The 72,089-nt window shown below is 35.5% G+C and overlaps 1 protein-coding gene across 1 annotated transcript; it reads right to left on the bottom strand.

The window, feature by feature from the left end:
* Window positions 1-20,507: 20,507 nt before the first annotated feature.
* Window positions 20,508-60,703, bottom strand: LOC140824109 (uncharacterized). The gene is made up of 6 exons (XM_073185708.1): window positions 60,617-60,703; window positions 60,373-60,535; window positions 37,751-39,316; window positions 36,076-36,211; window positions 35,269-35,463; window positions 20,508-20,640 (listed from the first exon to the last, which is right to left on the bottom strand). The coding sequence occupies exons 1-6, from the start codon at window positions 60,701-60,703 to the stop codon at window positions 20,508-20,510; spliced, it is 2,280 nt and encodes a 759-aa protein (XP_073041809.1).
* Between the last annotated feature and the right edge of the window lie 11,386 nt (window positions 60,704-72,089).

Below are 72,089 nucleotides of genomic sequence, written 5' to 3'. Positions count from 1 at the left end.
CGAGGTGTCACATTTAGTGGTATCAGAGCTCCGTTCTTCGGACCAATGCATATGACTTCGTCTACTTTCAACTGTCCGGGTATGTTTTCTTTTGCATCTATTCATTTTTATTTATTGATATGTCTTTTGTGAGCACATTGTAGAGTATGCCTCCTAAGCGTAAGGCGTCAGAGGGTGAGGATAGTTTTTCCTCGAGAGTTGTCGACGAGTTCGGCAAGTTGTTTGAAAGAGCAGGCCAAAGTTCATAGTGAGCAGATTCAGCAGCTGCTTCGATTGCAAGGAGCAGGTCAGGGCAGAGGTCAAGGTAGAGGGCAAGTTGCTCAGGTTGTTGCTACTGATGCCATATTTTCTGCTTTCAAGAGGATGGATCCGCCAGAGTATGCAGGGAGCACCGATCCTTTAGTTGCTGTAGAGTGGATCAAGGCTCTTGAAGCTATCTTTGATCATCTCCACTACGAATCAGCTGTGCAGTATTCATGTTGGTTAAAGCTGCTCGCATATGGTGGAACGCAACGAAGGTTGGTGTTGATGTTTCGACATTGAAGTGGTCAGAGTTTACAGATTTGTTCTAAGACAAGTACTTTCCCGACGCACTTCGAGCTAGGAAGGTGACTGAGTTTCTGGAGCTTTGACAGGGAGGCATGAACGTTGATGAGTACATTCTCAAGTTCGAGGAGTGTTGTCTATTTGCTCCGTATATTGCTTCAAACGACAAGGACAAAGGCGCTCATTTCATTCGAGGCCTTCGTGCAGAGATCAGGAGAGATATCAACATGTACAAAGCTGTGACTTTTAAAGAGATCGTGTCGAAGGCGTTGTTGGCCGAACAAGACGAGAAGGATATCGCCAGGGAGAGGCAGGAGAGGCATCAAGCTAGTGTTCAGAGAGGCCAGGGCTCGGATCAGAGAGGCAAGGATCGTTTCAAAGGGAAGGGCAAGGTGGAATCGAGTCCTAGACCACCGTCAGTTCCAGTTGATCTCGAGAAGCCGCTGTGACCTAAGTGCAGCAGACATCATCGAGGAGAGTGCAGATTTGTCACTCATACTTGTTACCGTTGTGGCACGGCTGGCCACATTGCTAAAGATTGTCCAAGGGGTGCGAGCAGGGATAAAGTGCAGGGTCGTATCTTTACGATGACCAAGGAAGGTATAAACCATGATTCTTCTGTGATCTCTAGCACTATTTTAATTTCAGGCAGAGTAGCTACGACTTTGATTGATACAGGTGCTACTCATTCTTTTATGTCTGAATTGTTTTTGAGATCTTTGGGTATAGTTCCTTCTGTTCTTCCCCTCCAGTTCAATGTTGTTTTGCCTTCGGGGGATGTGTTGTGCCCGATGTCGATTGTGTATGCGTGCTCTGTTCGTATTGATGAGCGAGTGGTCTTTGCTGATTTGATTGTTATCCCTATGGTTGCATTTGATGTTATTCTTGGCATGGATTGGCTTTCGACTTATCGTGCAGTGATTGATTGCGTTGCTAAGACGGTGTCATTTACAGATGATAGCAATAGGGAAGGTATGCTCGCCAGTGCAGGTACTTCGCTGGTCCTTCCTTTTATTTCTTGTCTTGAGGCTGAGAATTTGATGTGTAGAGGTTGTGATGTATTTCTGGCTTCTATTGTGGATGTGGATAGAATTATTAAGTTGAATGTTGATGATATTGATGTGGTGAGAGAGTTTGCTGATGTGTTTGAGGATGATGTGCCGGGTTTGCCGCCGGATAGTGATGTTGAGTTTGTGATTGATCTAGCTCCAGGTACGGTTCCTATTTCTAAGGCTCCGTATAGGATGGCCCCTACCGAGATGAAGGAGTTGAAGACGCAGTTGCAGGATCTTTTGGACAAGGGTTTTATTCGACCGAGTTCTTTGCCTTGGGGAGCTCCGGTTCTGTTTGTCAAGAAGAAAGATGGGTCATTGCGGCTGTGTATCGACTATAGGGAGCTCAACAAAGTGACGGTCAAGAACAAGTATCCGTTGCCACGGATTGACGATCTATTTGACCAACTGCAGGGTGCCACTGTATTTTCGAAGATTGATCTTTGGTCTGGCTATTATCAGTTGAAGGCTAGGGAGTCTTATATCCCTAAGACAGCGTTCCGGACCAGGTATGGTCACTATGAGTTTCTTGTGATGTCTTTTGGTCTGACCAATGCTCCTTCAGTTTTCATGGACTTGATGAACCGTGTGTTCAAGCCGTTTTTGGATAGCTTCGTCATTGTTTTCATCGACGATACTTTGATCTATTCCAAGACCAGAGAGCTTCATTCAGAGCATCTCAGAGTTGTTCTTCAGTTGTTGAGAGAGAGGAGGTTGTTTGCTAAGCTGAAGAAGTGTGAGTTCTGGTTGGAGCAGATTTCTTTTCTAGGCCATGTTGTTTCGAAAGATGGTATAGCTGTTGATCCTACGAAGATTGAGGCGGTTCAGAAGTGGCCTATTCCTACCACTGTATCTGAGGTACGCAGTTTCCTTGGGTTGGCGGGTTATTATCGTCGTTTCATTTCAGATTTTTCCAAGATTGCCCTGCCATTAACCAATCTGACGAGGAAGACTGTGAAGTTTGAGTGGTCCAATGATTGTCATAGTTCATTCCAAGAGTTGAAGGAGAAGTTGACGACAGCTCCTGTTCTTTCACTGCCCAGTTGTTCAGAGGATTTCGTTGTGTATACCGACGCGTCGAAGAAGGGTCTTGGAGCAGTGCTGATGCAGCGAAGTAAGGTTATCGCCTATGCTTCTCGCCAGTTGAAAGACTACGAGAAGAATTATCCTACGCACGATTTGGAGCTGGCAGCTGTGGTTTTCGCCCTGAAGATTTGGAGACATTATTTGTATGGCGAAAAGTGTGAAATTTTCACAGACCACAAGAGTTTGAAGTATTTGTTCTCTCAGAAAGAGCTCAACATGCTACAGAGACGGTGGTTAGAGCTTGTCAAGGATTATGATGTGACGATCAGTTACCACCCAGGGAAGGCGAATGTTGTGGCTGATGCTTTGAGCCGTAAGTCGAGTTCTTCTTTGAGTTCTTTGATTCAGAGACCATTGTTGAAGGACTTGCAGCGAGAGGAGATTTCTTTGGTAGTCCCTGGAACCATTGCTCGCTTTTCAGCGTTGGTCATTCGGGCTACATTGACGGACAGGATCCGTAGAGAGCAGACTGATGATGTTCAGTTGACAGAGTTGAGGGCTAGAGCAGAGGAGAGAGGTAATTCAGAGTTTGGATCGAATAGAGATGGTTTGGTGACTTTTAGAGGCCGTATTTGTGTTCCCGTTGGTGATGATATTCGGCGAGACATTTTGACAGAGGCTCATACCGCGCCATATTCGATACATTCAGGCAGTACTAAGATGTATCAGGATCTCCGTAGACTCTATTGGTGGCCAGGTATGAAGAAAGATATTGCTATGTTTATTTATCAGTGCCTAACTTGTCAGCAGGTGAAGATTGAGCACCAGAGACCTGCTGGGACATTGCTATCTTTGCCGATTCCTCAGTGGAAATGGGAACATATTACGATGGACTTCGTGACTGTTCTTCCCAGTACGCAGAAAGGTTTTAACTCTATTTGGGTTATTGTTGATCGATTGACCAAGTCAGCGCACTTTCTTCCAGTCAAGACGACGTACTCTATGAACCAATATGCCGAGGAGTACGTAGAGGAGATTGTTAGACTTCACGGTATCCCTGTGTCGATTGTGTCTGATCGTGACCCTAGATTTACCTCAGAGTTTTGGAAGAGTTTGCACAGAGCTATGGGTTCACGGTTAGCGTTCAGTACATCATATCACCCTCAGAGCGACGGTCAATCAGAGAGAGTCATTCAGATTCTAGAGGATATGCTCAGAGCTTGTACTATTGATTATTCTGGTAGCTGGGATTCTAAATTGCCTCTTGTGGAGTTCACGTACAATAACAGTTACCAGGCGACGATTGGAATGGCACCGTACGAAGCACTTTATGGCAGGAAGTGTAGATCTCCCTTGTATTGGGATGAGGTCGGTGAGAGGAAGATGTTGGATCCAGAGTTCGTCCAACAGACTGCCGATGTTGTTGCTATTATCCGTGAGAGGATGAAGACTGCGCAGTCGAGACAGAAGAGCTATGCAGATGTTCGTCGTAGACCTTTTCAGTTTGAGGTTGGCGATCACGTGTTTCTGAAAATAGCACCTCTCAAGGGTGTGATGCGGTTTGGAAAGAAGGGCAAGTTGAGTCCGAGATTTATTGGTCCCTTTGAGATCTTAGACAGAGTCGGTGATCGAGCCTACAAGTTAGCCCTACCGCCAGATCTTGACAGAGTCCGTAATGTTTTTCACGTATCGATGCTCAGGAAGTATATTCCGAATCCTTCCCATGTTCTTCGCCACGAGCCATTGGACTTGACGCCGAATTTGACGTACCAAGAGATTCTGGTTCAGATTCTGGACCGCAAAGTCAGAGTTTTGAGGAACAAAGAGATCGGCATCGTTAAAGTCCTTTGGAGGAATCATTTGATCGAAGAGGTCACGTGGGAACCAGAGGATGAGATGAGAGAGAAGTATCCTGAGTTGTTTGTGCAGTGACGTCAATTTCGAGGACGAAATTCCTCTAAGGAGGGTAGATTGTAATAGCCGAGCCTGGTGAACGGTACGGTTTAAGTTTTCGTATGTTATGGATTTATTGATTAAGTTTAAGTTTAGTTGTGATGTTAAGAGTTGTGATTATGGCCCATAGTATTGTTGGTTATTATTGTCTTGAGGTGTGGTTGATATTGTTAGTTGATGGTAGTTGCGTCGTTTCAGCATTTTGGTTCGATTTTAGTTGCCTTAGATTTTGTCTTGGCCGTGACCAGACCGCACCCGCGCTCATTGCAAGGACCGCACCCGCGGTCGTAATTCATGAATTTTATTGGTTTTGCCGTGGATACACCGCACCCGCGGTAGAGTTGGCACCGCACCCGCGGTGTAGCACCGCACCTGCGGTGATTGCAGGACCGCACCCGCGGTCGTCGATTTCAGAATTTTTGGTGGATTGCCGTGAGCTTACCGCACCCGCGGTACAATAGTAGCGCACCCGCGGTCGCGCATTTCGGGTTACTGTTCGAGATTTTAAGTGGGTAGTTGGCTTACTTTTCCTCATTCTTTCCTCCCCATCTTCGATATTTCTCTCCTTAGGCTAGGGTTTCTCTCATTTCTTTGACTTCCTATCTTCGATTCAAGTTTCTAGTTGGTGATTTGAGTTGAGATCGAAGTTCTTCTTGGTGCTAGGAAGCTAAGGTAAGCTTTTGGTTGTATTATTTCTTGGTTTTGGAGGAGAGATGATATGTGTTTGTTGTATTTGTTGGATTTATGGATTAATTAGCATGGGTTCTTGATTATTGAGTTGATGATGGTTCTATTTATGGAATATTGTTGTAGGTGGTGTACCAAGGAGTTAGATTCAAGGTTTCTAGAGGTTGTAAGTGGAATTTCATTCTTTGTGCTCACATGATAATATATGTATGGTATTCCAAAGGTTTTATTATGTTATTCCCTTCATTTGATCCTTGAGTATGTATTGATTTCATTGTTATGTATATTGGAGACCATTTAATGTCTCAATTATGAGAAGGGAATACAAAAGAGAAAGAATAACAAAGTGTTTGATGAAATGTCCCAAAGAAAGAGTTTAAATGTTTTATGGATTGATAGATACATAGTCAGAGATTGCATGCAATTAGTTGATCAACGACCATAGGCTTATATCCCTCAGAGTTGTCGATTTATATCGATGGGATACGAGCACCACAGACAGAGTTACTATTGATATCAATCCAACCAGAGTAAAGAGAAATATCATCTTATTGCTATGCTATTGCTATGATATTTATTTCAGAGTTGATGGTATTTATGTTTTTAAAGCTATGATTTTCAGAGTATGATATGTTAATTGCTATGTAAGAGTTCCACTTGCTGAGTTTTATACTCATTTCAGTTATTTCATGTGATGCAGCTAAGAGCGACGGACCATGACAGTGATTGTGGACCGAGGTCATATGCATATAGATTTGGAAAGAAGGAAGAAGATGTTATTTTGTCAACATTTTGGGACATGATCATAGGAATGATATGTTATTTTTGTTGTTATATCATTTGAATGATCATGTATTTATTTTGGTTGCAAATATTTTGTAAATGATTTTATGTTATTAAATTGTAATCCTTCCATCCTTTAATTGAAAATTTTAAATTCCGCTGTATTTTAATTAAATTGGGTCGAGGTGTCACACATCATTCCCTAGGTCAAAGTGCAATGGTCCAACCACATAGAGCGAGAAGCAACTTGGAAAATTGAAGAGAAGATACGAAAGGAATATCCCTACCTGTTTAGAGACCAAGCCAACCCAAGTTTCGAGGACGAAACTTCCCATAAAAGGGAGGGATGTAAGAACCGATTTTTTTGTCATGCAATTAATAACTATAAGGAAACTTGTAAGATTTGATTATTGTATTAAATAAGATATACATATGGGAAAATAATTAATTGTTGGAATCTTTGTTGCCAAGTCAAAAATACCTACAATAAGGCATGCATATTTTCGAAAATATGGAAGGGGATATACAAGATTGGTAAGGACCATCCAAGGCTAGAGGAATCAATGCATGGACTTAGCAATTTTCAAAAATCCACTTATTATTGTTCATAAAGATTGTGGTGCCTAAAGATACAATCATATGCAAGAATAAACCACAAGGGATTTGGAAGCAAATCCCTACACGTAGCCACCATAATTTCGAAATTTATGAAAGGTAATGGGATCAAGAAATAAATCTCTTAACTTAGGTAGCTGAATTTTCAAGAATGGCAAGGATATTTGGAGTCAAACATTGTAAGATTTGAGGGAATTTTGGCATGATTTAACCACCATATTTAACTACATCATCTTCCCCCATAAATACTGCATCAACCCTAGCCATGCCCACACCATAAATTCGAGACCCCCTAGCTGCAATACTTCAAAAATTCCAGCAACTTGTCCTAGCCGAAACTCTGCCCGAATGTCGCCCCAAAGTTAGCCTACAAATCAAGCCGAAGCACTGTCCGAGCAAGCACAAGGAACGATGCACTTCCCGAAGCCGAGCATCTACGTTTTTTCAGCATTCAAACACTGTAAGTGGGCTTGCTTGTAAAATTAAAAATCTCGGTTTTATGCATAAGAAATTTTCTGTTTTGGTTTTAAAATTTGGTCGAGCACCGTCTCCCGTCTATACGATTTTATGAAGTTTTGGTACGTTATGTTTGGCACTGTTTAAGATTCCCTGAAAATGGGTGAAATTCCAATATATGGCCCTTAACGGTGGGATAGAACCGTTTTATGACCTTGCTCCCTTAGAGGATTAAAACTTAGGGACTGACGTCAGTAAACCGTTAAAGGTGAAAAATCGCAATGTTGTTATGATATGAATATGATGTTACGATTATGAAAAACATGTTGTATTTATGTGTTATTTTTGAAAATGTTGTAAAAAATTTTATGTTGTGTTTGATATCCCCCACTTGCTGAGTATTTCTCAAAATACTCACCCCCCTTACAACCTGTCCCAGAGAAATCCGAGGAGGAAATCGAGGAGGAAGAATCAGACCAGTTTTGGGGCTGGTGAACGCGAGACTTCACGATTTTAGATTAAGTTGAACTTTTAATTTAGTTTTACGTTTCCGCAATTAAACTATGTCGTTTTTGAGATTTGGGTATTGTAAAAACAATCGTTATTTGATTTGAATTATGATTTATAAACTGGTTTCTGTTTACATTGTACTACAAAAAATCTTGTTGTTTCGATTGTGTGATTGTTAAAAAACGCCGGTGTCAATCCCGAGTCTCGAGGCGTGATATGACCAATCTATTTATTTAAATTCAATTTGTGTTACAAACTTTAATTTACGTTGCATGTTGTCTTAAATGTTGTAATAGTTAACACAACACTTAATTCTGATAAAATACAAATTTACAATCTTACACTACTGGTATTACATAAACTCATATATGTCAAGTAATATCCCTTACAAATTAGTTTAAACTTGAGATGAATATGTTGAAGTAAGAGGTTGGTGGCACAAACAGGATTGTGTCTTCTTCAACGAAGTTTAAAGTCCATGTTCCAAAGATATTTGTTAAAAAAATGTAGTGCCAAAGAGATGGAGAAATTCATGGGGGATATGAAAAATTATTTTCAGGTGGCCAAAGTTCCTGAAGAAAAAAAAGTATTCATCATAAGCATGTATTTAATCGAGGATGAGAAGTTATGGTGTCAGGCTCATTTTTCTAATAATAAACGTGAAAACCGTGATAAGATTGAAACATGGGAGATCCTGAAACGTGAATTGAAAGAGTGGTTTCTGCCTAGGAATATTTCGTGGCTTCCCAGGTAGCCCCTCCGAAATTTGAAACATACTTGAACTTCTCATGACTATGTGAAGGATTTTTAGACCGTTGGTGTTGAATACCAGTTATATGTCAGAAAAATATATTCTCTTGTCAATTTCCTTGCATGATTGCAACCTTAGGCCCAAGAATAATTGAGACGGCAATGGGTGAAGGATTTGCTATTCTCCATTGTAGTTGCATATTGGTTGATCTATTTTAAAACCATTGGTTTTGTTCATAAGAGAAAAGGTTAAAATTATAAAGAAATGCTAAGTTTTCAAATCTGAAAATTTTTGGAAGAAAACAAATAAGAAATTTTGTGAAAGCATTACAAAAGAGACCAACAAAAATTTCACCTTTTATAAGGTGAAGCGTGGGTGGTTCATATATAGTGGTGATCATCAAATAAGAGACTATCCAAATAAGGGAAAATTGCCTTTGTTGGTGGTTGAGGAGGAAACTAATCAGAACAGTGAAGGACCTCTGAATGGTGAATCTTTTCCCATGGTTGGGTGCCGCCTTATTAGTCAATCTAAAGGTTTGATGTATGTGAAAGCATCAATGGTAGGGTGATTATGAACATGGTGGACACTAGTGCAAAAAAATTTCCCTGAAAGGGAAGTCTTGAATTTGGGATTGAAATTAATCTAGCACTCAAGTCAAATCAAGGTCGTGAATTCACAAGCAAGTTTATCAAAGGCTTTACCAATGTGGATTTGAGGGTTGGAAGTTGGTTGGGATAGTGCAGTTTGATGGTTGTCCCGCTTGATAATTTTGAGGTCATTCATGGCAATGAATTTTTTGTAGGAGTTCTGATAGGATCGGTTCTCGTAATAAGAGTGTTTAGAAGGGGGGGTTGAATAAACACTCACACTTAAAAATATACTTTAACAATATTTAAGTTCAGTTTGGTGACAAACTGAATCTCGGAATCTTGTTGGTCAATGACAATCAGTTAAACTAGAATAGTTGCGGAAAGTAACTAATTGAAAGATAGAATACGAAACTGAAAGAAATATGCAAGAGTTGTTTCTGGATGTTCGGAGAATTTAATTACTCCTACGTCACCCATTCTATCACAAGGATATGATATTCACTAAAAGACTTTGATCAAGGACAACACTTGTACAGACTCACTTCAGTTTGGACTTACAACTGCCGAAACTGAAACTCTTAGTTCTACACAATATTTTCAGTATGTAACTGATATTAGCACAATTGATTCTAACAACTTTTAGAGAGTGCTAATAAGCTCAGATTGTAGCCTTGATTGCTATGAATAATTCAAATGAGAGTGAGCTGAGATTTTGACAGAGTAACAGCAAGCTTTAAGATTGAATGAACGTATCTGTTTTATCTGCTGTTCTTCAGTTATATTTATACTTCCTTTTCAACGGTAACTTTGATATGTATTATCCGTTGATTGCCACTTCATCATTCCTTGGGCAATGTTCTCTTCATTGATTGTGATACGGCGTCTTAATTGCAATAGCCGAAACACATTGTTCTATGCTGTAATGATTGAAGTGTGAAGTTCTTGTAATCTGTTATGTCTCCTTTGTTCTTTCCCGAGACGTCTTCAGTTGAGAGACTGATCAGTTGATCAGTTTGCCTTATATCATTGTATCAACTTACTTCAGTTGCCGAATTTGCTTGTGCGTATCAGATGATTCATATTTTGTTAATCGATTGATTTGTGTTTTGTCAAACTCCAGAATTTAGTTTCCAACAATTTCCACCTTTATGGTGTTTGACAAAACCAAGTGATTTAAGATCGAATAACTGAGCTCTTTGTAGATTACGCAACTGAATTATAAAATAACTGGGTTCCTTGTAGATAACATAACATCTGAGAATATAATATCTGGAATCCTTGTAGATAATATAAAATCTGATCATATAAATATTCTGATAAAATCTTCTTCAGCTGCTTTTTACTTCCCCCTTTTTGTCAAACATCTCCATTTTGTCTGACAGCTTTCGAACGTCAATGGATAGAAGTTTTACATCTGATGAGAGATTTTAGGCGACAGTTGTGAAGGAAGTTTGAAGTGATGCTATTCGATTAGAAACAGAGGTTTCCAGTCGCTCAACTCTCTGACTGATTACATTCTGAGTTGTACAGAATGAGCTAACTAGCCCATTCTTCATTTCTTGTACAGTCCTGCTAAGAGAGTCCATGTTGGCTTGAAGATTGTTTAGTTTTGCTGAGTCAAATTCAATCGAAGAATCCAATTTGACAGTATGCGACAACTGTTCGAGTTGAATTTTCTTGATTTCAGCTAGCATCTGCTGCATACTGTACTGTATGTTCTGAATTTCTTCAAGAACAGTATCCATTTCTGTGGATTGAATTGGAGATTGCTGGCTGGGCGTTTCTGAATGCTTCGATGATTGTCCAAAAAGAACTAATGCTTGATTAGTTTCCATTGTTCCAACCGTAGGCTGACCTGGAATGTTTTCTTTAATTTGAGATGATGATGGTTGATTTTGATCAAATAATTGTCTGTCTGGCTGAATGATGGAGATGGGTTGTTCATGCATAGATGCTGCCTGTGGAGGAATAACTGAACTTTGTTCTTGCTCTTTTGAGTGAGTGAGCAACTGACTTTCTTCATGTTCAGCAGTTTCTTGATCTGCTGGTTTTGCTTGTTCGTCAGTTTGAACAACTTGTTCAGCAGAACTTTCTGACTGAACAGGTGCATCAGTTTGAGCTTTTTCTGCTGCAGTTATTTCTTTTTCTGATTTTTGGGTTGGTACTTCAGTTTGGTCTTCAGTTGGAGCAGATATAAATGTTTCATCAACGAGTGATTCAGTTGGTGCTTCAGAAGATATCTTAATATCTTGTTGTGGTTGTTCAGCTGAATGAACAACTGAGTCATACTGAGCTTCTAAGGCAACAGCTTGAATGATTTCATCGATGTTTGCCAAGGATAGTTCTTCTTCAGAATATAACTGATGTTCTGTCTGAGAGGATTTAGGTATTTCCTGAACTGGCTTTTCAGTTGAACGTTGTGGAGATGGTTCTTTTTGTGTAGAGAAGGATAAATCTTTTTCAGTATTTGATTTGAAGGGTTTTTCATGAATAACTAGTTCCTGATCTTCTTCCCAAAATCTTATTTCCCTTTGTAGGCTACTAAGATCAGCGTCCAGTTGAGTGAACACAGCTCTATCATTGTATGCAGTTGGACTTGTTGGATGGTAGTTGGACTTCAGCTGTGCTACCATTTTTGCTAGCTTTTTGACGCGAATCTGATCGAAGAAGTATTTTTGCCTTTCTAATGCTTGTGAAATTGTAGCAGCTTTGACTACTTTCATCACGATTGCTTCTAGTTTGATGAACTTTTTCAGTTGAGATCTATGCTTCAGTTCTTTGGCAAAGATTTCTATTCTGAAGCTTTTCCAACAGTCAAAAGATTTTAATTGTGACTGCTTAGGGTTTGCTTGAAATCTGGCACACATACAGACAGCAAAAACAATATCAGGGCGACTGGCTGTTAGGTATAGCAGTGAACCTATTAACCCTCTGTATAATGTCGCCTCTACTGATATTTCCCCTTCGTCAGTGTCTAATTTAACTGATGATCTCATGGGAGTTGTTGCAGCTGAACATGATTCCATACCAAATTTCTTTAGCAGCTCCTTTGTATATTTTGTTTGAGTAATGAATATGCCAGTTTCCAGTTGCTTCACTTGCAGTCCAAGAAAGAATGTCAGTTCACCCATCATACTCATTTCAAACTTATCCTGCATTAACTTAGCAAACTTTTCACACAATTTGGGGTTAGTTGACCCAAAAATTATATCATCAACATAAATCTGAACTAATAAGATATGATTATTTTTAGTAAATTTGAACAAGGTCTTATCAACTGATCCAACTGAAAAGTCATGATCAGTTAGGAATTTTGAAAGGGTTTCGTACCAAGCCCTGGGAGCTTGTTTAAGGCCATATAATGCTTTGTTCAAATAGTACACATGATCAGGAAATTTGTGGTTTACAAATCCTGGAGGTTGTTCGACATATAATTCTTCTTGTAACTGACCGTTTAGAAATGCACTTTTCATATCCATCTGATAAACTTTGAAGTTTTTGTGAGATGCATAAGCAAGAAATATTCTGATTGCTTCCAATCGTGCAACTGGAGCATACGTCTCATCGTAGTCAATTCCTTCTTCTTGCCTATATCCTTGTGCTACTAGTCTAGCTTTGTTGCGTATAACTGAGCCATCCTCATTTAGCTTATTCATGTACACCTATTTTGTTCCTATAATGGTTTTTGAAGTTGGTCTTGGAACTAAGTTCTAGACGTTATTGTGAGTGAACTGATTCAGCTCTTCTTGCATAGCATTTACCCAGTTAGGATCAGCAAGAGCTTCATCAGTTTTCTTTGGTTCCAGTTGTGAGACGAAGACTGAGTGAATAAATAAATTTAACATTTGATTGCGAGTTCTTAAAGGATCAGATGGATTTCCTATTACTAGATGAGGTGGATGTGACTTTTTCCATCTGTATTTTGTATTTGTTGCATCAACAACTTCTTCTGTTGGAATCTGAGTGCAATTTTCAGCTTCAGTTAATGTCTCAACAGCTGGTATTTGAATGTTATCAGTTTCCTTTGATAACTGATTGTTGTCATTGACTTCCTGCTCATTTAATTGATCTAAAATCTCTGGTTCTGGCGTTTGGAAGATGTCTTGATTGTTGTGACTTTCATCTTTATCATCATCATCCAAACTTATATCTGTCAAACGATCAGCTAGCTCAACTTGATCAGTTGGCTTATCAGTTAGTACAGTTTCATCAAAATTAACATGCGCAGATTCTTCGACATTTAAAGTTTTCTTATTAAAGACTCTATAAGCTATACTAACTGATGAATATCCAAGGAAAATTTCTTCTGCAGATTTGGCATCAAATGCCTTTAAGTAATTTTTACTATTATCATGAATAAAGCATCTACAGCCGAATATTTTGAAATAGATGATTATACTTTTTCTACCATGCCAGATCTCATATGGTGTTTTCATATGATTCTTATTAATCATCGATCTGTTCTGAGTATAACACGTAGTGTTTACTGCCTCTGCCCAAAATCTTTGAGAAATCCCAGAATCAGCAAGCATTGTTCTAGCAGCTTCTTTTAGGGTCCTATTTCTTCTCTCAGCTACACCGTTTTGCTGAGGAGTTCTTGCTGCTGAGAGCTCATGCTTGATTCCAGCATTTTCTAGAAAATTTGAAAGTGTTTGATTGATGAATTCAGTTCCTCGATCAGATCTGATTCGATCAATCCCAACTGATTTTTCATTTAAAAGTCTTTTGAAGAGTTTAATTAGTTGTGCAGCCATATGGTCTTTGGATTTTAGAAATATAACCCAAGTAAATCTTGAAAAATCATCTACGACCACCAGGGTGTATTTCATTCCCCCTAAGCTCATGACTGGAATTGGACCGAAGAGATCCATGTGCAATAGTTCTAAGCATCGGGATGAAGATTTACAGCCCTTGTTTTCGAAAGAAGATCGTACTTGTTTTCCATACTGACATGCTGAGCAAAGTTTTTCTTTTGAAAAGTTTATTTTGGGCAAACCAGTTACAAGTTCATGTTTACTCAGATAAGCAATGGATTTAAAGTTTAAATGATTTAATCTTTTATGCCATAACCAGTTTTGAGATGAATTTCATCATACTGACATACTGAAGCAATGAAGCAAACTGGTGCATGAGGCTATTCATTCCAACTGACTTTATATGTGTTTCCACATCGTTTTCCAGTTAGTATGATTTCATCAGTTGATGTTTTAACTGAACATGAGTTTTTATCAAATTGTACAAAAAATCCATTGTCGCATAACTGACTTATACTAATCAAGTTATACTTTAGATTTTCAACCAATAAAACATCTTTAATAGTAAAGTTACCATGGATAATTTTACCCTTACCCACGGTTTTACCTGTGGAATTATCTCCGAAACTGATGTTTGGACCAATATATTTGGTCAGTTGAGATAGCATACTTGCATCTCCTGTCATATGTCGTGAGCAACCGCTGTCCAAATACCATATTGAATTTTTATCTGTACCTGTTACCTGCAAGCACATACATAATATGATTTGGTACCCATATCTATTTGGGTCCACGACTTATTAGTCCCTTTGGAATCCATACTTGGATTAGTCTAACTGTCTTTCCAGTAGCTGTGTTCCAAATTGTTTTTCTCGGCTTCTGTGTGTTAGGTGTGTGTTTTACAGATGACACAGTATGCATTTTGACTTAGTTCGACTGATTGTTTAGTCTGTATCTTTTCTGGACTGGTTTGCAGTTGTGATAATTCGAATAGTTATTTGAACGATTCCTTCCAAACCTTTTTGATGACTGACTTACTGAGTCAGTAGAGATTTTTGGACTGTAACCAACTCCATGTCTTTTGGCCTTATACATATTCTCAATGGATTGTTCATTCATTTTGCTAGGCTCAAATTTTTCTTGATCTACTGTTGATCTGACAAATTGAATGTACTTTCCTTTGTTTATTGTCAACTGTGGTTGTGTATCTTTTGAAGATGTTTCTCCTTGATTACTGAACCCTAAACCAGTTATGTCAGAAACTAATTTTTGAGAATTATGCATCTCATTCAATGCAGTAGACGACTTATTCCAAGATTGAATGAGTTCAGTCTGTTTTGAATTTTCAAGGATCAATTTCTGGATCAGTGACTGATCTTTCTTTCTCTCCGCTTTTAGCTCAACAATTTCCCTTCTTAGACTCAACTCATCAACTGATTCATCAGTTTTGGTTTTTTTGTCTATGTGATCATTTTGCTTTGATTTCATTTCCTCAAATGATGATGCAAGTTTCTGGTACTCATTTACCATATCATGCAATGTCAAAATGAGCTCTTCTCTTGTAAAATCAATTGAACTAAAATCAAATACCTGTTGACTTGTAGATTCTGCTTCAGCATCATTTGCCATTAGACATTTGACTTCCTCTTCATCACTTGAGCTATATGAGCTTTCTGGTTCTGATTCATCACTATCAGTTTCTGCCCATTTGGATTTGTTCTCTTCAGCTAATAGAACTTCGTATTTCTTTCTGTTGGTTTTCTTATCATCTCTGGGCCTTCTCTTATGCTCATATGGTTTCTTTCTTCTGTCAGTTGATCCTTGACTGTCCTTTTTAGGTTTAGGACAGTCTGCAATGTAATGACCTGTTTTGCCACAATTGTAGCAAGCATTTGTTTCTTCTTTTGAATTATTTTTCTGGTATTGCTTCTGAAAGTTTCCTTGGTTCTTTCTCATGAACCTCCCGAACTTTTTGATGAATAATGACATTGCATCATTGCTTAACTGATCAGCAGATTTCTCAGCTGAACTGCTTGATTCAGTTCTGACAGCTGCTAAGGCAGTTGTAGTTGTAGCAGTAGATGGTTCTCCTTCTCTGTTCTGCATTTCAAGTTCATAAGCTTTTAAATCAGCAAACAGTTCATGAATTTCGATCTGGTTCAAGTCTTTTGATTCTCTCATGGCCATAGTTTTGACGTCCCATTCCTTTGGAAGACCTCTCATTACTTTTAATGCAACCACTTTGTTAGTATGCACTTTTCCGAGTGCATTTAATTCATTTACAATACTGCTCACCCTTTCATCATACTCATTCATTGACTCTCCAATCTTCATTTTGATATTGTCAAATTTCTGGACAGCAACAGATAGTTTATTTTCTTTTGTTTGGTCATTTCATTCATATAACTGAATCAACTTCTCCCAAATTTCTTTAGCTGTTTTGCACATCTTTATTTTGTTGAAGGTTGCTTTATCCAGTGTTTTGTATAGAGTATCTTTGGCCACATTGTCAAGATTAGCTTTTCTCTTGTCCTCAGTTTTCCACTCTTCTCTGGGCTTCTGAATTCTCTGTGGTGCCCCTTCAGTTATGGCTATTGCTGTGTTTTCTTTCAGAATCTTCATGGGTCCGTCTGTTATGACAAACCACATATCATCATCTTGTGCAGCTAAGTGAGCCTGCATTCTGATTTTCCAGTCATCAAAATCTTCTCTTGAGAACATAGGAATTTTATTGAAAGAAGTCATGCTAACAGATTTATAGATCAGAAGTATTCAAAAACAAGATTCAACTACTCTGATACCACTTGATAGGATCGGTTCTCGTAATAAGAGTGTTTAGAAGGGAGGGTTGAATAAACACTCACACTTAAAAATATTCTTTAACAATATTTGAGTTCAGTTTGGTGACAAACTGAATCTCGGAATCTTGTTGGTCAATGACAATCAGTTAAACTAGAATAGTTGCGGAAAGTAACTAATTGAAAGATAGAATACGAAACTAAAAGAAATATGCAAGAGTTGTTTCTGGATGTTCGGAGAATTTAATTACTCCTACGTCACCCCTTCTATTACAAGGATATGATATTCACTAAAAGACTTTGATCAAGTACAACACTTGTACAGACCCACTTCAGTTTGGACTTACAACTGCCAAAACTGAAACTCTTAGTTCTACATAATATTTTCAGTATGTAACTGATATTAGCACAATTGATTTTAACAACTTTTAGAGAGTGCTAATAAGCTCAGATTGTAGCCTTGATTGCTACGAATAATTCAAATGAGAATGAACTGAGATTTTGACAGAGTAACAGCAAGCTTTAAGATTGAATGAACGTATCTGTTTTATCTGTTGTTCTTCAGTTATATTTATAATTCCTTTTCAACGGTAACTTTGATATGTATTATCCGTTGATTGCCACTTCATCATTCCTTGGGCAATGTTCTCTTCATTGATTGTGATACGGCGTCTTAATTGCAATAGCCGAAACACATTATTCTATGCTGTAATGATTGAAGTGCGAAGTTCTTGTAATCTGTTATGTCTCCTTTGTTCTTTCCCGAGACGTCTTCAGTTGAGAGACCGATCAGTTTGCCTTATATCATTGTATCAACTTACTTCAGTTGTCGAATTTGCTTGTGCGTATCAGTCGATTCATATTTTGTTAATCGATTGATTTGTGTTTTGTCAAACTCCAGAATTTAGTTTCCAACAAGTTCAAATTGTTGTGAGTCTACACTTGTGTGGATTATTGATTTTGGAAGTCAATAGTTCTTCTTTCATGAAAGGATCATATGTTGTGGTTCAAGCCTCCAAAAATAAGTTCAGTTTAGTCTCGGCTAATGTAGAGTCCTTACCTGGGCCGCCTACATTTAACTAACATGTATACATAATAAAGATTAATAAACATCTTCAAAAACTTAAACAACGGAAACATAACATGTAGAGCCCAAATTCAGTACACGTAAAACCCATGCATTTAATTAAATTGTTAAATCATTTCTTTAAATTTAAAATGATTTTAGAGATGCATGATTTATTCAAATGCATGATTTTAAATTAATTATGATTTTGTGATGCACGTTAAAATGTTTTCTTGAGTTTCATGTTTCAGACGATTATTCGATGCAGGATCGAGGAAGAGAGACCAGCAATGATTTTGGCGATTTTTAAAATGTGGTATTTTAATTTTAAGTTAAGATTGGGGCATTTCAAATGATTTATTTAGTTTTAATCATTTTAAAACCTAATTTATTTATTTAATGATTTTTAGATTTTAAAATTTTTAAGGTTTATCAATTGCATATTTTAATTTTTAAATACGAGATTGTTAGTAAAGTGATTAATGGGTTAGCATATTATTAGCATTCTAATAGCATGTAATTGGTTATTATTTATTTAATTAACATAATTAGCCTTAATTACCCCTATTTAACACTCACACACACGTTACCATTTTTATACCAAAACTCACACACACATACACGCATATGCGCACACACACACGCTTCATTTTCACTTCCACTTCATTTCTTTGAGTCAGAAGCTTAGGGTTCTAGTGTACCAGCAGCCGTCTCCTTCTATTCAAATTTTTCAGCAATTCTCGTTGAGTTTTCTTCAAGAAAAATCATGCCATGTTCGCCCCGGATCAACCCTCGCATCATTCCCGCTTTGGTGTCGTCGTTTCGGTAACGTTAAATATCAAAAGGCATATATACTCTTTCCTTTTTCGCATCGATCTTGTCATAGTAATTATTTTGATTGTAGTGTACGGAAAGCATGTGCATGTTATGCAAAAGTTTGAGCAAAAAAATATGTGGATCGCTTTTGAAACGATTTTTGGATCTCAAAACACGAATTTGCTGTCATTTTAAATACTGCAACTTTTCGGTAAATATTTTAGAAAAAATTTCAACATATAAAACGTAGTAATTTTTGATACCTTCAATTTGACAGTAAATTCATAATTTTTACATAAGAAATGAGTGAGTTATGATCGTTTTTGTGGGACTGCTCAAACTGCACTTTTCTGAAAATGCGTTTTTTTAATGTGTTCTTGAAGCTTTGGTTGCAAGCTTCGTTGGGATCTCCTGAATCCTTGCTGCTGTTGTTATGGCAGCATGTCCAGAATGTTCCAACGAAGCCCTCGACGTTTTTAAGTATGTTCGACGTGCAAAAGAAAATATTTTAAATTTTTGAGGTATGCTAAATGTCTTGTGACCAAATTATGAACGGGTTTGGAAGTCGGTGAACGTGGCAGAGGACCTCTCCACTCCGGTAAAGCATGACCGGTTTTAGATCAGGATTGGAAAGCGGTAAAGCATGAGCAGGGATCAATCCACCCGGTAAAGCATGACCGGGTTTAGATCAGGATTGGAAAGCGGACCAGGGACCAATCCACCCTGTAAAGCATGACCGGGGATCTCATGTATGTGGCAGTGGATTTTCCCTATCATCCCAGTACTGTGGTTTAGTCTGATCAGGCACATTTATGTATGGGTCACTTGTTTTGAAATATATCTCTACGCAAAATTATGTTATGTATGCTCAAGTACGTATGATGCAAGTATGTTTAAGAAAAGTTTTATGATGATGTCACGTCTACTTTTATGCTACTACGTTCAAGTTTCAAGTATGTTTATGCTATTACGTTCAAGTTTCAAGTATGTATGTTCTATTTTTAAGATGCATGTGTCTTTATTACATATTACTTGTTACTTCCAGTTTATACATGTTGAGTCTTTAGACTCACTAGACTTGATCGATGCAGGTGATGACGACTTTCAGGACGAGGGGTGGGGACCAATGAGCCGGCTTGGACTGAGCAGGAGGATAAACCCAAGGACCGCCCATGTTTTTAAGAAATTATGCAACGTTTAAAATACTCTAATTTCACGTTATTATTTACGATATTTAAACAAGTGTTTTTATCAAACTTTATTTGTGATCTTTTCGTTGCAAATATTTTTAATGATCAGTTTATTGTTATCGCAATTTGAAGGTTTCTGTTTAATTAAGAAAATTTTTATTTTTCCGCAAATTTTAAAATAGTTTAAAATAACGGTACGTTACATAACATAACTTAAACGATTTATAAACCCCGTCAGAACTAAAATAAAAATCTCAAATTTTATACAACCATATCAAAATTTTTCAACATAATCCATAAAGCCAAATAACAACTAAAATAAACCTCATGATGAACCTTGGTCTCTCCTAGCCATTGCCCTGATTGCCTCGACCTTCCAACCTGAGACTTGCTCCATGAAATAGGGCATCCAAGATGAAAAAAAAAATTATGTAAGAAACAAATCACCCAGATATATGAGTATACAAAATTATATGCAATGCATGAAACATGTACTGGTATTTGGGATCAATTTGAAACATCATGTTCGGTCTAGAGGCGTCTGAGTGTGTAGTCTATGATCAACTCTAGGTAAGGGTCCCTTGGCTCACATAATCAATATAAGACGTGGATTTCAAATTTCTTGGGTCACCAGAGCCCGCTCGACCCTTCGGCCGTTGTGACTCTCGATGCCCATTCTCCACGAAGGAAAATGAATTATCGACACCATACAACAAGACTATCTTAAAGGATACCGGCAAAATGTGATGATGCAATGCATCCGAATATCATGACAGGAACATGCATCATAAAGACAAATAAATTGCAACACATAAAAATGCATATTCAGCGGGTAATCTCAGTCCGAACTTAAGTACCTCTAAATATTGGTCTAACAATCCTAAGCTTTGGTTCTAGACAAGAGAATGCAATCATAAAATGCTTGTTCCCGCATCTATAGTTATCCCTTTGGAAATTATTATTTCACTGATCACTCCAAATGATGCCGCCATTCCTGGATATGTTTTGTAACTTGTATGGCTAGATATATGTTGCTCGGAATCACTAAATATAAATTGGAAACAAGATAAAAAAATCATGAAACTCATGTCAAATTTTGAATTTCGAATGGCCTATTTAAAGGTGGAGTTCGGAAGGTCTGAACTGCTTATACTTCGGCGTATCAAACTCGTTTTGATATCTAACTGGACGTGTGGGTTCGGATGGTCCTGTTTCGGATTCAGAAGATCTGAATTACTACGCGTCGTTGCACTTTTGACACATAAGTTGTCCTATTGGCAATGCAGGTTTGGATGGCTCGAACTTTTCGGAAGTTCCAAACACACTTATGTGGTTCCAATCCTATTGATGCTTAAATACCTCTCAATCATGTTTAACTCATATTTTATTCAAAATATAAATTGGGACATTGCAACCATACAAATTGAGAAAGGCTTGAGCATGGTGATGTTACTTTTTTTGTTGTTGTGGTCGAAACTAAGCTTAATTTTTACCAAGAAATGACTGATGCATTTGCTGATTTGCTTCAGAAATTTCGTGACATAATGCTCGTGTAATTGCCTTAGTATTTTCCTCTTAGATCGAGTTGGAACAGGGTGCAGTGTAGCTGAAAAGGCATCTTATCGGATGAGTCCTGCTGAACTTATTAAATTGAAAAAACAATTAACATATATGTTTGATTGTAGAACGGTTCAGCACTCTAAGGCTCCATTTTGTTCGTCATTGTTCTTATGATGGATCGTTAAGGATGTGCATTGATCACTTGGCTTTGAATAAGGTTACTATAAAAAATAGGTACTCTATTCCTCACGTCAAGAGAGAAATATTTCACCAAGATCGATCTGCCATCAGGTTATTGGCAGGTGCGGATTGCTGAAGGAGATGAGGCAAAGACGACTTGTGCTATAAGAGGTATGATTTTTATGAATTCCTTGTGATGCTTTTCGAATTAAAAAATGCTCATGAAAGATCACTTGAGAAATTTGAACGGTGTATTCTCGCGTCTTCGAGAATATGAATTGTATGTGAAAAATGATAAGTGTGAAATCCGTTCGGATTTGATTACTTTCTTGAGAATGTTTTAAGCTATGGAAAGGTTTACATGGATATAATCAAGGTGCAAGCAATTGTTGATTGGTATGCTCCAAAGAAAGGATATGACCCCTAAAGTTTTGCATAAACGAAAAAGCATCTTTAAGTTATTTATTGGGATTGAAAAATTACTATCGGTGTTTCATTATGGGTATTCTCGGATTGTTGCACTTTGACTGACTTGTTGAAGAAAGGCATTAAATAGCATTGTGCTCAAGAATTTGAGACTCTCAAGAAGGAACTTGTGTTGGAACCAGTGTTGAAGTTTCCTGAGTTTGATAAGACATTTGTGGTATATACAGATGCGTCATATTGTTAATCGAGTGGGGTTCTTATGCAAAAAGACACCCCATTTTCTTTGCATTTCGGAAACTGAATAATGCTGAAGTGAGATACTCGAATGAGAAAGAAGTGATGGAAGTGGTTAATTGTTTAGAATTTTGGAGACACTACTTGCTTGGCAGGAAGTTTGTGTTGATCACAGATACTGTGGGTAATTGGACAGATTTGCTTGATGTGCCTTGAATTGTTTGAAATTTTCTACTGCCAATCATCCTCTAATGGATATCAAACAGAGAAAATAAATCAGTTTTTGGATAAATATACAAGACATTATGTGACTTCGAGTCAGCGGAATTGGACAGATTTGCTTGATGTGGCTCAATCCTCATATAATTTTCATAATTCATCGGCTACTGGTTTGAGTCCCTTTGACTTGCTATACATTTTTCATCCAACAATGCTTCTTGAAGTACCTTTGCAGAAAATTTGCATTGATTGTCTGGATGCATATCGGTTTGCTAGAGAAAAACAAGATTCGTTGGATGAAGCAATGTATAGCTTGAATAAATCTCAAAGCATAACAAAAAAATATGCGAATAAGGGAAGAAGAGATGTTGAGTTCCAAGTTGGTGAACGAGCTCGGCTCAAACTAACTTCTCAAATTTGGAAGAAATTTAGTGCCAAGACATTGCATCTTGGGTTGATTCCTCGAAATGATGGCCCCTTTGAAAATATGACTAAAGTTGGGAAGGTTGCATATAGGTTGAAGTTGTCTGATAAGTTGAAGATTCATCCAACTTTTCATATTAGTTATCTGAAGAAGTTTTAGGAAGATCATACACGAGTGCAAATGAGTCGTTCCCCACCGGTTGTTCGGTATGAGCTTGATAGAAAACTTGAACGAATTTTGAATGACAAAGTTTTGGGTCAAAGCAAGAAAAATCGGTGAGACTTATTCCGGTGGGTAGATGATTCTGAGACAGATGTTACTTGGATCCGAAATGTTAATCGGTGGAAATTTGAAGATGAAATAGCTATGTATGAAAAAATTCAGGCTCGCTAGAGGCTTCAACAAGAACATCGAGCTATTCTAGTGGGGGTGGTTTGCTAGACCCTTAAAGTTTGGCTCGATTTAATGGCGTGAATGCGGAGTAACATGAAGTGAGTGTTGGTGCCTAAAACTTAGTTATATTCTATACAACGTAGTCATATTTTGGTCGGCTAAGTATATGAATTAGTTAGCACATTGGGAGGATCTATTTGATGCAGAAAAATGTTGGTAGCATTGAGCTTGGTTGGAAAAATCAAGGCAATTTGAGTTAGGCATATCACAGACACATTTTGGGGCGTGTTCAGATAGGCTTGGATGATTACAATGTGCTGAAAGACACTTGGCAACGTCCCAAGACAAGCGACAATGATACATTGTGCATACATGTTGCAATTACACTTGTCCTTATCCAGACATAACTGTTATGGATGACAATTACTCGAGTTGTTCCTTAGTTTTTACATGTATTTATGTTTATATGCTTTGTTCATGAGTTGAAAAAGGTATTTAAAAGTGTGAGTACCTTTTATATATGTTGGTACGATTATAAACCATTTCAGAAGACCAAATAAGTTCTCAAAATCACAAAGATTTCATTCACTTGATGATGCTCAAGCTTATTAGAAACTCTAGCAGATCCTTAGTTTCTTGGTTATATAAAACCTACAAGTGACTAGTTCTGTTCATGAACAATCAAGTATAAAAGACAAAAGCTCTGGAAAGTTATTCATCATCAGACTAAGGAATTTTTGCACTCGTTAGACCCTAAATAGCACGCCAATCGGATTTCTAACGCACATTAGTTAAATGTATGTTGTACTGTTTTGGCAGAGAATTTAAGACGATAACAGTAAAAGATAGAAAACATGTACTCTCTAGCACACACTTACAAATTACAAATCACAAGAAAATAAACACAGACAAATGTTTACGACAAATCTGAATGGGCCCGAATCTTCAATATTTTAAACCATTTGATATTTTCTATATAAATATCAGATAAGGACCTAATTTGTGGCCACCGTAACTCTGCAAGAATTTTCATCCACCGTTAAAGCTCGTGGGTAAAGGTTTCGATCTAATTATGTAGTGCCCAAATTCAGTACACGTAAAATCCATACATTTATTTAATTATTAAAGCATTTATTTAATTTTAAAACGAGTCTTAGCAGTGCATGACTTATTATGTGATGCACGTTCAAATTTTATCCAAGTTTCGTGTTTCAGCCGATTATTCGAGGCGGCATCGAAGAAAAGACCGGGAACGATTCTTGGCAATTTAAAATATGGTATTTTATTTTAAGTTGAGGTTGAGGCATTTCCTTTAAATAATTTATTAAGTGTAGCATTTTAAATCCTAATTCATTTATTTAGTGGATTTAAGAGTTTAAAACTTTTAAAATTAGTGTGTAATTATTTTAATTGAAGAGTCTGATTAGATTAGTGTGTGTTAACCTTTAATTATTTAATTTAGCTATAATTTCTCCTAATTAAAACACACACACGTTTTATACACTCACACACACTTACACTTTTTTACACACACTAAAAACTGATTAACACACACACACTTCATTATTCAGATTTTATTATTTTTTAGAGTAGAAAACCTAGGTTTCTAAGAACCTTGCAGCCGCCTCTTCCCTCTCCATCGTCCAGCAAACTTTCATGTGTATTCTTCAAAGATTTTAGCGTCACGTTCGTCTCGGATCAATCCTCGCTCCATCTCCGCTTCGGTATCGTCGTTACGGTATTTTAAATATCAAGGCACATATATTTTGTTATTTCTGCATCGATCTCGTCATATTATGTGTTGTGTCATTTTTATGCGTAAAAATTCATGTGTGACGTTCGTCGTTTGAGCGGAAATCGGTTTGGATCAGTTTTGAAATAATTTTAGATCTGAAAACTCGTTTTTACTGTCTTTTTAAATACTGCGATTTTTCGGTCATGATTCTGAGAAAACTTTCAACGTGAAAATTGTATAACTTTTTGATACCTTCGATTTGACAGTAAATTCGAAATATTTGGATAATGAGTTATGACGTTTTTCATGGGACTGCTCAAACTGTGTTTTTCATGAAATTATGTATTGATGTGTTCTTGAGATTTTATTTGTTGCAGGCTTCGTTGAGAATCGACGGGTGATCGTTGCTGCGTCGAGATATGCTTAGTATGATGTTGGGATGTTATTTGATATGTCGTGTAGTGTCGATAGGCACTTGAATATATTAGAAGTCGTAAGAAACGAGTTGGTGTCAAAATTTGAGTTTACGGATTTGTTGCTAGTTTGGAGTGCGTTGACGTTTGAGACATTTTATGGAGTCGAGTATGGATCATAGTGTCCTAGGATGAGTCTCGAGGCGTTGATCACTGTATGTGTAATCGAAATTGGAGAGTATCAGTTTATGAGTCGCGGAGTCCAGTTTGCTCGGCGCCCGAGCGGTAATTTTTTGCCGCCCGAGCGCCATTCTTTCTGTCCGAGTATTCTTCCTAGTAACTTAAGCGTTCGAGCGGAAATTTGTTACCGCCCGAGCGCGGACCCTGCCGCTCGAGCGGTCAAGTTTTACCGTCCGAGCGCCACCCCTTCTGTCCAAATATTTTGTTCTTTCTTCTTTTCAAGTTTTAATAGTAAGTGCATGTCTTTTATTTTTGGGAAAGGTTCACACATCATTTTAGAGATTGTTCGGGGTTCGATTTCATGGATTAGTACGATGATTTATTGAGGTCAAGTTGTGAGAGATCTAGAATGTCATAAGATATTTAATTACTTCGGTGGTGAGCACGAGTACCTACGTCTAAGCTATGAATGTAAGTGCATGTAATTACGTTAGTATGTGCAGCAGCGGAACCCAAATGAAATCCAACGAATCTCTCAACTACAAGTAAGTATGTTGACGTGCAAGAAAATATTTTAAGTTTTTGAGGTATGCTAAATGTCTTGTGACCAAATTATGTTTAGGATTTGAAAGCGTTAAATTATGAACAGGGACCAATCCGTCCGTTAAATTATGAACGGGTTTAGATCGAGATTAGAAAGCATTAAATTATGAACGTGGACTAATCAGCCCGTTAAATTATGAACGGGGATCTCATGTATGTGGCAGTGGATACGTCCCTGTCATCCCAGTACTGTGGTTTAGTCTGATCAGGCAATTATGTTATGGGTCACTTGCTTTGAAACATGCCTCTACGCAAAATGATGAAGCTATGTATGTTTAAGTATGTTCAAGTATGCAAGCATGTTTAAGAAAAGTTTATGGCACGTCTAAGTATGTATGTACGTATGTTCAAGTTTTATCTTGCAAGTTCAAGTTAAAAGTATGTATGTCCTATTTTAAAGTTGCGTGTGATCTTATTATGTAGTACTTGTTACTTTCAGTTTATACGTGTTGAGTCTTTAGAGTCACTAGACTTGATCGATGCAGGTGAGGATGTTTATGAGGAGACAGGAGGTGGGGACCAAGGAGCAGGCTTGGACTGAGCGGGAGGCTAAACCCGAGGACCGCCATGTTTTTAAGTCTTTATGAAAATGTTCAAATACTTTTGTCAAACTCTATTTTAGATCTTTGTTGAGACGTACAGTTTATTTTATCGAATTTTGAATGCTCACGTTTTTATTTAAGAAAATTTTTAATTCTTCCGCAAATTTTGAGTATTAAAAATACGGTACGTTACAGTTGGTATCAGAGCGGTGTTCTTGTAAAGGGTTATGCCTACTGCCAGTCGCAAGAAGCTCACGAAGTCATACCTCAATTCTGTAAGTTTTAAGGTTTCAAATTTATGTTATGTAGTAAGAATTAAGCTCTGATTTCAGCATGTGCATATTTTAAAAATGAAGTACGTGCATCTTAGGTCGTTGATATCATGTTCATGCATGTTGGGTTTATGTGTTGGGTAAATTATTGGAACAGTATGCCTCCTAGACATGTGATCGACCGTGAAGCAAGGGATGAGGACAAAGCCTTAAGAGGAGAGAAGAGACACTCCTCCACCTCTACCTCCAGACATGCAGGCACAGATGCTTGCAGGAATGACTCAGTTCTTCGCACAGTTTGCGGGGAACCAGGCTGCAGTGGATGCTGGGGCGAGGCCCAGGCCAGAGCCAGTATATGAGAGGTTCAGGAGGATGAACCCAAAAGAGTTTTCGGGTACCACTGACTCGATGATAGCTGAAGGATGGATTAAGTACATCGAGGTAATCTTTGATTTTATGGAACTGACCGATGCAGATAGGATCAGGTGTGCCACATTCCTTCTGACAGGGGACGCCAGACTATGGTGGGAGAGTGCGTCCGTGGCAATCAACTTGCAAGTGCTGCCTTGGAATAGTTTCAAGGAGGTGTCCTACTCCAAGTACTTTACAGAGGAAGTACGGTCCAGATTGACGAGGGAGTTTATGTCGTTGCGGCAGGGAGACAGCAGCGTGGCAGACTTTGTGAGGAAGTTTGAGAACGGTGTCATTTCGTACCCCTGATAGCAAATGATGCCCAGAGTAAGCTGAGGCATTTCATGGATGGATTGCGGCCGATCTTGCGCCGTGATGTTCGAGTTGCTAGCCCTACTACTTATGTAGTCTCTGTATCTAGAGCATTGACTGCAGAGCAGGATCAGCGAGATATTGAGAAGAACTACCCGACTCATGATCTTTAGCTAGCCGCGGTCGTCTTTGCGTTGAAGATTTGGAGACACTACTTGTATGGCGAGAAGTGTCAGATATTTAACGATCACAAGAGTTTAAAGTATTTCTTCACGCAGAAGGAACTGAACATGAGACAGAGACGGTGGTTAGAGTTGGTGAAAGATTATGAGTGCGAGATTAGCTACCATTCGGAAAAGGATAATATTGTCGCAGACACCTTGAGCAGGAAAGTGACAGTTGTAGCACAGTTGTCAGTGCAGAAACCTCTTCAGTCTGAGATTCTGAGGTTTGATTTAGAAGTTTATCGCAATGGCAGAGCTCCAAGGCTGTCTAATCTGACAGTCCAATCTTCCTTGCTTAACCGTATTCGTACAGGTCAGCCTTCAGATGAGCATTTACAGAAATGGATGCTGAAGGATGAAGCCAAGGGCAGTGTACTCTACACAGTGTCAGATGGTATTGTGAGATACAGAGGTAGAATGTGTGTGCCTAGTGTTGATTCAATCAGAGAGGATATTCTGACAGAGGCACACGCATCTCCGTATTCTATTCACCCAGGAGGTACCAAGATGTACAAGGACCTACAGATTTTGTATTGGTGGCCAGGAATGAAGAGATACATCCGCATATTTATGTCTGAATGCCTCAATTGTCAGCAGGTGAAGGCAGAGCATCAGACACCATCAGGATTGGTTAAGCCACTCCCCATCCCAGAGTGGAAATGGGAGAATGTTACAATGGGCGTTGTGGTTGATTTGACAAGGTCAGTCAGGGGATCCAATTCTATTTGGGTTATAGTGGATCGACTCACTAAGTTGGCACACTTCTTGCCAGTGAAGACGACTTTCTCCGTGACGCAGTATGCAGAGCTCTATATCAAGGAGATAGTTCGGTTGCATGGAATCCCAGTTTCTATTGTGTCCGACAAGGACCCGAGGTTTTCATCGTCCTTTTGGAAAAGCTTACATGCAGCCATGGAGACGAAATTGCTTTTCAGTACAGCTTTTCACCCGCAGACAGATAGCCAGTCTGAGCGAGTGATTCATATTTTGGAGGATTTATTGCGGGCCTGTATGATCGATTTCCAGGGGACTTGGGAATCAAATTTACCTCTAGTGGAGTTTACTTATAACAACAGTTTCCAAGCATCTATAGGTATGGCCCCCTACGAGGCGTTGTACGGAAGGAAGTGCAGGTCACCAGTTCATTGGAATGAGGTTGGTGAAAGAGCAGAACTTGGTCCAGAGATAGTTCAGCAGACTGCAGATGTGGTGGTCAAGATTCGAGACAGAATAAAGACCGCCCAGAGTCGCCAAAAGAGCTATGCCGATAAGAGGAGAAGAGACCTCGAATTTGCCGTAGGTGATCACGTTTTTGTAAAGATAGCGCCCATGAAGGGCGTTATGAGATTTGGGAAAAGAGGCAAGCTGAGTCCGAGGTTTATTGGACCTTTTGAGATTCTTGACAGAGTTGGGACACTAGCTTATCGTGTTGCTCTTCCGCCGAATCTGGCCGGGGTACACAATATGTTCCACGTCTCAATGCTGAGGAAGAATCTAGCTAATCCTTCGCATGTGTTGAGTTATGAGCCGTTGCGACTTGCTCCAGATCTGTCATATGAGGAAAGACCCGTCCAGATCCTTGACAGGCAGGAACGGAGACTTCGAAACAAGGTGACTAAGCTAGTCAAAGTCCGGTGGCTAAACCAATCAGTGGAAGAGGCCACTTGGGAGTCATAGGCAGAAATGAGGATTCGCTACCCGGAGTTGTTCGGTAAGACTTAATTTCGAGGACAAAATTTTTATAAGTGGGGGAGGAACTGTAGTGCCCAAATTCAGTACGCGTATAACCCATGCATTTATTTAATTATTAAAGCATTTATTTAATTTTAAAACGAGTCTTAGTAGTGCATGATTTATTTAATTGCATTATTTTAATGTCTACGTGATGCACGTTAAAATGTTCTCCAAGTTTCATGTTTCAGGCGATTATTCAAGGCGGGATAGAGGAAAAGACCGGGGACGATTCTTGGTAATTTAAAATATGGTATTTTATTTTAAGTTGAGGTTGGGGCATTTTCTTCAAATAATTTTTTAAGTGTAGCATTTTAAATCCTAATTCATTTATTTAGTGGATTTAATAGTTTAAAACTTTTAAAATTAGTGTGTAATTATTTTAATTGAAGAGTTTGATTAGATTAGTGTGTGTTAACCTTTAATTAGTATTTTAATTAGTTAATTTAGCTATAATTTCTCCTAATTAAAACACACACACACTTACACATTTTTACACACTAAAAACCGATTAACACCCACATACTTCATTATTCAGATTTTATTATTTTTCAGAGGAGAAAACCTAGGTTTCTAAGAACCTTGCAGCCGCCCCTTCCCTCTCCATTGTCTAGCAAACTTTCGTGTGTTTTCTGCAAAGATTTTAGCGCCACGTTTGTCCCGGATCAATCCTCGCACCATCTCCGATTCGGTATCGTCGTTACGGTATTTTAAATATCAAATGCACGTATATTCTGTTATTTCTGCATCGATCTCATCATATTATGTGTTGTGTCATTTTTATGCGTAAAAATTCATGTGTGACGTTCGTTGTTTGAGCGGAAATCGGTTTGGATCAGTTTTGAAATAATTTTAGATCTGAAAACTTGTTTTTATTGTCTTTTTAAATACTGAGATTTTTCGGTCATGATTCTGAGAAAACTTTTCCGTGAAAACTATAGAACTTTTTGATACCTTCGATTTGACAGTAAATTCGAAATATTTGGATAAAAATTGAGTGAGTTATGACGTTTTTCGCGGGACTGCTCAAACTGCGTTTTTCAAAAAATTATGTATTGATGCGTTCTTGAGATTTTATTGTTGCAGGCTTCGTTGGGAATCGACGGGTGTTGCGACTTTGATTGTTGCACTCCCAAGAGCAGGTTGTCCACAAGTAGTATAATTCGGTGAGTCCGAATATCGTATCCACAGGGAAGCTAAGGTAATTACAAGTCCACTACAATGTCTTTTTGTTTTTGTTTTTGTTTCTTTTTAATTTTAATTGAATCTTTAATGGGTAAATTTTAATTGTTCAAATTTAAATTTAAGTAGTTGAGATTAAAGGATCCACTCTTGGTATTTTAATAAAGTTAACATTAACGAACAATATTGAAATCCACTTAATAAAATGGTTCCAATATATTAAATAATCATATTTATATTATGTTATAAATTATAATCTTATAAGTACATAATATATACCAAAACTTATAAATGTGGTCAAGTATTTATTGTGCTATATATATTTGTAAACACTAAATCAAGGTTCCCACTTTAAATGGTTGGTAAAACCAAACAAACATTTAAATGGTACCAATAAATTAATACTATAATATATTCATATATAATAAATCAAGGAATCCAAGTTAAATGGTTGGTAAAACCAAACTAACATTTAAATGGTTCCAAGAATTTAATATTATAATATATTTATATATAATAACTCAAGGCATCCATTTTAAATGGTTGGTAATACCAAACTAACATTTAAATGGTTCCAAGAATTTAGTGTAACATATAGCAACAATAAATCAAAACTCCCACTTATAAGTAGGGTATAAAAATGCTTAAAGAAATAAATATAACATAAACAATAAATAATGATTAAATAATATAAAACATAGATTCTTACCTTATAATAACCTTATTATCATGCCAAGAGCTTCACCTTATCATCTCAACTTTAGGAAGTTAGCTATTCATTATTCAAAGTGTAAAACTTTGAATATGAAATTAACATGCTAATTATATTTAAATGAAGAAATAAAAGAAAAATATAGAGAGAAATATTATGAACTCAAAGATTTGTTCATAGAATGAGGGATATCTCAATACATTACAATGCACCCCTATTTATAGCCAAATTTGGGGAGACAACCACAAATAAAATATTATTTTTTACACATAAGTCTTCATTGGTGTTCCAAGAAATTAATATTATATTGCACATCACTTTTGACAAGCATCTTCTCCGAATTTTCTTCTTCACATAAAATGAAACATGTGGATAATTGAGTTGTCTAGTTGTGGTATTTTTTTCAGAATATTTGACCAAGTAGTTTGAGAGATATGGTCAAAATACTAGAGCATGGTAAAACTGCCACTCCTTCGGTAACTTTAATTGTTGCTTAATTTGATCCCAATTGTGAGAGGATTTTTATCTCATGCTTGCCACCAATATTGTAGATATTAACATCAACTTTCTACAGGTCCAAGAATCATCTTAATCCCATTTGCAACGCCAAGGTTATTCTTGTTTTATCGAACCTGTAAAAATAGTAAAAACTTATAATTACACAACAACTTATATTTTATACAATTTATTATAAAACATATAATATTTAAAAATTTAATAAAACAAAAACTATATATTTATATTATAAAACATTTAATTAATGTACAATTTTTATGTTTATCACACCTCCCAACCAGCTTATTGCTAGTCCCTAGCAATTTAAGCGTTAATAGCAATACAAAACATATTGATTAATTTAAATAGAAATGTAATCAGAACTATCTAAGTGTTTAAATAAAATTTGAAAACTGTCAAAGTTATATCAAGATCATCATAATTATAATTTATGAAATAATTTGAGATGATTAATTCAAAGCTTATTTTAGGTAGTTAAATGTACACGGCCTTCAGAAATTCCTAGTAAGAGTCTCAACTCCATATCCTCACAGGTTAATAAATGTTTCAATTTATGGCAACGATTTCTCTCATGGAGTTGGAATACAGATAAATGCTCAGAAAAATGGTTTACAGAATGCAGACAGACAAACGAGCCAAACTAATCAAAAGATAGAAAATCAATTGATTTAAAATCCAGTTGTTCTTATTATATTTTTTTTTCCTGATTTTTTTTTTTTTTTACATCATGGAATCAGACTAAGTTTATGCTTTTTGACCACATATTTATTTAATTTGTACAATATATTTCTCTCTTTCTTTTTTTATTTTTTTTTTTATTTTTTTATTCTTATGAGAGAAAAATGGGTCGCAGCATATAACTTAAAAATTACATAGATCTTCAACATCTTTCTTTTTGTATTTTTCTTTTTTTTTCTTTTTTTTTTCAGGAAATATATATTTTTTTTTTTCAAAATAAGAACTCAAGATCTAAACAATAGATAGTCTCTCTCATGATCAATAAAGGCTCGAAAGCTGTTTTCTCAGTCCTCTCCACTCACTCACAAAATATGTGTGAGTTCAAAAATTTTATGCACTCTTATAAGGTATATCTTGGGCCATATACTTTACTACCTAATTTTATCACAATGGTTAATCACTCAAAAAGATTTCATAAATCATATTTTTATATTGATCAGAATATTAAAAATGACCTTTTTTCAAATAAAATTTAAACATTCTTAAATAGATTAATGCATGTTCTAATTTAAATCTTTCAAATATGTAATGTATGACATTTTTGCAAAAAATTACTAAGGTACAAACAATAAACATGGTTTTATTTTAAAATAATATTTAATTTTTTTTTAAATTTGTTTTTTTTTTTTTATATGTGTTCTCCCCCCAATCAGAATATGACATTGTCCCTAATGTCAAAATAGCTATTAATAAAGAGTACATAATGAAAGAGATATCACCTGGAACTTTATTGAAGATAACAAACTGAAACAAACGCAAACCAATCCACGACTTTTGAATCAATGATCCAACTTCCTTTTCTTACTGCTTGATTGCGACCAATTGATCTTTGTTATCATCGGATCAGGCTTATGAACAAAAGCTTCCAAATCATCAATTAATTGATCGGCAGTCGAAGCACAGATGAGCATCCGTCGTGAATTTTCTGAAATGAAATTCTGTTCCACAGCTTTATCAAGAAATGTCAACAAACTGTCATAATAATTATTGATATTCAACAAGCCCACGGGTTTATTATGGATATTAAGTTGTGCCCAAGAAACAGTGTGAAAAATTTCTTCTAATGTACCAAAACCACCTGGTAGTGCGATAAAAGCATCAGAATTTTCAATCATTTGAGTGATTCTTTCATACATAGAAGAAACTTTTAATTCCTCCCCAATCGTAACACCTGTAATATTTCCTTCAGCTAAAGCTATAGGAATAATACCCAATACCTGACTACCTCCAAGATGAGCAGATGTTGAAACAGATCCCATTAACCCAATATTACCTCCCCCATATACCAAGTGAATTTTTCTCTCAGCCAATATCTTTCCAAGATTATTCGCTGCTTCTACAAACACTTCATTTTTTCCAGGACTCGACCCACAAAATACACAAATATTTTTCAATGTTTGTGCAGAGGATCCAGTCATGTTTTTACTTTCCTTTTTTTTTTTCTGCGAAAGTAGAAAGAAAGATGAGAGATTTTATAGGGGTAATATGTTATCATGACAAAACTATGGGTCACAGCTGTAAACAGAATAAATAGTAAAAAAATAATGACACACATGCTTATAAACAGTAGTGTGATTGTGGCTCACAATTTTCCTCTGGTTTTACGTCCAGAAACGGCTTCAACGCCTTCTATGAGTCGAGGATATGCTTCCCATACAATTTTCTTATAAATTGGCAAACAGGGTCTTTTTTAGTCAGATTCCCAAGACTATGACGCTCATCTTGAAATTGTTTCCATAAACGGAGAAGTTCAATATGCACATGTCCACTAGAATGCGTCTCAAGAGTCAATAAGATGTTATCTAAAGACTCCTTACTCAGCCCATTCTTAATGAAATCAATTTAATCTTCTCTGTTATTGGAAACACATCCCAAAGATCTGCATCGTTTGTCACAAGTCCATCTTGCACACTTATGACAAACCCCTAAACTTTTGGCCCTTCGTTTTTTCGCATAAGTGCTTTTTCCTAATCCAGGCAAATACCGAATAAGCAATGATTGTGGAACTTCTCCTCCTAATCGGACCTTAGCTTCTATTACAAGACGAATATCTTCTGGAATTCCTTTTTGCATTAGTAATCTCAATCTTTCACACCTTCCTGCATAAATTTTTCTTAGAACATTTTCAGAAACAGAGGGAAAATATTTACAAATTTTTGAGAGAATTTCATCCATTTTGAAAAGAAAAGAAATGATTTTTTTTTTTTTTAAATTTTTGTATCAGCAATTGTGGGAAACTGATTTAACCGACTATGAGAGTCACGGAGTACCGTTATCCGCCATTTAACCGGGAAAATAAAAAGATTAAGAAAACCTGAAATAAAAACAAACAATAATCAAATGCAACACAAAAAAAAAAAATCAAGGATCAGAAAGGGAAATAAACTCTTCTTGAAAGATTTCATTTTCCAAAAATGGTTTAAGCCTTTGTCCATTCACTTTAAAAACATCACCATTTTTAGGATTTTCAATATCCACAGCTCCATAAGGATACACATGCTTTATAACATATGGGCCTGTCCATCTTGATCGTAATTTTCCTGGGAATATGTGAAGTCGAGAATTATAAAGCAAAACTTTTTTACCAATCTCAAAAGATTTTCTAAGAATTGTTTTATCATGAAATGATTTGATTTTTGCTTTATAAATCCTTGAATTCTCATACGCATCATTTCTGAGTTCATCAAGTTCATTAAGTTGCAATTTACGCAATTTGTTGGCATCATCCATGCTTGAATTTAAAGTTTTTATCGCCCAATAAGCTTTATGTTCCAATTCCACAGGCAAATGACAATGTTTTCCATAAACCAACCTATAGGGAGACATATTCAATGATGTTTTAAAAGCTGTTCGATATGCCCACAGTGCATCATTAAGTCGCAGAGACCAGTCTTTTCTATTTGAGTTAACAGTTTTTTCCAAAATTTGCTTTATCTCCCTATTAGCTAATTCAACTTGTCCATTTGTTTGAGGATGATAAGGAGTTGTTACTTTGTGAGTAATACCATATTTTTTCATTAATGAAGCAAATGGTTTATTAACAAAGTGAGTTCCCCCATCACTTATCATAGCTCGAGGAATTCCGAATCTACTAAAAATATTTTCTTTCAAAAATTTGATGACGATTTTATGATCATTTGTTCGACATGGAATTGCCTCTATCCATTTGGAAACATAATCAACTGCAACTAAAATATACAAGTATCCAAACGACGGTGGAAAAGGTCCCATAAAATCTATTCCCCAACAATCAAATATTTCAATTTCAATGATAGGATTCAAAGGCATCATGTTTCTTTTTGAAATCGCACCCAATTTTTGACAATTTTCACAGATCTTGCAGATTTCGTGGGTGTCTTTAAACAAAGTGGGCCAATAAAATCCACACTGCAAGATTTTTGCAGCTGTTTTCTTTGAAGAAAAATGTCCCCCGCATGCTTCTGAATGACAAAATTTAATGACACTACTTACCTCATTGTCGGGTATGCAACGTCGAAAAATTTGATCCGGACAATACTTGAACAGATACGGATCATCCCAATAAAAGTTTTTTACCTCATTCAAAAATTTTCTTTTATCTTGGGAACTCCATTGCGGTGGCATTTTTCCTGTCACAAGAAAATTTACTATGTTAGCAAACCAAGGTGTAGTAGTAACTGAAAATAGATGTTCATCAGGAAAATTATCGTTAATTGGTGTCATTTCAAAAGATGATCCTGTTACTAGTCTCGATAAATGATCGGCTACGACATTCTCGGTTCCTTTTTTATCTTTGATTACAATGTCAAATTCTTGGAGCAACAAAATCCATCGTATCAGTCGTGGCTTTGCATCCTGTTTGGTCAACAAATATCTAATAGCAGAATGATCAGTAAACACGATAGTTGTTGATCCAATCAAATAAGAACGAAATTTATCTAATGCAAATATTACAGCAAGTAGCTCTTTTTCAGTTGTGGAGTAATTCATTTGAGCATTGTTTAAAGTTCTACTTGCATAATATATCACATAAGGCTTACCGTTTCTTCTTTGACCCAATACTGCACCGACTGCATAATCACTCGCATCGCACATGATTTCAAATGGTAAAGACCAATCAGGAGGTTGCATGATAGGAGCTGATGTTAAATGTCGAATGATTTTATCAAAAGCATTTTGACATTCTTGAGTCCACTCAAATGCACTGTCTTTTGTTAAGAGGTTACAAATGGGTTTAGAGATTAAACTAAAGTCCTTTATAAACCTCCTATAAAATCCAGCATGTCCCAAAAATGAGCGAATTTCTTTAATGGTTTTTGGAGGGGGTAAATTGGCAATGACATCAACTTTTGCTTTATCGACTTCAATTCCATGAGATGACACGACATGTCCCAAAACAATTCCAGAAGTAATCATGTAATGACATTTTTCCCAATTTAAAATAAGACCTTTTTCCTCGCATCTTTTTAAAACTTTTTCCAAATTTTCAAGACAATTATCAAATGTATTCCCAAAAACAGTTAAATCATCCATAAAAATTTCCAAACAATTTTCAACCATGTCGCAGAAAATGCTTAGCATACATCTTTGAAATGTTGCTGGGGCATTGCATAAACCAAATGGCATCCTTCTGAATGCAAATGTTCCAAAAGGACATGTGAATGTAGTTTTTTCTTGATCTTCGAGTGCAATGGGAATTTGATAATAGCCTGAATATCCGTCAAGAAAACAGTAGTAGGGATGACCTGCTACTCTTTCTAAAATTTGATCCAAAAATGGTAATGGAAAATGATCTTTTCTAGTGGCGTCATTTAATTTTCTATAATCAATACACATCCGCCAACTAGATGGGACTCGACTTGTTAACAATTCACCTTTTTCATTTTTTATCACTGTGATGCCAGATTTTTTTGGAACTACTTGTGTTGGGCTTACCCACTTACTATCAGAAATAGGGTAGATAATTCCAACATCAAGTAGTTTGAGAACTTCAGTTTTCACAACATCTTTCATGTGTGGATTTAATCTCCTTTGTGGTTGTTGAGATGTTTTTGCATTTTCTTCTAAGTGAATTTTGTGTGTGCAAATTAGTGGATTAATGCCCTTAAGATCTTTTAGTGTCCAACCAATTGCATTTTTATGTCTTTTAAGCATATCAACTAATTTACCTTCTTGATTACTTGAGAGTTTGGAAGAAATTACCACCGGATATGTTTCATCTTCTCCAAGAAATGCATACTTCAATTCTTCTGGCAAGGGTTTTAACTCCAATACTGGTGGTTCGTCTTTGTTCTCATATTTTTCATCAAATTCTTTCTCTGATCCTGGTAACGAGTGATACCTGAAAAAATCGTCAAGATCAATTTCAATATTTTCTTTAACAGTTTCAATTGAACAAATATCTAATTGATCACGAGTACTCCCTTCTTGAATGTTTTCTTCCACAAGAGTTTCAATAAGATTTTCATCTTCACTTTCATCTCCTTTGTCATGTGGTTGCTTACAAAGATTAAAAACATTGAGCTCCAAGGTCATGTTACCAAATGACAACTTCATTATTCCATTCCTGCAATTTATAAGAGCATTAGAAGTTGCTAAAAATGGACGACCTAAAATTACAGGAATTGCATTACAAGCTTCAATAGGTTGTGTATCTAAAACTATGAAATCGACAGGATATACAAAGTTATCAACTTGGACCAACACGTCTTCTACCATACCTCTTGGCACTTTAACAGATCTATCAGCAAGTAAAAGTGTTACCGAAGTAGGTTTTAACTCGCCTAGATTGAGTTCTTGATAAACTGAATATGGAAGTAAATTCACACTAGCTCCAAGGTCAAGCAAGGCTTTTTTAATCTTTCGTTCTCCAATAATACACGAAATAGTAGGACAACCAGGGTCTTTGTATTTCAAAGCATTATTATTTTGAATGATTGCACTTACTTGTTCGGCTAAAAATGCTTTCTTTTTCACATTCAATTTTCTTTTCACAGTGCACAAGTCTTTCAAAAATTTGGCATATGATGGTACCTGTTTTATTGCATCTAATAAAGGAATATTAACTTTTACTTGTTTAAAAATATCATATATATCAGAATTCAAATTTGATTTTTTTGTATTTTTCAATGCATGAGGGAATGGTGGTGACACTGTCTGTTGAACCTCCTCTTCGCAAGTTATGGGTTCCACTTCCTTACCCTTTGGAGTTGATTTATCATCATCTTCACAAGGTTCAAGAATGGATTTTTCCACAACCTTACCACTTCGAAGGGTAATAACAGATTTTACCTGATCCATCGGTTGAGTTCCAGAAGTTCCAATTTGTGTATGATGATCCTTGGGATTAGGCAGAGGTTGTGAAGGAAATTTACCTTTTTCATGAACATTAAGTGCAGATGCAAATTTAGCAAGAGTATCTTTCAAGTCTGTCATGGTTTGAGCAGTTTGAGTATTGATAGACTCTTGCTTTGCAATGAAAGAATTCAATGTATCTTCCAAATTTCTTTTCTGCGGAGGAACATAAGGTGCATAATTTTGAAAATTTTGTTGATTTTGAAAATGTGGTTGCGGAAATTGTGCAGCATTATCATTCCTCCAACTAAAATTTGGATGATTTCGCCAACCTGGATTGTAATTTTGAGAAAATGGTTCAAAATTTGGCCTTTTGAAATTGTTCAAAACATTGGCTTGCTCATGGAGACATTCTTTAAAAGAGGGCAAAGTGGGACAATCTTTTGTAAAATGATCACTTGTATCACAGATGTGACACACAATTTCTTGAACAGATTTTAATTGACCATTCTTTTTCAATTCAAGTGCCTCAACTTTTCTTGCCAAAGAGGTAAATCTAGCTTGAAGATCATGTTCATCTTTGAGAGTGTACATACCTCCACCAGATGTAGGAGATTGAATCTTGTTTGATGGTTCGATTGTACCTATAGTGTCCCAATTTTGAGCATTTTCAGCTAATGAATCGAGATACTCAATTGCCTCGTTCGGATCTTTATCTTCAAATGTTCCATTACACATAAATTCAACCATTTGCCTATCTTTAGGTGTTAAGCCTTCATAAAATTGAGAAACAACTCTCCAAATTTCAAAACCATGATGTGGACAAAGATTAAGCAATTCTTTGTATCTATCCCAACACTGATAAAAAGTTTCTCCTTGTTTTTGAGTGAAAGTGATGATTTGCCTTTTGAAAGAATTTGTTCTATGAGATGGAAAAAACTTTTTCAAAAATTGTTGTTGCAATTCATCCCAAGTTCGAATGGATCCCGATCTAAGATTTTGTAGCCAAGTTTTAGCTTTATCTTTTAAAGAAAAAGGAAAAAGCTTAAGGCGAATGGTGTTCATGCTACAATTTAGATCATTATATGTGTTGCACACTTCTTCAAACTCTCGTAAATGCATGTATGGATTTTCAGAATCTAAGCCATGAAAGTTGGGTAAAAGTTGGATAATACCAGGCTTAAAATTGAAATGAGATGCATCAGGGGGAAAAACTAGACATGAAGGTGCACTAGTACGTGTAGGATTCATGTGATCTCTAAGTGTTCTTCGTCTATCATGATCATGTTGAGATTGAATTTCATCTTCATTTTCTTGGATGGGTTCTTCCGCCATGTTTTGTAAAAATAAAGGGTTATTTCGAATGAGTCGACCACTAAGTGTACGTGACCAAATGCTCATGCAAATGCAAAACAAAAAGAAAAAAAAAACACACAAAAGCAATAAAAAGAAAAATAAACTTTAAACAATATTAAATAGACTTGAAATTAAATTATACTTCCCCGGCAACGGCGCCAAAAACTTGTTGCGACTTTGATTGTTGCACTCCCAAGAGCAGGTTGTCCACAAGTAGTATAATTCGGTGAGTCCGAATATCGTATCCACAGGGAAGCTAAGGTAATTACAAGTCCACTACAATGTCTTTTTGTTTTTGTTTTTGTTTCTTTTTAATTTTAATTGAATCTTTAATGGGTAAATTTTAATTGTTCAAATTTAAATTTAAGTAGTTGAGATTAAAGGATCCACTCTTGGTATTTTAATAAAGTTAACATTAACGAACAATATTGAAATCCACTTAATAAAATGGTTCCAATATATTAAATAATCATATTTATATTATGTTATAAATTATAATCTTATAAGTACATAATATATACCAAAACTTATAAATGTGGTCAAGTATTTATTGTGCTATATATATTTGTAAACACTAAATCAAGGTTCCCACTTTAAATGGTTGGTAAAACCAAACAAACATTTAAATGGTACCAATAAATTAATACTATAATATATTCATATATAATAAATCAAGGAATCCAAGTTAAATGGTTGGTAAAACCAAACTAACATTTAAATGGTTCCAAGAATTTAATATTATAATATATTTATATATAATAACTCAAGGCATCCATTTTAAATGGTTGGTAATACCAAACTAACATTTAAATGGTTCCAAGAATTTAGTGTAACATATAGCAACAATAAATCAAAACTCCCACTTATAAGTAGGGTATAAAAATGCTTAAAGAAATAAATATAACATAAACAATAAATAATGATTAAATAATATAAAACATAGATTCTTACCTTATAATAACCTTATTATCATGCCAAGAGCTTCACCTTATCATCTCAACTTTAGGAAGTTAGCTATTCATTATTCAAAGTGTAAAACTTTGAATATGAAATTAACATGCTAATTATATTTAAATGAAGAAATAAAAGAAAAATATAGAGAGAAATATTATGAACTCAAAGATTTGTTCATAGAATGAGGGATATCTCAATACATTACAATGCACCCCTATTTATAGCCAAATTTGGGGAGACAACCACAAATAAAATATTATTTTTTACACATAAGTCTTCATTGGTGTTCCAAGAAATTAATATTATATTGCACATCACTTTTGACAAGCATCTTCTCCGAATTTTCTTCTTCACATAAAATGAAACATGTGGATAATTGAGTTGTCTAGTTGTGGTATTTTTTTCAGAATATTTGACCAAGTAGTTTGAGAGATATGGTCAAAATACTAGAGCATGGTAAAACTGCCACTCCTTCGGTAACTTTAATTGTTGCTTAATTTGATCCCAATTGTGAGAGGATTTTTATCTCATGCTTGCCACCAATATTGTAGATATTAACATCAACTTTCTACAGGTCCAAGAATCATCTTAATCCCATTTGCAACGCCAAGGTTATTCTTGTTTTATCGAACCTGTAAAAATAGTAAAAACTTATAATTACACAACAACTTATATTTTATACAATTTATTATAAAACATATAATATTTAAAAATTTAATAAAACAAAAACTATATATTTATATTATAAAACATTTAATTAATGTACAATTTTTATGTTTATCAACGGGTGATCGTTGCTGCGTCTAGATATGCTTAGTATGATGTTGGGATGTTATTTGATATGTCGCGTAGTGTCGATAGGCACTTGAATGTATTAGAAGTCGTAGGAAACGAGTTGGTGTCAAAATTTGAGTTTACGTTGACGTTTGAGACATTTTATGGATTCGAGTATGGATCATAGTGTCCTAGGATGAGTCTCGAGGCGTTGATCATTGTAAGTGTAATCGAAATTGGAGAGTATAAGTTTATGAGTCGCGGAGTCCAGTTTGCTCGGCGCCCGAGCGGTAACTTTTTTCCGCCCAAGCGCCTTTCTTTCTGTCCGAATGTTCTTCCCAGTAACCTCGGCGCTCTAGCGGAAATTTGTTACCACCCGAGCGGTCAAGTTTTACCGCCCGAGCGCCACCCCTTCTGTCCAAATATTTTGTTATTTCTTCTTTTCAAGTTTTAATAATAAGTGCATGTCTTTTATTTTTGGAAAAGGTTCACACATCATTTTAGAGATTGTTCGGGGTTCGATGTCATGGATTAGTACGATGATTTATTGAGGTCAAGTTGTGAGAGATCTAGAATGTCGTAAGATATTTAATTACTTCGGTGGTGAGCACGAGTACCTACGTCTAAGCTACGAAATGTAAGTGCATGTAATTACGTTAGTATGTGCAGTAACGGCCCCAAATGAAATCCAACGAATCCCTCAACGCCAAGTAAGTATGTTGACGTGCAAGTAAATATTTAAGTTTTTGAGGTATGCTAAATGTCTTGTGACCAAATTATGTTGAGGATTGGAAAGCGTTAAATTATGAACGGGGGATAATCCGCCCGTTAAGTTATGAACGAGTTTAGATCGAGATTGAAAAGCGTTAAATTATGAATATGGACCAATCAGCCCGTTAAATTATGAACATGGATCTCATGTATGTGGCAGTGGATACGTCCCTGTCATCCCAATATTGTGGTTTAGTCTGATCAGGCAATTATGTTATGGGTCACTTGCTTTGAAACATGCCTCTACGCAAAATGATGAAGCTATGTATGTTTAAGTATGTTCAAGTATGCAAGCATGTTTAAGAAAATTTTATGGCATGTCTACGTATGTATGTACGTATGTTCAAGTTTTATCTTGCAAGTTCAAGTTTAAAGTATGTATGTCCTATTTTAAAGTTGTGTGTGATCTTATTATGTAGTACTTGTTACTTCCAATTTATACGTGTTGAGTCTTTAGACTCACTAGACTTGATCGATGCAGGTGAGGATGTTTATGAGGAGACAGGAGGTGGGGACCAAGGAGCAGGCTTGGACTGAGCGGGAGGCTAAACCCGAGGACCGCCATGTTTTTAGGTCTTTATGAAAATGTTCAAATATTTTTTTCAAACTCCATTTTAGATCTTTGTTGAGACGTACAGTATATTTTATCGAATTTTGAATTCTCAAGTTTTTATTTAAGAAAATTTTTAATTCTTCCGCAAATTTTGAGTAGTAAAAATACGGTACGTTACAAATTAATTCTGGAGATCATCTAAGGCATCAGTTATAGCTCACATACAATCTATTATTGTGATCATTGTGTCAACTGATACTTTCATTTATTGCATTGTCTCATTGAATCTCATTCATTTCTTCAAAAAATTCTCGATTGATGGTGGTGTTGCTAAGTGTGTGGATAGAAGTGTATTGTGTTGGTCTTATTTAGTTTTGGGTTTTAGTTAAAAATATTTAGAGAAGTTTCAACGAAGAACATGGCTTAGAGAAATATCGAAGTTTTCAGAATACCAAAGTTACCATACCGCAAATACCGGTATTTTGGGTACAATATTTGGTATGAAATTTTGAAAACTTTTGTGAGGCCCCAAACACATAAAGGTACACTCGTTAACATTTTAATTTAAATTCTGTAATTTATGAATAATAACAAGTTGTAATAATCTACAATAAAAAATGTTACCTCATTATTTTTGGTACAAAATTTTATTTTCCAACGAGTCTAAAAATACATCAAAATACACTTAAATTCATCAAATAATACATAAGTAATGTCAATGTTATATAATAAGAGAAAATTGTAAATAAATACTTATATCCTAGTTTCATTTAGGTTTTACTCCATCATTCCTTAAAAGTTAGTTTAAACTTCTTACTTTATTTAAAATGTTGCAAAATTATCCTTGGGCTTTTTAATCTTGGTATGTGATGTTGTTATACCTTTCGAGCATGTTCTTAAAGACATATAGCCTAAAGACATACAACTACATAAGGTTTTTAGCCTATATACCTTGATTAATTTTTTTTATTTGTTTTAATGGCCCATCATGCTTCAGTAGAATAAATTGAACATGTTACCTCTTTGATCGTAGTGTCGTCGGGTTGTATTCACCAGGTTTTACAGACTGCTCCTCAGAGTTTAACCAAGCAGTCGCAACAGATGGTTCCCAATGTAGATTCCTTCGCCAGCACCCTAGCAAAACTTTGTTTCATTTCTTATTTCATAGTGTATATTAAAGCTGTTCAATTTGAAAATAATACATGATATGGGCAATAAGCCTTAGTATTTTTATTCAAACATACAAACTATTATTAAAAGTAACCTCCTTTGGAGTTGAAGAAACCTTTTAGCTACTTAAGGTAGCGGGAATAACAACACACATCGAATAAAGAAAACTATTACAAATTTATTTTTAGAGAAAAACGAAAAGGTTGAATGATTCATTCATCTTCCTTCTATTTTGATATTTATAAAAGCCTTGGTGGGTTTGAAATCCGGAATTCAAATCTTGTGAATTATTCTTGCCAGTTGTGACCGACAATATTTTATGAGTGTTGGTCAACCACTAGTTTGTGGCTTGTCTTTATGGGTCATTGAATGGTTCATCCTCCACTAATTAATGGAAATGTCTTTTAGTGTTGGTTCATCTTCCACTAAAGAAGTTGTTAGATCGAATTCCTACTTTATCTTTTACGAGGCATCTTCTGCTTTTGTATGGTTCTCGAGGAAATTGTTTTTTGTGTGTTCCCTTACCAATTGGTCCTATTATTTCAAGATGCTTTCCGTCCATTCTGGGTTGAAAACCTTTACCGCATTCTGCGTTTTGGGAATTCTGGGCAGATGCTTTCTAACTATTTTTCCACATGAGCTATGTTACAAAATTTCCGACGAGTTTCTATGCTCTCCAAAAACTTGCTATTCTATAGAAGATTTCTTTTTTAAAAAAAATATATATCTTCTACAAAACTTATATTTTTTTTCCTATCATGGTGTTTAACAGAAAAGATTCATTTACAAAATTCTAATAAAACTTATATAGAAACTTGAATTTTTCCATCTCGGTTAGATAGACCCATAACCTCATGCTATTCTGATGGAGATATCGTCTCCAGTAAATGAAGAGAATGGATGTCTCATTCTCTAATGGAACCTTTATTAACTTCTGGATGTTTATATCTGGTCTCCTAAGCTTGATGAAATGATTCTGGTGTTGTACTAAAAAATACAGTTCTAGAATATCGCATTTGGAAAAATAATCATTGTTTATTCATGTCTCGTGCACTACTTTTTATCCACTTTGGTAATCATGAGATTTCTGGGAAGTTGGATGATGTAGTATAAACCAAAGCAAGAGTTTCAAAATCATACCATACCTTGAACTCCTTAGTATATGAATTCGATTTCATCCATACCCTGAGCTACATCAACCCAAATTATGGTTGGGTTATTGCTTATCTTTTTTTTAAATTTCTCTCAGTTCTGTTGATAAATTTGAAATGGAGAAAATGCAGATTCATTAGTATCAACCTTAGATTTACCCTTGTCTATATGAAGTCTAAGGCTGATCTCTCCCTTTTCATTCCCAGAGGTGAAGGGTGACTTGAAAACTCGAGATAAAAATTTGTAGTTTCAATTTTTGTTTTTAGCCAATTCATCTAGAGATGATACTGACTTAACACTTGTGCTAGGGGTACTTGAATCCCTGCTACATGTATATAGTTTTGTACTCGAAAACTCTTTATTTGGGAAACCATTGGCTTCACAATGCCTTCAAGGATAGGTCATTGCGTTACAGGCCATAATCGACTATAAGCCTGTAATTCGATCAGAGACCATTATCTTATTTTCTTGTTATAAGCCTAACAACAACTTTTGCATTTAGGGCAAGTTTGTTAAACTCTTTTTGAAGCATTTCACGGTATTCGCTCAAATGCCTCTGCATTTTTATTATGGCATCGATATCACCGCCGGCTATTTCTTGTTAAGAAATCTGAAAGAATATTTTGTGCTATTTAATACTCACAATATCAAAAATAAAATTTTAACATAAAGTTTGCCTCCATCTCTTGTATCATGAGAAATAATCTGGTAGTGTTTTTTCCTTGTACCAAGGTGTTTGTCCAGCAACTCCGATTCATATTTATGTCATTTTAATCCCTTTACATAATAATAAGATTCTTTTAGAGAAATCTCATCCAGCAATATGAGGTAATTCTTCTTCTTGATCTATTGGAAAAACTCTCTTTTTTGCTATATAGATTCCAGCTCCCGAATTAATATAAACAACAAAATATTCCACCTTATAACATACCTTCTAGGATGTATATCGAGAATGAGCTCGTGGTCATTGAATTTTCTACATCCTATCATTTGTCATGAATTTCAAACCATTTTCTAGATGTTTCCAATGTTTGTGTTCCTCGAGAAACTCTAGCCCAAAAACTAGTCGTTCTGGTTCTTTTCTAGGAATTCCTTGATATGAACTTCCAATTCTCCGATATTTATCATCTCGTGGTAAGTTCCAATCATTGGTTGTTCAAAATAGTATATAGTATCACAAGTAAATTGATTTCTTTGGCTTGTAATATCAAAAACTATTTCGACTTCCATCCATCCTTCCGGACATTTGAGCTTTCCTATTGTTGAAAAGATTTTTGTTACCGTTTGAACTTCCTGAACAGGTGATTTTCCCCACCTGTAGCTTGTGACCCTATCTCTTTGAAAAGATAGTCTACTCGATTCCAATCTAATAATTTGATTCCTTCGTAGAATCAGTTAGTTTTGGATTTGGATATTTATTTCCTGTATTAAAGGAAATTCGATTCTTTCTGTATAAATTGCTTGAAATTTTCCAAATATTTCTGGTATTTCAATAAACTCATTTCTATTAAACAATTCTGAATGATGTACATTAGATAGAGCATATGAAATTTGATAGGTAATATAATATGATATATTACCCTATTTCATCAACTTTTTTGCTTTGAAGTTTTGATGAAACGTCAATCTCGGATGAAGTCTCGATCTGCAAGGTTGTAGACAATTCTTAGATAAATTAATCCTACATTTTTTCCTGCACAGAGATTTCCTGAGATAGTTCTTAGAATTAAATCTTGAAGGTTACTCATTCAATATCGAATATAGCAATACAAATGGGCGAATCTATCTCTTCTTTAAAATTAGCTTTTATCATAATGTTGATTGCTCTGATATGAATCTAGGACATGGTTCGTGCTACTTATATTTTGGGTTTTTATAATTCCTCCTTATTTTCTTCAGGAATAATTAATTGCATCTCCATCTGGTTTCCTCTAAGTTCCATTGATTGCCATTTCCATTCCAGAACTTTATATATTAGATGTTTTTTTTTTCTTTTTCTTATGCCAAGATTCAAAAAAATTTCTGCTCGTCTTGCACATAATTCTTGATATTTATGTACGTTAGGATTTTCTCTCATGATCTTTTGGATCATGTTATGAGATATTGTTGTATGACTAAAGAAACCAGACGAGTTCTCATGTGTTTCATATTGAAACACTTTTTTTAAGTCGGATTTTGATTATTTTCTATCAGATTCTTCCTGACTTAAATACTTCTTTTGGTGAAATGTGACTTCCTGCTCCAAATTTCCAGCAATTATAATATTTAAAACTTTCATTAGCTCGGGTGTTGTTCTTTCTGTGCTTCGGATGTGCTTAATTCTTGGAATTACATCCTACTTTTTGATGGTCAACTTCTTTGCCCACATTTGTAAGATCTGGCTTTTTTTCTAGATCATATTGTCCTTGTTTTCTAAGAACTACTTTCACTTCTAGCATAAGGATGAGATCTAAAGCTCTTCTTTTTCTGTATTTGTGGATTACTTCCAATAATTGTGGAAAGATCATATCTTTACAACATTAAGGCGTTCGTTGTTAATACCCCATAATCATTTGTAATTATTCTTTAATATTGTCATATGACATTATTCTACGAATTTTCCTTTGAGAAAAGACGCTATTTGTGCCAAAGTATCCGGATTGCCAGGGACATGTTCCCAAACTAACATTTCTCTCCTGAGACTTTTATATTTTTTATGCAATCGTGGTTTATCAAAATCCAAAGAAGGAATGGGATCCGCTAGTGTTGCCCGAAGGAATTATAACGAGGGGACGAAACAAGAAGTTTAAAAAAGCACTTCAAGGGTTCATGGTGAGCTACCAAGAAGGGCCTAAAACATGAGGTCCCAATTAGAGGAGTTTGGGGAACATGGCAACAAGGTTGGAGGACACTGGAACGTCATTCAAGTACTAAATGAGCAAGAGGACAGTAGCATACACGCACCCACGCACCCACGCCAGGAGTCACGCAGCCGCACGCCCTGGCGCGCACTAGCATCCGAAGTGGCGCACCTACGTGCGCGCTGCTAGCCAAGAACAGAATTCCACATGAACCTGTGCGAGAACCCGTGCACCTACCTTGCAGAAAGGATTTTATTTTCCTAGATTAGAGTCCAATTTATTTAGGTAACTTGATCTTTAATATATTTTTTATTTGTAAACATATATGGGCAAATTTTATCATTATCAAACAATTATCTTGAGTTTATTAAAAAAAATTGCGAGTTTTCTCTCAAACTCACAAGATCGGGACAATACAACATTCTTAGTTCATCGAATCGAGGGCATGACTCCGTTTTTTAGCGCGTTTTCTTTTCTTGATTGAAGAATCATATCAATTTTGGCGAAGAAAAGTAACATTATTATATTTTCTTCGACTCGTGAATTCCATATATATTTATTGAATAACATAATATATCCACTAAACAGATGTCATGTAATTCAAGACTACATAGAGCTTGAGTATATTTCTTTTTCTTCTCTGCGTCTTGACTGTTAAAAGAGTCTACCCCTATAAATTGTGTTTTAAATAAGATAGTCATTATTTCGGCTATCTTACTAAGAGATTCTTCGACTAGGACTAATTTTTTAGTTTTTATCAAAGTCATATCACATGCAATTTTAACTGATACCAAAAACTCAAAGAAAAAAATTTTATTCTGGGATGTTCACCCTTAATATATCCACAAGACTGTTTTTGAAGTCCATTACATCAAGGTTAATCATAACCCCATAAGGATGTATATGTTCCAAAATGGATTTCTCATAGGGTGTTTGGTGCAAGAGAATTTTATTTCTCCTTGACCTTGTTCCTACTGGGTGTGCTTCTCCACCAACATGAAAATTTGTTTGGGGTCCTCTCATTTTTGTATTATGAGATCTCATACTTTCCTTTGGTGGTTCATTAGAAGATGACCAGTTTATTGCGAGATGTTCACCTTTAGTTGTGTTAATATTTTGATCTACAACCTTGAGATTTGTAAAAGATTCTGCAAGGTATCAATAACAAGTGGGAATAGAAATAGATGAAAAGTATAGTAGACATAACAACACGGTTGAAAAACCATGCCAATAAGGAGGTTTGTGAGTTCTAGAGCTTCTTTGGAAAAGCAGTTGATAGTTGGAACCTCAGTGGGACATGTTGATCAGATGCGGAAGAAGTGTGTCGACGATAAACATAAACATGTTTAAATCTTTTTAATATTGATGGTAACTCGAGAACTTGAGGCAAAACAGGAAGAGAAGAAGACTCTAAAGCCCGTAGAGTTCTAAAAAAGGATTGACTTTTTAAAAAAAAAATACACTCCTAGAGACATGAGTTCGATGGGTGTGAGGATCATAGCGAAAGAACCCATTTTGAGTTCTAGCATATCCTAAGAAAGCACACTAGACATATTCGGAAAGAAGCTTATTTCTCTCATGTGCATGAAGGTGAACAAAGAAAATACGTCCAAAAATACGAAAATTGGAATAATTTGGTGCATGCCCAAACAAGCGAAAATAGGGGAAATCATTATTCAAATTGGGATATGGTAATTGATTGATCAAATAAACAACAATATACAAAGTTTCACATCAAAAATGAGAAGGAACACAAGACTCGATTAGAAGAGCTCGAACAAAATCAAGAGGAGGAAAACTCTTCCTTTTAGTAACTCCATTTTGTTGTGGCATAAAAGGACGAGAACGTTGTGATATGATCCCATGAATTTGAAGAAAATGTTGATATTCATTTGACATGTATTCACCACCTGAATCAGATGGCAAGACTTTAACTTTGGCAGAAATTTTGCTTCAGTTAAAGCAATGAAAACTTTGAACACCGAGAAAACCTCACTTTTAGACCGAAGTAAATATATCCAAGCAAAACGAGAAATCATCGATAAATGTAACAAAGTATTTGTAATATTCATGAGAAATCATTGGCCCCAAATTGAAAAGGATTGATGGTGTGAATTTTATGTACTGGAAAAGGAAGCGTTTTTCTTTTACCAAGTTTGCAAGATGCTGTCACGCCCCGAGATTGTGGTTAGTCAACAATGGCGTTGCTCAACAATCACATAATCGTCAAACAACAAACCTTGTAGTTCAGTATAAATCAAAACCAGACTATTTCATCATTAACTCAAAATAATCTTGTCTTACAACGATAAATTCCAAAATCAAATAAAATGTGCGGAAGCGTTGTACAACTTAAATTAAAAATTAGGAAGAACATAAGCGAAAAGTCTTCATATCTCGAAATTTCATCACCAACCCCGAAGCATGTCTTATTCATCATCGTCTACTTGATCTTTGTTCTTATCTAGGGAGAGGTTTAAAGGGTGAGTGTTTTGGGAAACACTCAATAAATCGGGGCCGATCGATTACCACAAGTATATATAAATATAATTTAAAACACAAATTGCAAACTGATTTTTAAAACATAGTATATCATATCAGATCAAAATCGGAATCGAAATGCGAAATAGAGATTATCAGACAATTCAGAACAGAACAAATCAGAACAAACGAAAACATTGTTATTCATCTCGTTTTCCATGGTCGAGTTGTCCCCCATATGTTATTCTTCTAAGGAATGAGGCCAGAACACAGTTTTATACCCACTGATGTGAACCATACAGAACACAGTTTTATTACCATTGATGGGGGCCAGAACATAGTTTTATACACACTAATGGGTGCCATAAGACTTTATATTCGTTGTTCCATATCATACTCGAATCATAACAGCGCACCACAGATTCAGATATATCAAACAACACTTATCTGAATTTTTGAATGAACTCGGCAGAATCAAAGAACATCGGAAATAGAAGGAACATATCGTACATCGATCGAGATTTTATGAAATATATAATAGCATTTTTCGAAAATGATTTGACACACATACAAGCATGTCATGAAATACTTATAAAAAGTTTACATTACAAAGAAATACATAGAAAAAGCCCACTTAATTTTGCTTCAAATGTACGATTCGAACTTAACCAATACTTGGGTAAAACTTGGGTCGAACACAGGCAGCACCTCGGTCACGATTTGGGTAGTAATTTGACGGCAATACAATGGCCGAATGCAGCCTCTTCTCTTTGCTTGAAGTGGTCGAGAATTATGAGAGATTTGGGAGGATTTTTTGTGTGGTTTTACACTAAACCAGAGCATCTATTTATAGGCCTCCAAGGGTAAGGTGAAGGGTCACTCCATTCAATGTCATTTATTTCATCTTAATTGACATTATTCATGGTCATCAACATCCTCTTACCGACTATTAACCTCATATTTAAAACACATCTTCATGGTCATTAACCTCCTGTTAATTACACATATTCATGACCATTAACCTCATATTTAAAACACTTATTCAAGGTGATTAACCTCCTCTCACTTATCATTATTTTGCTCTTAATATAGGTAGTTCAATGGTTAATTTATTGTAGTTTAAATTAGTTATTAAAATTATGATAAATTGTCAATAATGTAGGGGAAAAATGATTATTCAAATTCCCAAGATTATGATTGCATGGAACTCGAAAACTTTGTGTCAAAATGAGCTGAAATTTCTTATGACATATAAAGGTATTCCCGTAGCAAGATTTCAGGTCTTTACATCCCTTCCTCCTTATTAGAAGTTTTGTCCTCGAAATTTGAGCTAACTCGCAGTAGATATGAAATGATTGATAAATTCGAAATATAAATTCATGTTGATTGATCCATGGCTCGAGTTCAATGGATTCAAGGAAAAATTTAAACTTGAATCCTATAATACGAATACGGTAGATTTCAAAACACAATTATTGAGATGTAAAAACAAAAACAAAAAAATATGGACGAGCGTATCCTTATTCCAAAAGACATATGATAGCTTAATCTACTCAGTAATGTTTCCGTCTCCTATCTCCTCGTTAGCTTCTTCTCCTTGTGCATTTAGTGGTTGTTGCATATGCTCGAGTGCAATTTGTTGGCTGGCGATTTCTGCACTCAAGTTTTGGTTGCTGAACTCAAGTTGTTGCACATAGTTTCCCATTTCATGACAATACGCATTGAACTCCTGTTAAAGTTGGTCACAAAACCATTTCTTAGCGTGATAGTGGTTGCACCAAGCTTCAGAGGTGGCAAACATTTGTTGACCATACTTTTGTGACTCTTGCAACTCTACTTTGTAATCTTTGAGTTGCTTTTCCGCAAATTTCTTGTCGAAAGTGAGTTGTCCCACTTCTACTTTAAGGTGATATCTAGCTTTTTTCAACTCCTCTTTGTCATTAAGTAAACTCGTAATGGTACCCCTAAGTTGCTCGATTTTGTGCTCGAGGTTGCTAAATGTCTTGGCTTGGGTCATCATTTTCGATCACGAAGTTGAGCAATCTTTGTTCAAGACTAGTTTGAGGGATGACTCGAAAATATGAGATGATTGTGAGTCTTGGTGTGACTTTCTTCATTCATGATAAGGTGTTTATATAGATACTTTTAAAAATATATATGGTGACTTTTTAATGCCATTAATTAAATTTTTAATTGAGTGCTAAATCTTGGGTCAAAGAATGTTTTTACATTTCTAAAATAAGAAGAATTTAATCACACGCCAATTATGAGATGAAATTTTCGAAATTATGGCTAAGATGGATTCAAAAAAAAATTGGTGAGTGTGAAGGCTAAATTATAATTTTTAAGGTAGCTCTCAAAATTTATAGATCGATAATGACATTACGAAAATTGAAGGTAGGTAAATGACGATGCTTGATTAAAAGAAGCATCATTCAATGAAGAATTTTCGAACAATATATAAAAATTCTAAAATATGGTAAGGATTGTATAGGAATAAGTAGATGAATAAATAGAATTCTAGAAAAGAGACACGATATATAATCCACTAAAGAAATGTATTATATATTTAGTTTTTAATAGATAATTGGCAGCTTACAAATGAGGACACAAAAAAATTGAGATGTGAATTGTTCTTTTGTTCAAGAAGAATTTATATAAATTAAATTATAGATTGTAGACACAAAGATGAAACGGTCCAAACAATTGCACTAATATTTATTATGTTATGAATTTTTATCAAACAAGAATTTAATAATATTTTTAAACAAATGAATTTTTTTTATTTGACATTAAAAATAGAATTGGGAATGATGTCTCAAATCAAGAATGAAATGTCTACTCGTTTCAAAATACGGAAATATATATATATTTTTAAAGAAACATTAAAATAAATCCCATACAAACAATCCTTCTTAAAATCATCGTTTGAAAATAAGCATCAACATTTACCAATAAAATGAAGCGGATTAAAAATGAGTAAAATCCTAACATCCGCTGTAAAATAAAACAGAGTGAAAAATAATCATATCCTCTCAAAAACCATAAATCTTGATGTGCGGAAAAATCATAGGTCCTCGGGTCGTGTCGCCCACCATCCCCGCTTACTCAGAGTCCAGCACCTCCAGTCTCCTTGACATCGAACTCACCTACATCACACACGCCTAGTGAGTCTAAAGACTCAACACACCTGCACCGTTAATTGCAAATACATATACATAGCACACAACAGTGAAAAATATCATACTCAACATACCTTTCATGAACTTTAAAAACGTAACATAAACGTGTCGTGTAAAATCATGATGTGTCAAAACAGCTCATCGTTAATCATCTTGATCATTCATCATTCATCGTTCATCATTCATCGTTTATCATTTATCATTTCTTTTGGTGAATTTAGTTCATTAGAGGTGACTATCGCACATCATCATTTACGATGGATCCATCATACATAGAACCGCGGTACCAAGCGGCTGTCGGACATCAGTGACAGGATTACCTATCCACTGTGCCTAGGCCTCATCATCATCATCACCATCATCATCATCATCATTTTACATATACATCTTAAACATTTACATATACTTCGATAGTCTCAACTAACTCCCATCATCCAAAACATAATCATTTTCATAACTTATAAAAATTCATGCACCAATGCAATTTTCTTTAAATTCCAGCATGCAACGTATAAGCTCATAAAATCTTAAGAATCGTATATCATGATGCATGAACAATTAAAATATCATACATTCGTGCTCAGGGCGCTGCCAGGACCAAAATCTCACCCCGGGTGCAAAATGACCATTTTGCCCTTGGAAACCCAAAAATTATCGTTTCAACCCTGGATCTCTAAAATAGACCCGAATCTTACCAAACCCTTTAAAATGTCCCCAAATATTTTTAAAAGCATTCCTAGACGTAAATCCGAGCCCAATTCGTCGCTCATCTAATTCATTTTAAAACTCGGTTCGGGGTTCCGGTTTTAATCCGAATCGATCCAAAATCTACCCAAATCATCTACAACTTTTACCATATCATAAAAACACTTAATAGACCCTAAAAAAATGTCATTAGGCTACCAGAACCCACGGCAAAATTCCAGAATACGCTAAAATTCTCGGTCCTCTCTTAATTCGACACCTCAAGCACACCTTTCTCCCAAAAACTCACACCTCAAGCTAATCTATCGTCCCAGAAATGAACCCACCTACTGTAGACCTAGAACAAACACCAAGGAGTGCCACTGAACCAAGCCACCCGCCCCATGCAAGCCACAGCCCACCTACAACTCGCTATTCTTCCCCAAGCACCCTAACCGAAGCCAACTTCCACTCTTTCGTTCCACAGCGCCTGGGATGGGTCCAAATCAAGCCGAGCCCTTCCGAGCCTTGTCTCAGACCCACCAGGGTCTGGACTAAGCCTCAGTGAGGTCCATGCCGTGTGGTTCGAGCCTTACACGCCGTACCACTCAAGATCTAGCCACCCCGAGAAGAAAATCGTCTCTCGTCCCTACACCCGTACGCATCAGTAACCTTCCTACCCCTCATGACAGCAACTTGACCTTACTATCAACCTCTAGACACTCAAGGACCGCAGCCCCTTGCACCAAGAATGGAGAAAAACGTGAGAAGTGAGCAGAAATGAAATAATGCAATAAACCCATGAAAAATCCACTAATCCTCTTTACACATGCTTGGATCGAGAGTTTTAAATGCAAACACACATACACATCAGTAATATAACATGCGTGATGCAGAAAGGAGGTTGCAAGCGTGCCTTGTGGTGTTTTGGAGTGCAAGAACGGGACAAAGGACCTGGAAGAAGTTTGCTTTGCAAGGATACGTGACCACCAAAGTTTTCCTCAAAGAGAAGCTCTGAACCAGAGGGGAGGGACGATTTCTGAATGGTTTTCGGCTGGTTGGGCGATAAAAATTAGGTTTAGGGTTAATTGGGTGATTAGGGCCTAATATATGTAGATAAATAATTAGTTCATGGGCCAAAAAAATGCATTTTAAAAGTTTTAAAAAGATTTTAAGCCCAATAAACTAATGGGTAGACCCATTAGGCCCAAACACTCTCCCGAAAAATATTACGAGTTGGAAAGATTTTGAAAATATTAGTCGATCCTTAAAAAGTCTCCCGATTCGATAAAATTTACATACCATTCAAAATTAAAATACTGCGGATAAAAATACCCAAAAATTCTCATTTTTGAAAAATGCACTTAAAACGCTTTAAATTAATTTATAAAAATAAATACATATAATAAAATAATTTTTCTGAAAAATATCCGGTCTCCGTTCCTCGTTCGAGCGTGAAATGCATCTAGAAACCCTAATGCATGAACTTTTAAAATTTCATAAAAACTAAATCCTATCATACAATAATCATGCATAAAATGCATAAAATAATTAAACACAAATTAATAAAATAAACATGCATTTAATGCTTTAAAACAAATTAATAAAATACCAAAGATATTTAATAACTTGCATGCATGTGGTTCTCGTGGACCTTCAGATTTTCGGGACGTTACAAAGAACATATATTTTCAAGTTAAGAACATATATATATATATATATATATATATATATATATGTGTGTGTGTGTGTGTGTACATATATTTGCTTAAAATCCTACATATAATTTGTCAACTTTATTAACAATTTAGTCATGAGTTTCACTTTCTCACTTAACTCTTAATCTAACGTAAATCCGAAAAATCAGGACTTAAAACTTTCTATCGATGATTTATACGAATAATAGTCCCAAAATTAATCTTAATTAAATCCGAAAATAAAAGTCTCAAATTTTCGATAAAAGACTCAAATTTTCTATCGACCATCTAATATAAAGACTAGTCTCAAAATCGATTTCATATAAACCCAAAAAATCATATCTTAATTTTTTCCCGACCATGTGATTTAAACATTAGTTGTCAATTATTATTATTATTACTTTGTATTCGGACTCTTGCACTAATATAAAGTTCTTGGAAGTCAAACTACAACCCAATATTGTCAAATTAACTTGAATCTCAATAATAATATCCTAGAAGGTTGAAATTCCAATCGTCCGATTCACATAAACACTAATTCCATATATTTTTTTATTTCTCAAACTAAATCCTACTTCCCCATCAAAGACTATGACATTTTTTTTTAAAGATACCTATGCATATGGAAACCAAATTTCGGTGCAGAATCAATTGAATATTCAAAAAGAAAAATAAGAATATTTTCATATGAATTAAAAATAAGTCATGAGGATCAAGGAACAATTGACTGAATTGGATTTCGATTTTCTTACGTGGAGTTATAAATTCTACAAGAATTTCCAAAAATGGCAAAAACTGAGCGTGGTTACGAGGGGCATATGAAGCCATTTCCTGAAGGCTTACAAAATGATAAGGTCGTGAATAAACATTAAACAGTAAATTTCAGAGTCATCTCATTCGAGATTTGATTCAGAAAGGGTTCAAAAATGGAAATTCGAGAACTGACGTATGGTTTGAAAATTATACACGAGAGCAATCCAAAATAATTAATGGAATCGAATTCTCGAGTTTCCCATGGGAAGTCACAATTTTCAAATCAAAGATTGGGGTGGATATGAATGACTAAGTTTTTGCCAAAATCTAACTTCGTCAAAATTTTGTCGATCGACAGTCGAACCTGGCGGCTCTGATACCACTTAAATGTCACGCTCCGAGACCAGTGTTAGTCAACACCGGAGTTGTTCAACAATCACCTAATCGCCAAACAACAAGCCTCGTAGTTCAGTATAAACCAAAACCAGTTTATTTCATCATTAACTCAAAATAACCTTGTCAACAGCAATAAATTCCAAAATTAAATAAAATATGCGGAAGCGTTGTACAACTTGAATCAAAACTTAGGAAGAACATAAGCGAAAAATCTTCATATCTCGAAACTTCATCACCAACCCCGAAGCATGTCTAATTCATCATCATCTACTTGATCTTTGTTCTTATCTGGGGATAGGTGTAAGGGGTGAGTGTTTTGAGAAACAGTCAATAAATGGAGGCCGATCGATTACCACAAGTACATATAAATATAATTTAAAACCCATATTGCAAACTGATTTTTAAAACGCAGTATATCATATCAGATCAAAATCGGAATCGAAATGCGGAACAGAGATTATCAGACAATTCAGACAGAACAAATCAGAACAAACGAAAACAATGTTATTCATCTCGTTTTCCATGGTCAAATTGTCTCTAATTTGTTTGTTGTCTAAGGAGTGAGGCCAGAACATAGTTTTATACCCACTGATGGGGGGAGGGGGGATTGGGGCAGACAGAACACAGTTTTATACCCATTGATGGAGGCCATATAGACTTTACAATCTTCGTTCCATATCCCACTCGAATCGTAACAGTGCACCACATAATCAGATGTATCAAACAACACTTATCGGAATTTTCGAATGAACTCGGCAGAATCAAAGAACATCGGAAATAGAAGGAACATATCGTACATCGATCGAGATTTTATGAAATATATAATAGAATTTCGAAAATGATTTGACACACATACAAGCATGTTATGAAATACTTATACAAAGTTTAAATTGCAAAGAAATACATAGCAAAAGCCCACTTACTTTTGGTTCAAATGTACGATTCGAACTTAACCGATACTTAGGTAAAACTTGGGTCGAACACGGGCAGAACCTCGGTCACGATTTGGGCAGTACTTTGACAACAATACAATGGACGAATGCAGCATCTTCTCTTTGCTTGAAGTGGTCGAGACTTATGAGTGATTTGCGAGGATTTTTGGTGTGGTTTTACACTAAACTAGAGCATCTATTTATTGGCCTCCAAGGGTAAGGTGAAGGGTCACTCCATTCAATGTCATTTATTTCATCTTAAATGTCATTATTCATGGTCATTAACATCCTTTTAATGACCATTAACTTCATATTTAAAACACCAATTCATGGTCATTAACCTCCTCTTAATGACACATATTCATGACCATTAACTTCATATTTAAAACACATATTTAAGGTGATTAACCTCCTCTTAATTATCATTATTTTGCTCTTAATATATGTAGTTTGTTGGTTAATTTATTTTGGCTTAAATTAGTTATTAACATGATGATAAATTGTGAATAATGAAAAGGAAAATGATTATTCAAATTTCTAAGATTATGATTACATGGAACTCAAAAATATTGTCTCATAATGAGCTGAAATTTCCTATGACATATATAGGTATTCCCGTAGCAAGATTTAGGGTATTTACATATGCACAATCGTAAATGTCATTAATAGAGCTTGAATTTTTATTCCCAAGGAACCAGATTTAAGCAAGACGTGAATTAGATGAGAGTTAGGATGTCCTAAATGCCTATGCCATGGGCGGAGCCAGCTAAGGCCCAGTGTGGGCACTTGCCTGCACTGGGCCTTAGCTAACTATGTATATATTATAATTTTTAGGAAAAAAATTAAGTATATATATATATATATATATATATATATTATAAGTTTTAAATCAAAAATATTAAATTTTGATATTCTAATATTGTGTAATTCCCCAAATTAACTTAAAAAACAACAAAAATATTTCTTTAATAATTTATAGACTCAAATTTTAGATTTTTTACTGATAGTACTATTGAGATTGACAATATGTAATATCCTATACAATTTTTTCCACATAAGCCCAATATGATTTGATTAATAATCATTCCAATTCATATTAACTAATGTCACATTTTTTATATTCCCAACAAAATCTAGAATTTTATGAAATTTAAGATCGCTTTTTTCATTCAATATTATTCGATCATTCAACTGTTTTATTCTTTTGCAATCGAGAATGAGTTCATGTATATTTTTCGTTTATAAAATTTATATTTTCTATCAGATTTTGTTTTGATTGTTGGTTTTATACGCAATATTTTTTGTCATTTTTATGACGTTTTCCATCAAGTAACAGATGTTTCTGGCTTTGTGTAGCTTGTGTTCTAATCTTAGAACACATTGTTTATGGTTTTTGTTTAACCGTTTTTTTTTTGTTTTATTAATTGTAGTATATTATTGCCTACACTGAATAATAATTCTGACTCCGCCCCTGCCTATGCCACACCTCATTATCACATCGAACAACATTACAAGAATCATAATTTGACACTTGATCATGCACAAGACTACCAGAATTTGAAAATTGAACGGTTGGCCGACATATATGAGATTAGTGGACAACTTAGGAGACAAAAAACAGTATTCAAGGATTCTGAAATATAATCACCAGCTGTTATAGGTAAAGTGTTACCATCGGCAATATGAATATGGAGGTCTCCCTTATATGTTTTAACATTATTTAGAGGTAAGGCTGTGTTGGTAATGTGATTGGAAGCACCAGAATCATATTACCAAGGTTTAGGAGTGGACTTTTTGTTACCTGAAATGCCTAAAGCAGTCAAGGCAGAAACTATCATTTGCTGGACCATTTCAAGAGTAACAAAAGACTGACCAGGACTAGGAGCATTTGAGGAACCAACAGGATGTTGTAGGTTGTTTTCGATTCTTTGGAGTTCGAGTGGGACAATCTTTGATGACATGCCCTGTTTTTTACACTAATCGAAGAATTTCTCAGTACAATTAGTGGCAAAGTGACCAAATCCTTTGCAACTATAGCATTGAACATTAGTCATATTTCTACCTCCTTTAGACTTCCATTGAGCAGCGTATGCAACTACTATTGGAGTAGAATTTTGAGCTTTCTGCTCCATGACAGCCTGTGTAATGAGCCGTTATTTCCTGAGAAGCTTTCGTATACAAATATCCAAAAAAAGGAACAGGATCTCTGTTCATCAGGTTGGATCTGATTGCTTCAAACTCTCCTTTTAACTTCATTAAAACTGGTCACGCTTGCTAGTCTCGTGTACTTTTTGGACAACAAGTCTTTCAGGAGGTACATTTGCATACACAATATCAGTGTACTCAGTCTAAAGATTCTCAAAGGAAGAACAAAAACTCCTGGATTGACATGTTCCCTTGAATAAGTTGTCCCAACTCAAGTTCTAAATGAAAGCTTCGTGATGTGTTACTTTGGCTATAAACTTTCTTCAAGTAACCCCACATTTCTTTAGATGTCTTATAAGGCTTGAGATTGAGAAGTATGGAGTGGTCCACACTCCCAAAGATCCAAGACATAATCCTAGAACTTGGGGTTAGATAAGGAACCAGACACAAGATGAAATGATCTCAGAGTTTTGGCTCTGATATCATGACCATTTTAAGCGAGAGATTATGGAAAAAAATGTTTGATTCTATTTATTATGAAAATTACAATTTATAGACATCAAGAATAATCAGATCACTTAATCATAGCCCATTTATAGGAAGAATCTATTAATCATAGCCCACTGGCCTCCTGTCTTTGGCCCAGTGGCACCAATGTTTCAAAGAGACAGGATGTCTTGAATTCGAGCCTCTGAGTTCGTAATTCCTTCAGAAAATTGTAGTGAAATACTTGTACGTGAACTATGCGAACAGATCATACATCTCTCTTTTATTGTTTTTAATGTATTCCTATACAATTACAGAGTTTTGAGTGATGCCTACTCTTTTACGAACAAGTTTCACCATAAAGGGATTGCATCGGAACAAAATCATGGTTGGAAGTTGGTCGTTACACTATTGAGGACTAACAACATAACTAATAGTCTATTTTTTTACATGAGTACATGTATAATAAGTAACGAGTAAAGTTGGATATGAATGGTTATTAACAGCATACACAGTTATTATTATACACAAAAACGATTGTGAGACTATGGGTCAATTTTGTAAAACGGGTCTTCTATTTGGTTTAACCATGAAAAGTATTATTTTTTATACCAATAGTATTATTTTTTTATTGTAAATATGGACAAAGTTAGCCCATGATCGTCTCACAAGAGAGGAACTCATGAATTAATTAACTTGCTCCAAGTTCAAGTGGACGTAGGCAAAGTGAGCCTAACCACTATAATTATTGTGCTTTCTTGTTCTTAAAAAAAATCTCATAATTCAACATGAACGTGGCTCTGATACCACTTGTTGGAGATTCAATAATATTAAATCTATAAATCATGTGATTAAATCCATATATCACAACACGCCAGGAATTCATGTCGAATTATCAGAAAATATGAATAACAGTAAACACGTACCAGAATCCATTGATTGATATAGCGTCAGAGTTATGGATCTTCCAAGACAACAGAGAATCAACCACCTTATTCTTGCCTTTGATGGGAGAAGGAGAGAGATCTAGAATACATGTGCCGTATGTATTCTGTATTATATTCGATGTGCCTTGGGGACCATAACCTTAGCAGTCTTCCACCCATCATATACAAAATACCTAATTGGGCTGGGTTTCTACACATAAGGTGGATCATATCAATTTATTTAATACTTTGGAAATCCATAATTAATTAGATCACTTTATTGGGCCCTTTATTAGATAACCTGTCCATGTACAATTAATTACATTATGTGATCCCACAAAATAATTCCAACAATCTCCCATTTGGGCCACATAAGTTATCCGGATATTGCACATGCAAAAACTGGATTGAGCTCTTGTTATCTAAACCAAAATATTCCTTAACAATCTGGTCTATCAATTATACCAATATCGAATCAAAGCAGTCATCGCTACATTTAAAATCACTAGACCCATCAATGATCACAATATTAGCACAATCAATAACATAGATCAAGTATGGATGTGTAGCATGGAAATACATAAATGTGATCTCATAATAAAACATGCATTTCCAACTGGTCCTCCTAATGACTCAAAAAGTCCAATAACAGACTTTCAACCAAATGCTAAACCACAATGAAAGACATCATTTTATTTCAGAGTAATTCAAATAAACATTAGTCTGTACAGAAACTTAAATCATGTCAAATGAGTCCATGCTCAAACCGAATACAACCTCCCACTGTACAGGCATATCAACTATATGGACAACATCAATGTGTGTCACATGCCCAAAAAATCTTGAGTGGCCAACCCATGACAAACGCATCCGTAATTATAGAGTTTGCAATAACATGCTCAATTGACACACAATCACTCTGAATTATTTCTTTACAACTAGAAACTCCGTGTCAATATATTTTGACTTTGACAAGTTTCAGTTGTTCTTTAAGTAACATGTAGCGGCTTTATTATCACAATTGATCCTCAATGATTTCTTAGACCAATGATCATTACCGGTGATAAAATTCCGCAACTTTATTCGGATTCCAAATATCAAACTATTTCCAAATGTCAGATTTCCGATGTGTGAGCATAAAATCCTTAGTTCACTTTATGTACCGCATAGCCAGATTAACAATCCAATGTCGAGTTTCTTAAATATCTGGCTAACATTCTAATGATGTTCGCCATATCTAAACAATGTTCTCTATAAATCCAAATGAGATTACCAGCTGATAAAATTTATACAATCACATATGTGGACATAAACATCAATATATTCTTCTCAATGTTGACTTTCCAATTTACTCACTCCCCCTAAAGTCAACATACGAAATTAATTTGCATTTAATTTCAAAATTTCATGCATGCATAATGTCAATGTAATTTAAAACAATGATGTTCAATTTATCAAGTTTATCAATCAAGGAACTCATACAAAACATATTTGAATTTCGAAAAATTGAAAATACCACATGGATAAAGGAAAAACTTGATTTGTAAAAAAAAAATGCAAAAAGTAATTTCAAAATTCAAATACCAGAAAATAAAAAAATTCTCAGTTCCTGAATAAAGCTTTTAAAAAAACACCAACAATTTTATTTTCATTTTCCATAAGATGTATCTTTCACCATCAGTTGGCAAACGGCTCCTTAGGCAACCCTTTCTTTGCACGACAATTGGCGTATTTGGGACAATCCTTCTTCACATGCCCATCAGTCTTTTTGCAAAAGAAACAAGTAATCACTTTATCTTGTTTCTGTTGCTCCATATGCTGGGAAGTCCCAGAGTTTCCATCCTTATTGCTCCATTTCCTTTTTTTATTGATGCAATTACCTTGATAGTTAGATGTCAAGTGAGCATTTTCAATCACATCTTGTTTCAATCTCTCCTCTTCCTAAACGCACTGCGCAATAAGCTCATTCAAAGTCCACTTTTCCTTCTGGGTATTATAACTTATTTTGAATTGATTAAATTGCGCAGGCAGAGAGATCAAGACTAAATGCACGACTATGTCTTCCGACAATTTCAAATTGAATGCTTGTAGTCGAGTCACAAGATTTGACATTTCCATTATGTACTCCCTTATGTTCCCTTTCTCTTTGTACCGCATTGAGACAAGTTTATTCAGAATAGTACTTGTCTCGACCTTTTCGTTTGCAGTGAAACGATCTGCTATTTGAGTAAGGAACTTTTTGGCATCATTTTTTTTCTGGAATTGCACCCCTTATAGTATCTGGAATGGAATGTTTCATAATCATCAGACTCATGCGATTTGATCGCTCCCACTTTTCCAAAGATCCCTTTTGATCAGCAGTTCCTGAACTTGTCAAAAGTGCGGGGCGATCTTCCCTTAGCGCATAGTCCAAATCCATGCAGCCGAGCACTATCATAACATGCTCTTTCCATTTCTTGAAGTTGGAGCCATTAAGTACTGGAATGTTGTTCAGATTGGCAGATATAGAAGATGCTATAACAAAATAGAACAAAAAAAAAACTCACAATAAAATATAGTCCATGCATATATTTAAAATAAATAAATTGCAAAATATAAGCATGCTGGTGGTGGGCCGATAAAAAAATACCTAGCACAACATTGATATTTAGTCTTTGAAACAAAAATAACAATTTGTAAGTGGTAACCTCAAACATCATGGTTAATAAATATTGATAATAAATCCGGCCAACAATATGCTTTTCTTTGGACCGACAATTTCATGCATGGATAAATCCAAAATTATCACATATTTAGTATCACATATTGTGTTAAAATTTGGCCAGAAAATAACCTTCCTTTGGGCCGATCATTTTTCGCATAAATTTAACACAATTTAATAACATATAATGTGTCTACAATCTGACAAGAAAATAATCTACCTTTGGGCTGATTAATTTCTGCATAGTTTTGACACGTTTTAAGATCACATAATTATATACTTATAATCTGGCAAAAAAATAACCGTCCTTTGGGCCGATTATTATCTGCATAGATATAAACACATTTTTTTTGTCACTTTTATGTCTGCAATCTGGCCAAAAAATAGTCTTCCTTTGGGCCGACTATTTTTCGCATAGATATAAATGCACTTAAAAAAGATATATTGAATCTAAAATCTGGCCAGAAAATAATCTTCCTTTGGGTCGATTAATTTCCGCATAAATCTAGATGCACTTTAAAATCATCTATTGTGTTTGAAATTTGGCCAAAAAATAGTCTTCCTTTGGGCCGACTATTTTTCTCATAAATTAAAACACAATTTATTTTGAACTTGAACAAAATCTACATATCTCAAAAAATCACTTTATTAACATGAAATTTAAATTTAACCAAATTTGAGATACAAGATATTAGTTTAACTTTGATTGGGCCAAATAAAGCATGAAAACCAAATTTGCAAGAAATAAAATATTTACACCTTATAATTATTCATCCACAAATATTTTATCGAAATAAACAAAGATGATAAAATAAGGAATGACTCCATATTAATTTTATTTCATGCAATTAAATTTAGCAATAGTTTAATCTAATTTTACAAATCAGAATTGCGGAAGTCAAAATTGAATAAATGGTCAAAATTCTGGATTTCAAAATCTGGTTCAAAATTAAATAACCAAACAAGGCCTTAAATTCAACCCAAATCAATCCCCAAATTTGAAACCCTAGCCCTAACCCCAAAACCAGCGCCGCCACCTCCTCCGACGATACCAGCCGGCGGCGAGCATTACCCACGCGTCGCCTCACCACGGCCGACCATTAACACACCATCTCCGATCCGTATTAGGCCGGAAATCGACCGGAATCAGTCCAGATACAAAACACACATAAGATCGCGATTCAGGAAACAAATGCAATCGCATTCGATTGATAAAGAAAGCTTTTACGGATAATTTATTGAGGGTTATAGAGCGCCTATGTGTAATGAACAAAACGCCTAAACATTCACCGTCGGAAAGTTGCCGGAGAACGTCCGATTCGGCCCGAAATCCAGCGGATATATTCCAGTTTCGAAAAAAATCGAATTTTCGATTTTCGATTTTTTTTAATTCGAAAATAAATCTTAATTTTGGTTGTAAAAATCGAAAATACTATATCCGAAGAGCATGAATTTATCCAGATCCAAATTCAGGAATTTTTAAGAAAAAACATATCTGAATCCAAAAAATTTATAACCAGAAAATTGCCTCAGATCTAGGAATAAAACATAATTTTCTGTTTCGATCCATCAATAAAAAAAATCTCGTAATTCAACATTAACGTGGCTCTGATACCACTTGTTGGAGATTCAATAATATTAAATCTATAATCATGTGATTAAATCCATATATCACAACACGCCAGGAATTCATGTCGAATTATCAGAAAATATGAATAACAGTAAACACGTACCAGAATCCATTGATTGATATAGCGTCAGAGTTATGGATCTTCCAAGACAACAGAGAATCGACCACCTTATTCTTGCATTTGATGGGAGAAGGAGAGAGATCTAGAATACATGTGCCGTATGTATTCTGTATTATATTCGTTGTGCCTTGGGGACCATAACTTTATATAACCTTAGCAATCTTCCACCCATCATAGAAGACCTAATTGGGCTGGGTTTCTACACATAAAGTGGACCATATCAATTTATTAATACTTTGGAAACTCATAATTGATTAGATCACTTTATTGGACCCTTTATTAGATAACATGTCCATGTAGAATTAATTAAATTATGTGAGCCCACAAAATAATTCCAACACTTAATTCTAGTTCGTTCCGTTGTTGATTATTATGTGAGTGTTGCTTCGGTGTATGTGGAAAATTTTGAATTCTTGATAAATTTTGAAAGAGTTGAAACTGGGGATTAATGTTTAAATGGTTGGGTGACAGATATTTATTATCAGATGAAGTGCTTCCTAGTAGAAGAAGAAACCATTAGTTTATTTGGCTGCCAGATCAAGTTTACCTTGGGTTACATTGATATCCAAATAAACAACTCAAATTAATTAGCAAGAAAATGAGATGTTGAAGCCACCTGTGGCAAAATATGGTTATTAACACTCAGTATCCAAAGGATAGCATCGAATTTTGCGGAGTGACAATAGATTAGTAGGTATTTTGTGAGACGGATCTGTTAGACGTGCCAATTCTGCCCATATTTACAATAATATGTAATATTTTCACATAGAAATTAATATTTTTAATGTGTGATTTAAATAAAATATTCGTCTCATAAATTTTGTTTCTAATACATTTCATCGAATTATTAAGCTTTTTATATAGTTAATCATATATTGGATATAATTATTTGCAAAGAGAATGAAGGAACAAAAATAATACATTGAATGATAGTTGTCAATTATTCCAAAAAAGGTGGCAGATGTTTGTCAAATTTGGCTGCAAATTTGGCCGAAATATTTGATGAATGTTTTGCATTCTGACATGATAGGTGATTTCTCTCATAATTATAAAACATCCCGAACATCCCTTGACTTATTTCTCTCATCTTACAACATTCGAGTTCTTAGTTTTATAATATTTGTGAGTGTATTTGTTCTCCTTTATTAAGATAATGTATGTTCTTTTTGGAACCACAGTGAGTGGTTGTGTAATAGTCGAGCCTGGTGTACGGTACGGTTTAAGTCTCGTATGTTTTTGGATTATTTGGTTTAGATGTTAAGAGTTGTGATTATTGGTCATAGTATGGTTGGTTATCATTATTTTGTGGCATTGTTGATGTTCATTGATGGTAGTTGTATTGTATCAGCGTTGCGGTTCGATTTTAGTTGATTTAGAGTTTGTTTTTGCCGTGACATCACCGCACCCGCGGTCATTAGTGCAGCGCACCCGCGGTCTTTATTTCAGCATTTTGAGCAGAATTGTCGTAGACACACCGCACCCGCGGTAAGGTTGGCACCCGCGGTCGTGTACAGTAGAAGCGTATTTCGAGTTTTAAGTGATATAATTGGATGAGTTGGCTCACTTTCCTCATTTCTTTCTCTTCCTTCTCGATTTTTCTCTCCTTGGAGACTAGGGTTCTCTCATTTCTTTCCTTTCCTTCCTTTAATTCTTGCATCTTGTTGGTTAATTGTTGAGAGATCAAGGTTCTTCTTGGTTCTAGGAAGCTAAGGTAAGCTTTTGGTGTTGTTTATTCTTGGTTTTGGGGTGAGAGATGATATGGATTTGTTGATTTTGTTGGTTTTATGGATTAATTGACATGGGTTTTTGGTTATTGAGATGTTAATGGTTCAATATATGGTTTATTATTGTAGGATTGCTATCAAGAGATTAGATACAAGGTTTCAAGTGGTTGTAAGTGGAATTTCATTCTTGTGCTCAAATGATAATATATGTATGATGTTTGAAATGGTTTTAATGTGCTATTCCCTTCATTTGATTCATATTATGTATTGATACACTTTGTTGTATATATTGGAGACACTTTATGTCTCAATTGTTCAAAAAGGAATACAAAATAATAGAGTCTTTAAAGTGTTTGATGAAATGCCAAAGAGAGAGTTCAAATTGATTTATTGGATTGATAGACACATAGTCAGAGATTGCATGCAATTAGTTGATCAACGACCATAGGCTTATATCCCTCAGAGTTGTCGATTTATATCGACAGGATATAGGTACAGAGACAGAGATACTATATAGATATCAATCCAATACAGAGAAAAGAGAAATGTCATCTTATTGTTATGTTATTGCTATATTATTCATGTTTCAAGAGTTGATGGTATTTATTGATTTCAAAGCCATGTTTTCAGAGTATGATATGTACATTGCTATGTAAGAGTTCCACTTGCTGAGTTTTATACTCATTTCATTTATTCATGTGATACAGATCAGAGCGACGGGCCGGGATGTTGATTGTGGGCCAGAGTCATATGCACATAGAGAAGGAAGGAAGAAGGCCATTTTGAGGGCATTTTTGGACATGATCATACAAATGATATTTTGTATTTTGGTTGTATCATTTCATTGATCATGTATATGCAATTGTTTGTAAACGTTTTTATGTCATGAAATTTTAATCCTTCCTCCCTTCAAAGAAAATTTTAATTTCCGCTGCTATTTTATTAAAACCAGTCTGAGGTGTCACCATAAAATATTATAGCGGAATTATTTCATCTTGTATGTGGTTTTTACCCTAATAATTTTTAGGGTTTTCCACGTAAATCTCGGTGACTATTTTATATTTTATTTTCATATTATTATCTCAAGTTACTGCACGTGAGACCAACAAGTGATATCAGAGTCTTGGTTTAAAATTTTGAGTATGCTCTTTGGTTGTAGCCTAGACTGATCTTCTACACCAGAAAAGATTTTTTATTAAGACGGGATTATTTTGTCCAGTCTACTAAATTGTCGTAGACATAATGGAAGACAAGTACGAGATAACAAATTTTAATGGAAGTAATTTTATGATGTAGAAAATAATGATACATGCAGTTTTAATAAAGAAGAATTGCTTGGCGGTTATTGGAGATAGACTAGTGAAAACGATGGATGATGAAAAGTGGAATGAGATTAATAATAATGTTGTTGTTGTCAATTTACACTTGTTTACAGCAAACGAAGTACTGTCAAGTACCTCTGAGATTAAAACAACAAAATTTATCTGGGATACTCTGACAAAGATGTACGAGGTCAAGTCACTACACAACAAGATTTTCCTAAATGTGGCGGTAAATGGCACTTCAAGAGAGAGTGTACGAGTATCGAGAAGAGTTCTCAAGGAAATGTGGCCAGTACTTCAGGCAGTGGTGAAATATTATTCAGCGAAGCGGCAACCGTACAAAAGGCAAGCAAAAATTTTGTGACACACGAATTATGGATTCAGGAGCGACGTGGCACATTATGTCTCAGAGAGAATTGTTTGATCATTATTAACCAGTCTCGAGAGGAAATGTATTCATGGAAAACGATCATGCCTTGGAAATCGCTGGGGTCGATACTATTAAAATAAAAATATTTGATGGCATCATTCGCACTATACAGGACGACATGTGAAGGGACTGACAAAAAATCTTTTGTCCTTTGTACAATTGGATGATATTGGGTGTAAAACTTGTATCGAGAACGAGATCAGTAAAATTGTGAAGGGTGCGCTTGTGGTTATGAAAGCGGAAAAAGTTGCTGCAAATTTGTATGTACTTTTGGGAGAAACACGCAAAGAAGCGGAACTAGCTATTGTATCAATTGGTACAGCAGAAGAATTAACAGTGTTATGGCATAGAAAACTCAGGCATTTTCAGAACGAGGGTTGAAAATTTGATCAGAACGGAAACTCCGGCCGGGACTTACAAAAGAGTAACTACCCTTTGTGAGAATTGTCTTAACAGTAAACAATACAGATTAAAGTTGCCACTTCTACTGCCAGAAGATAAAGCATAATAGAGTTGATTCATTTAGATGTTTGACAAGCACCGGTTGCTTCCCTAGGAGGAGGGAGATACTTTGTCTCGTTCATTGATGATTTCTCTATTGATGATTTCTCAAAGAGATATTGGGTTTATCTAATCAAGAAGAAATCAGATGTTTTTCAGATCTTCAAAGATTTCAAAGCGCAGGTTGAACTTGATTGTGAAAAGAAAATCGAGTGTCTGAGGACTGAAAATGGTAAAGAATGTACAAGAGACGAATTTGATGCATTTTATCAACATGAGGGCATCTAATGACAATTCACGACGCCTTAAAGGCCTCAACAGAATGGGGTGGCAGAGCGAATGAACAGAACCTTGTTGGATAGAATAAAAGCTATGTGGAGGACTGCAGGTCTAGACAAGTCCTTTTGAGTGGAAGCAGTTAAAACTGCTTTTTATATTATCAATCGTTTTCCTTTGGTGTCGATTGATGTAAAGACTTCGATGGAGATATGGACTGGGAACCTAGCTGATTATTCTCATTTGCATACATTTGGAAATTCTGTGTACGCTCTGTACAATAATCATGAAAGATCAAAATCGAATTCAAAATCTAGAAAGTGTATCTTCTTGAATTATGCTGATAGAGTAAATAGGTTTGTCTTACGGGATCCTACTGTCCACGAGCTTTTAATCAGCAGAAGTGTTATCTTCGAGGAAGATAAAGTAAAGGGAGACAAATTCATACTGAATTTAGAAATTACTATATTTCATGTGGAAAATAAGACGGACGGAAGTCAATTTTTTTTTGAAGCATTACCAGAACACGACATACAAGAACATGTTGAGTCCGAGGTTTCCAATGTGAGGCTGTCAACTCGAGTCTAAAGACCACCAAGTTGGCTTTCAGATTATGTCATCGAAAGAAATATTCCATATTATCTATTATCAGAGGATGGTGAGCCATCAAGTTTCCAAGAGGTTACTCAAAGCTCGGATGTATCTTTCTAGATGATAGCAATAGGAAGAATTGGAGGTATTAGATAAGAATAAAACTTGGGATCTTGTTACACTACCACGAAGGATGAAATCCATTGATAACAGATGGGTCTATAAGATCAAGCCTGATGACAATAACCAAGTAGAATGATGTTGTAGCGTACCGTATTTTCATACTTAAAAAAATGCGGAAGAATTAAAAATTTTCTTAAATGTAAACATCCATACGGTCGTCACTCAACATTCATAAAAATAGATCTCAAAATCATCCGTCACCAATAAAATTTTGCTAAAAGAAACTGTATCAAAATATTTCGCATCCAGATATTTAAAAATCAGAGTATTTTGAAACTTTGCATAAAACGTAAGCATTGCGGTCCTCGGGTCTAGCCTTCCACTCAGTCCAAGCCTGCCCCTTGGTCGCCACCTCCTGTTTCCTCAACATAGTCACCTGCATCGATCAAGTCTAGTGAGTCTAAAGACTCAACACGTATAAACTGGAATAACAAGTACTAGATAAAATCGCATGCATCTTAAAAATAGAACGTACATAACTT

This window comes from Primulina eburnea, chromosome 2, assembly GCF_022965805.1.
Source record: "Primulina eburnea isolate SZY01 chromosome 2, ASM2296580v1, whole genome shotgun sequence".
NCBI lineage: Eukaryota > Viridiplantae > Streptophyta > Magnoliopsida > Lamiales > Gesneriaceae > Primulina > Primulina eburnea.
The sequence above is the reverse complement of the archived record's forward strand: the minus strand, read 5'-3'. Positions and strand labels throughout refer to the sequence as shown.

Bases quoted from the DNA above. Each gene is read 5' to 3' on its own strand.
- LOC140824109 (XM_073185708.1), bottom strand. From the start codon at position 60,703: ATGGAGCAGAAAGCTCAAAATTCTACTCCAATAGTAGTTGCATACGCT. The intron at 60,536-60,616 runs GTTCAATGCTAT...TGTAAAAAACAG, and splicing joins GAGGTAGAAATATGACTAAT to GGCATGTCATCAAAGATTGT. The intron at 36,212-37,750 runs GTAAATTAGTTG...TTCTTGTGACAG, and splicing joins ACTCTCAAGTAATCAAGAAG to GAAAAATGCCACCGCAATGG.